At 43.8% G+C, this 72,089-nt stretch overlaps 1 long non-coding RNA gene across 1 annotated transcript; it reads right to left on the bottom strand.

Annotated features, from left to right (window-relative positions):
• Nucleotides 1-20,956: 20,956 nt before the first annotated feature.
• LOC134957939 (uncharacterized) lies at nt 20,957-59,992 on the bottom strand. Its single transcript, XR_010186807.1, has 2 exons — nt 59,776-59,992; nt 20,957-21,708 (listed from the first exon to the last, which is right to left on the bottom strand). It is a non-coding gene; the product is annotated as an uncharacterized LOC134957939 (long non-coding RNA).
• Nucleotides 59,993-72,089: the final 12,097 nt, after the last annotated feature.

The raw sequence follows: 72,089 nt of genomic DNA, 5'->3' as shown, positions 1-72,089 counted from the left end.
CCCATCCACAGCCCACGGATGGGGGGGACAGCCTCGGGCTTCACCCCTGGCCCTTGGGTGCCTGGAGGGGGGGTGACCCCTTGATTTAAGGGGTACCCACTCCTCCAGGGAACCCCGGCCAGTGGTGACTAGTTGGGGGGGTAATGCCACGGCCGCAGGGACCTACATAAATGTGTCCCCCGGCTGTGGCATTATGTCCCTGGCTAGTGGAGCCCGGTGCTGGTTTTAAAAATACGGGGGGACCCCTACATCTTTTGTCCCCCGTAATTTTGGAACCAGGACCGGACTAAGAGCCCGATGCTGGTTGTCTAAATACGGGGAACCCCTGTCCAATTTTTCCCTAGTATTTAAACAACCAGGACCGGCTCAAAGAGCCCGAGGCTGGTTATACTTAGGAGGGGGACCTCACGCTGTTTTTTTTTTACATTTTTAACCCATTCAGACCCTTCTCCATTAAGTTAATGGAAACCCTGGACAACAAAATTGCATTCATGTCCTCCTCCCACTCCCTTCCCAGTCCCAAACACTAATTATTAATTTTTTCTATAAAAATGTACAATATATCACAAGTATGATGAGCAGGCATGCAGCTGGCATTGGCGGCTTTGGACTGAGTTGAAAATTAGTGGTGGAGGGCTGGGTCAGTTGATGGTGGGCGAGTTTGTAAGCCATTGGTGGTGGCAGCGGGCATCGGCTCAGAGGCAGTGGCGGGCATTGGCTCGGTGGCGGTAGGGGTCATCGGCAGGATTCGGCGGACATTATGGCTGTAGTGCCTCACCGTACGCCACTGACCTCACCGCATGCCACTGGTGTGTGGGACAGTGTGCGTGTGTGTTAATTGTGTGTGTGTGGAACAGTGTCAGTGTGTGTAAATTTTTGCAGTCCAGTGTGTGTGTGGGGGAGAGGAAAGTATGAGAATGTGTGTGTGTAGTCTGAGTGGGTGTGTGTAGGATTTGGGGGTGGCCAGTCTGTTTGTGTGTAATCAGTGTGTGTGGGATGTACTAATGGCCATTTACCGAAGAGAGATATGTATTAAACCATGGGCACTGAGATGCCCTTCTCACTCACCATCCAGCTGGGTGGGCGAGCCGGGCGGGTGGAAAGCCAGCAGCAGGGGCAGCATGCCGGATATCAGCAGCCGAGGGTGGGGGCTGTAATGCACGTGCGGAGCACAAAGCCGGAGATCAGCAGCATGCTGACTGGCAATAAGCAGCTTCTGCTTCCGCGTTCAACATGCTGCTGATCTCCGGCTTTGGGCTACGCAGGGTTCGGGGGATGGGTGTCCTCTGCCAGGGTACTGCAGCTCCGGGGGTGCGGGCTCCGGAGGCTTTCAGTACTGTTGAATATCCAGCTGCCTCAAGTATGTACAGCCCGCACCCTCTGCTGCTGATATCCGGCATGCTGCTGCTGGCTGTCCCCCCACCCGGCTCGGCCACACAGCTATATGGTGAGAAGGGCATCTCAGTTCCTGAGGTTTAACACACATGCCTCAGAAAATGGCCTCTGCGGTAAACGATACTAATGTTTACCGTGACAGTAACAGCGGGGAGGAAGGCGCACATCGGGATCCTGCAGCATGAAACAAGAACCCCTTCGGAGCGCAGCAGACCACACTGAAAAGGGTGCATACCCGGTGCGGTGCTCTGCATCCCGGGTGGTGCCGAAGATGTGGAGTGTCGGAGGTGGCAGAAGCGCCGCAGCTTGGGGTGAGAAACCGCTGCAGCCCTTCCGCTGCTAAACTCTGCAATTAGTCTATGAAGGGGGTGGGCTCCCCTCATCATAGTGCCCCACAGGCCATGTTAATTCTGAAGGTAGGATCCCCTAACTCTATAATGGGAATTTTGGCTCATATCATGTGCTGTAACGTGAATTTTGGCTCATACCGTGTGCTATAATGTGAATTTTGGCTCATACTATGTGGGGTAATGTGAATTTTGGCTCATTCCGTGTGCTGTAATGTGAATTTTGGCTCATACCGTGTGCTGTAATGTGAATTTCGGCTCATACCATGTGGGGTAATGTGAATTTTGGCTCATACCATGTGGAGTAATGTGAATTTTGGCTCATACCGTGTGCTCTAATGTGAATTTCGGCTCATACCGTGTGGGGTAATGTGAATTTTGGCTCATTCCGTGTGCTGTAATGTGAATTTTGGCTCATTCCGTGTGCTGTAATGTGAATTTTGGCTCATACCGTGTGCTGTAATGTGAATTTCGGCTCATACCATGTGGAGTAATGTGAATTTTGGCTCATACCGTGTGCTCTAATGTGAATTTCGGCTCATACCGTGTGCTATAATGTGAATTTTGGCTCATACCATGTGGGGTAATGTGAATTTCGACTCATACTGTGTGCTATAATGTGAATTTCGGCTCATGCCGTGTGGGGCAATGTGAATTTCGGCTCATACTGAGTGCTATAATGTGAATTTCTACTTCACTGAAGGACACGCCCCTTTTGAGTGACCACGCCCCTTTTCCAGAGCACGCGCGCCTTCGGCGCGCGCATAATTGCTATCTGCACTCTTTCATTCCACCTTCAAAAATTCAACTTTGACCACTGCACCTACATACACATACATACACACCCTGACATCTTTATATGCAGTGACACCGGTGGCGTCTGCACATACTTTCCTTTTGTATTTTTTTTTTTATTATCATTTTATTAATTTATTATTTTTATTAAAAAAAAATATATATATTTTTTTTTTTTGGGGGGGGGGGGCGCCATTATTGATCTTGCCCTGGGCTCCAAAAACCCTAGTTACGCCTCTGCTCTCGGTTCCCCCATTAGGAGTTACTATTTCCAAGACAGGATGTAATCCTACCATTCCGTTCCTAATCTGTTTGCTGTAAGGTGTTGTTGTCTCTGTGCAATGACCAATCTCACACTTACTGGTAGCTGTGACCTCACCAGTTCTTTCAGTGGGGAATACTGTGACTGCTCTAACTGGATGGGCAGGCCCCACCTGAGGTTCCTGCAAGGCGACTGCCTGAATGAGAGCTGCGATTTGGCTGGGTCCTTCATCTTCCTGTGACCTATAACCTTGAAAAGACTTCAAAACAGGATACATCTTGCAAAAATTAGGGTTAATACATTCCTCTTGCATTATACTATCATTCATAGATACTGTATACCATTGACTGTAGTCATCTTTTCCCTCGACCTGTTTCGATAATGGTGTGTTTGTATCCTCATTCCTGCTAGGTTTGTAACCTGTTTTGCGAGTTTGTTCCCTTTGCATTTTCCCCTCTTGTTGCCATAAATGTAAACAATCGTTATGTCTAATCCTTTGTTTTCTGGATTTAAGAAGACATATTTTACTGCTTACATTCTGCAGTAACTCTGGTTCGAAGCTGCCCACCTTAGGGAAAGGTACCCTATCTTTGTCAGTCATACATACCCATTCGTCACAATAAATTTCAGCGTGTGGACCATATTTTCCACAAATGATAAACCTTGCTGACCCTTTCGGCTGCAATTCTGAAATTCTCGGTCCTAACTCTTCTGCCTGAACCCTGCACAAATGTCTCTCACTTGAGCAACTGGCTCCCATATTTGTGGTATTTTTAATAACTAAAAAAAATTCCCACAAACACCAAAATACTCAATGTAAGTAGACGGTGGAAATATCTCCGAACGCCTTCCACTCACTCTCGCCCATGTTGGCCGGTACTACCATACACTGTCGATAGCGAAGGCGATGTACCCAATTTAGGGCTCCTATCAGACCTTACAGCACCATAATTTCTTTTGGTGGAGGTTCTGTTGGAATATTTTCCTGAGAGAGGCAGCGAAAAATTCCTTTTTGGTATCTTTCAACTGGAATTGTTTGTAGGGTGAAAAACAGAGAAATTAGATAACGATCCTTCACCCTTTCCAGTGGAAGCCCACCAGGGATATTTCCTCGACGTTGTCAAAGAAAAACCCCTTTGTCTATACAGTCACATCTGCGTATGCTCTTCCACAGCGAATATGACACAATGGTATAACGTTGTGTTGTGCAGAACACACGGACATGCGATGCAATAGCACAGCCTATAGATACTAGTTATCTATATGCCCTACGATTGCTGTAGACCACTTAGCCTAGACCACTCCAGATCACTTAGTTGTATGGGGTCACTTAGACCACTTCAGATCACTTAGACCACTTAGCTCTAATCACGCAAAGTAGCGAACCCTATGCCACCGGGCCTCAACTAACCCAGTGTTACCATTCCAGCCACTTAGACCACTTCAGTTCCTGGGTTCAGCTCCACTCACTCCGCTTTCACTCACTCAACTACGCTTTGTTTTTCTGTACAGAAAATTTTCACTCATTCAGATTGGCAGCTTTACCCCCAGAGGCAATACAGTTTAAACAAAAGTTTTATACTAATCTGCTTTAGAAACAGGGTAGTTTTGTGCTATTGTAGCATAGCTACTGTCCCACCTTTTAACTAAACGACACTATTGTGTAATTTGTACTTAGCACCCGCACTCTTACGCACTTTGCGTAAACACGCGACCGTGCGTGTCTTTTACGCTGTGTGCGCAGTCCTGTACTTTGTCCGAGACACGTGTACAAAACCCTGCGTCCGCAATAAAACAAATCAAACAGCTCTATAAATGTGAACAATACTAATTACTATTGCCTACTAGGCACAACTTGTTCTGTATAAACTTTTATACAGACCTGCGTTTGTGTCTTTACACTTACTTCCTTAAAATACTGTTATTTCAGTTTTAACTATATAGCAACAAATGTATCAGATTTCACACAGATATAAATGAATGCAATAATCTATAATTTAAATGATATGATTCAGATTGGATAGCTATCTTGCAGAACATACACTGATATAAATATACACATAATTATAATATTATATATATGTATCATTCACTAGCCTTCTATATGACACCTTACCTCTTATTTGTATATCAAAGCTATTTGCTTTTCACTGCTAAAAAAAAAACAGTTACACAGGTTAATTTGCATTTCAATGGCTATCCTCCCTTGGAAGCAGATTCTACAAGTCTTGGAAGGAAAAAGAAAAAAAAAACACCAAATCCCTTTCTTTCCTTTTTCTATCTGTGTGCAATTTCTTACACCAAGCCAAGAATTTATCTCACCATTTACTCTCACGAGGCCCAATTGAAACTATTTGTAATTGACTATGGCATGGGTTAAATAAATGCATTGGTAACTCATAAATGGGGCTTGATGTGACAAAGTAAACTGATTGGTCTGAGCAGACTGAAAATCAGCTATTTAGAAAATGACCATCCTAAAATGGCCACTGCTCCTCCCCCTTCCACATCCATGAGGTTTACACAAGATGGTGGACAGGCCATGTGGTTAGTCCAAAATGGAGGACAGACCATGCGGCTTCCTTTGTCACACAGAAATCCCAAATCATACAAGCACCAGAAGTTATTTTAGGCCTCAGTTTAAAAAAAAAAAACTATATCATGGCTATGCAGCAACTTTTAAATGTACTTTTAAATCTCCTTAACAGATAAACAATCCAATCTGAATCAAACACAATATGACTTATTTGAACTTTGTTTTGCAACAATGTGAGAGGGTACGCAAAGCATTGGTGCCCTTTTGTGTAGGTTTTTGGTGCCAAAAAAAATTTCACAGATTTTTAAATAGCTTTTTTCCTGTGTCTTTTACGGGTTCTACCAGCACCTCGGCAGACTAGACAGAGCAGACACCATCTAATCAGCACACAAGTAGGGTTTTCAGCGTATCCATTGACCAAGAAAAGGTTACGTAGGATAACTTGTCCGCCATTTGCTGATAGATTAAGTCTGCTATGACCTGTTAGGCTGTGAGTATGTGGAAACCGGACGATGCTCCCAATTGTAAATGCTGATATACATACAGGACTAAAAGCAACACTTTAAAAAGACATTTCATACACTTTAAATGGAGCCGCTGCGGCCGCTATACTTAATCCTCAACCTACGTACTTATTACACCATTAGCATACAGAGCCCCGTACCGTGTATGTACTTTGCGTACAAATGCCGTGCTGGCTGTACAAAGTACACTCAGTGCTTACACACCCAAAGATACACCGTGAACCCTTAACAGCTGTACATGTGATAGTAATACACTTATAACCTTAGCAGGGAAAGGAAAACACGACACCAGTTTGTATTTAAAATGCCGGGTTCCGACACCACAACATATTATTACTGAAAGGGGGTTACAATAACAAAGCAATACTATACAACAGAATAATAGCTATAGTCAATGGTACATACGTGTTTGGTTTTCGCTGCGCTTCCCAGTCTGGTCCTCAGTCATCTGGGTAGATGACCTTTTAAGTCTGTCTCTGACCAGGCATGCAGCTGGCTCATTTATCCAATCTTCCAAAACTTAACACAATGGATACTGTAATCTCTTTGTCCATTGGACACAGGGATGGTCATTTACAGTACAGGAGAGGTCATAGGTTGGTTTGAATAGGTGGGCGATGTCTGTTCCAGATGCACCTGTGGGTGGTCTCCTCTGAGTTCCCGCCGCATACCAAATGTACAGTAAATACAGTTTATATCTATATTCTGCTCCTGCGCATAACTATTCGTTGGAACGTGCGATCTTCTGCCAACCAACACCGGAAAATTGCACTAAAAATACCCTACAGCTGGATACCAAACACCACCTTATAACCTTGTTCTGTCCCCTCCTATCCTGTAAAGGTGAATCCCTTTGTTCCTTATACCATTTAAACTGTTGTAATTTGCTGGTGTGGTGCAGGGAGACTATGTGTAAAATATGCACTATTTGGATTAAATATGTAATGTGTTTTGATGGCTTTTCCATGCTTTCACAAACTCTACCGTAAATACTTATACCACGCGCTAATGTGCAGGATCACGGGAGTGACCATACGCAAATTGCGAATATGTGCACGCACGGCAGAACAAGTACGCGCACGGAGGCCATCTGTGTGCAGTTTGTACGTGATGTGTCTACTGCAACATTTTTCGACTTTGACACCTGTCTTGTTCCTTTATTAATTTGGAATGGCGAAGTCAAAAAGCCATTACAGGCTATTTGAGAGGTGGGGTTAGAATAAAGGGTTTGGATAAACGAAATGTAAGTCTGAGGGATTGAAAATTTAGACATTGTGTCAAATAGATGCGACCAATGAACTAGGTCGAATGCCTTCTCGGCATCAATTGTCAGTATAACATGCGGGGAGTCAGAGGCCGGGTTTGAGTACAAAGCCTGAGTGGCAGCTAAGACTTTTCTAACATTTCGAACCAAGTGTCTGCCTTTAATAAATCCAGTTTGGTCAACGTGGATAATATGAGGGAGAACTGGGTTTAATCGATCTGCTAATATTTTAGTTAAAATTTTATAATCACAGTTCAACAATGATATGGGGCGATACGACCCCGGATTAGAAGGGTCACGACCAGGCTTGGGGAGCACCTTAATAATAGCGGAATTAAAGTATAAAGGTAAAGATTTATTTTTCAGGATATAGTTAAAGGTAGACTCGAGAACAGGGGCCTATTTTATTTAGCAAGAAATGATAGAAGTCCCCAGACAATCTGTCAGGACCAGGTGCCTTAGCAGGTTTAAGGGATTTGATTGCTTTTATTATTTCAGCTACAGATATTGGTGCGGAAGGAAATCTGAAAACTCCATCGGCAACTGTGGATAAGGAAGCTGTGTCCAGATATTGGCCATTCTATGTGGTGACAGCGTAGGTGAGGATAAAGGGGGTGGAGTGGACGCATAAACCGGGGGAGAATAGATGTTAGCATAGAAATCTGACATAATTTGTGCATTAGAGGTGGTATAGGAACCATCTTCCAGTTTAAGGGGCATAACTGACATGGGCTGCCTGGTGCCATTTAAGATGTTTGTAAGCAATTTACTCATTTTATTCCCGAATTTATGAAAGCGATAATGAGAGGAGAATTGCAATTTATCCAACATTTTCTGAAGCAGATCATCTAGAAGAGCTTTTGCATTCAAATATCTAGACCTATTGACTGTGGAAGGGGTTTGGGTATACGCTGCATATGCCGATGTGAGGGATTCCTGGAGTGTAACATATGAGCAGGAGTGTTGTTTACGTAGGGTGGCTTCATAGGCCATAATTGAGCCTCTTAATACTGCCTTAGCTGCCATCCAGTACATTGAAGGATTCGTAGCTAGAGTTTCTTTATTGTTGGAATGGTAATCATCCCATGTGGTATCAAGATCTGTTTTAAATTCAGGGGAGCTTAGCAAGTGAGCAGGGAACGTCCAGGTTCTGTAAGGAGATAGTTCTTTTTTGGTGCGAAAGGAAACAGTTATGAGTGCATGGTCTGAAAGTAGTATTGGATTAATATTAGCGTCTGTGACCAGGGGAAAGAGGGAACTAGATACTAATATGAAATCGATCTGAGAAAGGGTGTGATGTGTAGCAGAAAGACACGTATAATCTCTCTGCGTTGGATGTAGTGCTCTCCAGACATCTAGTTGCAGTGTTTTCAGTAAAGAGGGAATACCAAGGGTCGGACTCTTCATCCGTGCTTTACGGTCAGTAGACCTATCCAATATGGGATGAGAGGTCAAATTAAAGTGGCCACACAGAATTAGGGTATTAGTCATGAAGGGAAGCAATAAAGACAAAATTTTCTGGAGAAACGGTTTAGAATAAGTGTTGGGCGCATATATAGAAAAAATAGAATCAATTGTATTAAATAGGGAGAAAGATACAATTAGGTACCTGCCTTCTGGGTCAGAGATAGCTGTGACATTCAATGGGCAGGGATTTAGACACTAAAATAACGATACCCCTAGATTTAGAGTTGTATGAGGCTGAGGCTAAAAGTTTCCATTTGAGCATTTAAAGTTCTAAAATCTCTGGTGGGAGAAGGTGGGTTTCTTGAAGGCATGCAATGTCTATATTTTGTTTTTGTAAATATAATAGAACCTTACAGCACTTAGCTGGAGAATGTATACCACCAACATTAAAGGAGCCAATCGATACTTCAGCCATTGCAGTCGAGGAGAAGACTCCCTTCGCTACATAACAGACACGGTCGCAGCATCCTCAATACACACAATCTAGAAGGGAGAAAACAAAAGGGAGAGCAGGGGGGAAGGGGAAACAAATAACGACGAGGCATGGGGAATACAGTAACAGATAATGGTAGTACGGTCAACGTACTGGCAGTCTTAAAGACCAATTTGACAGTCCGCAGATTTATCAAAAGCAGTATATTGTACTCAACCCAACAGTTAGGTTAAGAAAGTAACAATCAATAAACCGTAACATAATGGCCGCTACTGGGCCCTTTGAAGGTTAATAATAGCAACCAGCAACACAGCTTATAACATTAAACATTACATCTAGGAATGTAAGAGTCACATCAGAGCATCCCGGCAAAGAGAAGAAAAAAAAGAAAAAAATAATGACAACATTTACATGAATATTACAGTTAGCTAAAGTCCACCTGTAGGAAAAATAATGGGTTAATAATGCAGGAAAGCAGCATAAATTGGGTATGGAGAGCATCCACAAGGTCAGTTGTGGGCAGAGCAGGTGCAGAAATTGCTATCAAGGGAAACATCATGGATGAAGAAAACTGCGGCACGGAGGGGGGGGGTAAAGGATCTTCGAAAGTCAGCATGTTTATATCTCAAGCTGGGTGATCAGTAATATCAGCAGATGTGGTATCATGGGTATCCGACAGAAAAGTTTGTGCATCCTCCAGATTAGTGAAGTCATAATTGGTATCGGCAACAAAGATTCTAAGTTTAGCCGGGTAAATCAGAGCAAACTTTCGGTTCTCGGCAACCAACCGGGAGCAAATAGGGGAGAATGATCTTCTCGCACTGAAGAGTTTGACGGAAAAATCCTGGAAATGTCTCAATCTTTTACCCTCCCACATGATATTCTGAATTTTACGGGAGGCTCTCCAGAAGGAGACCTTGTAGAGATAGTTTAGGCATTTAAACAGAGTGACCCTGGGGCGAGTATCAGAAGGTATGGGAGGAGGGCCAACACGATGCACCCGTTCCACCACTAAATCTTTGCATTCATCTTCAATGCCCAGTAACTTGGGTAAGGAAACTGTAACAAATGACTGCAGTGCAGGGCCTTTTACGGTTTCGGGGAGCCCCACCACCCTAATATTGTTACGTCGCGATCGATTTTCGACGTCATCGAGCTTGTTCCATAACTGGTAATATTCCTTTTGCAGTTTAACCACATCACACTGAACTAAATGCATGTCATGGCAAAGTGCACCAATTCTATTTTCTGAGTCAGAGACTCTTGTAGTAAGATGCAGCAGCTGCTGTGATATATCTGTCACTGCCTTCGTCAGTAAGGGAGACATAGTCGTTTTAATGGCGTCTACTATGTCGCCATAGGTGACCGGGGAGTCCGGATTGCGCCATACCTGAGGGAGCTCTGAGTGTTAGTGAGGCGCAGCAGCCTTCTTGTGAGCCGGCGTGGACGGAGTGCTGTCCGCGTCCAGCGCCATATTGGGGTCTGCGCAGCATTTCTCCTGCCGGGGCTGCTGCGGCTTCTGAGCTGCGCCCGGGGCGAGGTACTTCTCCATAAAGGGGAGCGGGGAGCTGTGTGGACTGGAGGCCGGTGAGTACGGCTGAAAACAGCCGTGTAATGACGGGTGAGCGGGTCCCGAAGCGGAGCAGCGTTTTCAAGCTGCACTCCGCATGCACGCGGAAGTGTTTGTTTTTAGTTTTTTAAATCACAAGGCGTTGGGACAGTCTCTAGTTTTAAAGATTTGATCCAGGAAGTGCATGTCATTTTCTCTAGTCTAATTAATTCATACGCCCCTTGAATTCATTACAAAGAAATCTCTAAAAACGTCCTTTGTTTAAAAGTCTAATAAAATAATTTGTACCAGTGGCATTACTACAGGGTGTCTAGACTGGCAAATGTCCAGGGACCCACAAGATGAAGGGGACTAACCAACCTCTGGTGTCCGAGCTCCGCCATCTGAATAGGCCTGAAGCCGCAATCTGGATTTCTGGACTCAAGGACTCCATGACTACAACGACGCTGCTGTCTGCTGGGCCCACCTGACCCCTCACTGACTGCTGCTTCCCTGAGGAGGCTCCCCTGTTGTTGAGGTCTGCTTTTGGAAATTGGCATTCCTACTGGTACCCCATTGGCTGCTTGTTGGTGTGTCTGCCCCCTGGGAGTGCCTCTGACCAGTACTTTGTACAACTCCCTCCCTGCTGATATCCTGTTTGGCTCTGTTGGTGCCTAAACAGCTGAGACTGCACATGTAGAACTAAGGGCTCATATAAATCAAATAGGAGGCCCATCATGTGAATTTGCCAGGGGTCTTCAAGCCTCTAGTTACACCACTATTAAATACTATTTACAAATATACAACAGGTGTTTTTTGCTTTACTATTCATAATGAAACCAGTTTCTTAGTCTAACATGGATTGTTCGTAAAACTGTATACACTGTACTTTGGTTTACTTTAGGGAAGAGATGAGCAGTTTGGTTTTGTAGAAAGCTAAACACACACGAGCTTTCTTTATCTGAGTAGAACCGAGTCCTGGCTTGGATCAATTTTGGGGGGATCTGAGTGGACCAATTCCTGAGTTGGGTCTTCCTCGAGTTCAGAATTCAGATTAAAAAATTGAACCTTAGTATTTGGATTGCATGTAAGTCCCTCCCTAGTGTTTTTAGGTGCCATATGACTCAAAGAGTATATAATGAGTTGGTCAAAATTGCCTGGAAAAAACTAAAAAGTAATTTAATTTATGTTAATAATACTATAGGAACAAAATAGGTTCAAGTTACATAATTTTAGCTGTTATTAGCGATTTTTAAAGAAACTCAAATCCAGAAACAAATACAAAACCTAACTCAAAATTCTTAAGTGTGCTTTTACAAAACCAAAACTAAAACATGATGATGATTTACAACCAAAACACGAGGGTCAGCGCACATCTCTAATTTAGGGATTACGTTGTGTATTTGCCTCTAAAACTAACTATATGAAATACTGACTTTAGAACATGATGGGACTACTCCAAAAATAAAGAATGGCAAAGAGCAGGACAAACAGTAGCTTTTAGCACTTGTTTATTTTTGTACTCTGACAGCTGGCTTAACAGGACTGTGGTCTAAAATTCTTGTGAGAGCTCAGCCAGTTGTTCTGTTTTTGTGATGTTACAACAATTTATTGTGTCAGCTTAGTACACAATGTTTAATTACATTATTTGATCACATTCATGAAGAAAAACACCTTGTAACTGGCAACTAGAGCCTGATTTCAGAATGTTTATCAAGTCTGACAGGACAACAGAGGTGTAGGCAGTGAACATTAGCATTAAACATCTGCTGGCGAACAATTTGTGGGAGATGAGGTAAACACAGGACAGGGCAGTAGTGTGCATGGGGGGGTGCTGGGTGTGAGGAGCAGAAGTAGGTGGAAAGCTATCATTCTGATGTATGGCCAGTTTATAATACATTGATAGGAAACTCCAAAAATGTGATGATAAATAGACCTCTAAGTTCATTCATTTTCAGTATACCACACAAAATTTACAAAATTTTGGCAATTAATTTGCATTGTTATTAAAACTCTGTCCAATGTATATATTGAACTGTTGTTTTTTTGTTTAATTTGTCTTTATACAAATAAATTTGATTACTAGAACCCCAATTTTTATTATTTACAGTATATAATTAATAAACAATGGTTTGCCTATTACTGAAACACATTACTTTTGGAAGGGAACAATTTAGCAAATAATGAAATACTCTGTTACAGTAAATAAATTTTGATTGTACAGATGTTTATTCATACATTATTGCTGCACTAGCACCAAACAGCCCCTCTCAGCACGCCAGGTCCTGTGAGACTCTGCTAGTATCAGGCACCTTTTTTGTAAAAATGCATCTTAGTTGCAACATGATGTAGCTATGATGCACCAGGGGACTGTGCGACACTTGTATTTCTGTTTGTGATTAAGGGGGTTTATTTACTAAGCCTTAGATGGAGATAAAGTTGATGGAGATAAAGTACCAGCCAACCAGCTTTTAACTGTCATTTTTCAAACCCAGGCTGTGATATGGCAGTTAGATGCTGATTGGCTGGTACTTTATGGCCATCCACTTTATCTCGATCCAAAGCTTAGTAAATAGACCCCTAAGACTCTGAATCTGTGTACAAAGTGCTACAATGTACCAGCCGCAGATTTTTTACAATACAAGTTGCTGTGCTCCATAAACAGAGTCATACAGCTTTCACATCCCTATACCAGGTCGCACCCAGGACTTGTGCACGGGTCCTTCCCGGGTGCAACCCGGTTGAGATCCTTTTCAGACTGGCGGCAGCAACTCGGCAAATTGGCGGTAATGTGTGTGGAGGTGGCACCTGGAGATCCAGTGCCGTAACTAGACATTTTAGCACTGTGTGCAAGAAATAGCATCAGCGCCCCCCCCCCCCATTATACACACACCGCAAGGGGTGTGGCTTCAAGGAGCATCTATTAGTTATAACACCGTACGGTAGCACCCTTTACTCACACTGCACCGCACAGTAGCGTCTGTTACTCACCTCACTCTGCACAGTAGCATCCATTAGTCACATTACACCACATGGTAGCGTCCATTAGTCACGTTACGCAGAGCGGTGGCATCCATTAGTCGCAATACACAGTGCGATAGTTTCGGTCAATCACATTACACAGCGCGGTAGCATCCATCAGTCACATTACACAGCACGGCAGCGTCCGTCGGGCACATTACACAGCACGGTAGCCGGGTAGCATCCATCGGCCACATTACACAGCACGGTAGCCGGGTAGCGTCCATCGGCCACATTATACAGCACGGTAGTGTCCATCGGCAACATTATACAGCATGGCAGCATCAGTCAGTCACATTACACAGCACAGTAGCGTCAGTCGGTCACATTACACAGCATGGCAGCGTCCGATAGTCACAGACAGTAGTACTATATATATATATATATATATATATATACACACACAAACATGTATGTGCAGTTTTTGGAGGTTTTTTTTATTATTATTTATTTTTACAAATCTTTATTTTCAAGGCCAGTCTATCTTAATCTTGTTTAGTTTTCTACCCAGAACATTAATATACACATACTGGTGTACAGTACCTACATGTTATGGAGTCTGCAGGAGGGGAGGGAGAGGAGAGAGAAACTTACTTCCCTCGTGTGAAGGCAGCAGCAGCCGTCAAGGAGTCATCTCCAGAACCCGGAAGTGTGTGCACACACACAGTGCAGAGAAGAGCAGGAGGAGGGGGGCGGACTGAGCAGAGGGGGAATGATCGTGAGGAGTCTACATTCACAGACAGCGCGCCGCTGCCTGTGACTGTAATGTATATTAGCAGCGCTGCCTCTGGCAGGAAAGGTGCCGGGCGCAGCGCTACTAATATTACACTACACTACAGAAGGCAGCGCTGCAGCTGGTGGGGAGCAATCAGTATGTGCGCATGGTGCGCCCACAGCCTAACTGCGCTGTGTGCAACGCCCCCTTCGCACACACCTAGTTACGGCACTGTGGAGATCAGATCATCTCCAAATGTTCCTGTCCCTCTAAAGCCGCCTCTGCCTATACTGTGAACGGGTCCCAGGTCGCATCAACCCGGAAACTGATTCACATTTCACACTGCTCCTGACCCGGTAATAACATTGGGAATAACCCTGCTTTATTCCCGGGTTGAAATACCGGGTCAGGGGATCCCGGAATTCGGGACTTTCCCCTTTCACAACGCACATCAACCCGTGTCGACCCGACAGTATACCAGGTTATTTGTGCGGTGTGAAAGGGCTATCAGTCACACACAATATCCAAGTGTCACATATTAAATTGATCAGCACTAAGACACATTTTTATAATAAAAAAGACACATTAGCATAGTTGCATGGGACCTTTTGCCTCACTCATGCCAAGCATTTCATGCTGCATGGTGTATTGAAGATAGATGTACAGTATGAGGACACATCTGTAGGTAAAGTGAACATCTTTATTTTAGCCCTATACTTTGTTTTTTGACATTTTACAAGAGCATAGATCACTGGGTTGACTCTGTCAAGGTTGACAGTCACTAGGTCAACCACTTTTGGTCGACATGCTCTAGGTTGACCCCTGGAAAAGGACAACATGGAAAAATGTCAACATAAGTTTTTTTTTTTTTTTTTAGTGCTGTTTACTTCGTAAAATCGGCTGGAACCCCAATTAGTGCACTGCGTCCCCTCGCATGGCTTGCTGTGCTCGGCAAAGGTTACTATTATCAGTCGTAGTCCACATGGATTGTAAAGTTAGAACATTTAAAAAAAAGGTGAAAATCTCATGTCAACCTTTTCCTGTGTTGACCTTTATCATGTCAACCTTCTGTCAATGTTGACATTGGAACCATGTCAACATTATGCATTTCAACCAATAGTGATTGACCTAATGACTGTCGACCTAAGTGTGGTCTACCTAACAATCGCATACCGTTTTTACGAACAGAAACATTATTTTTCTTCTTCAATGCAATTACATTTTAATATAAATAGGCAAATAGTTATATCCTGCGCTCTCCTTCTATGGGTATCAGTTGTGGCAGCAAAATTGCAAACGGGGCTAAACCCACACACCTCACAATATATAATGACAAGATAAGGTTTTGCAACTGCACCAGGAAAATATATGAATTGGCAATGTTTGATAATATACCTGTTTTATTTTCACCAAATAAATCGGGGTAAGCTACATAAATAGTGATGCAATCACAAGTGCTGTCCTCTAGTAATAAAGGAAAAATGAATAAAAGAAAAAAGAAGAAAGAAATGGAGAAGAAAAATAATGATAAATAAAAAATGATAAACAAAAATGTTATCAATTAGACAGAAAGCTAAGAAAAAACAGAAGGTTTGAGAAATTGCATATGCGTGCATACACAATATACTGTGAAATCAAGTATATATCGTCCAGGTGTTGTGCTGGAAAGGAGTGTGGCGTCCCACCTCCTTATTAACGCACTATATGTTTGAGAAATTGTCTGTAACTGTATTCCTCCACACAGTCCTGGTTTAATAAGTGCTCCAAATTGAATTACGGTTCCTCTGTGATATAGATGGGTGGTCTTCAGTATGCCGACTGACGGGATCCCGGCGCACAGTATACCGGCGCCGGAATCCCGACAGCCGGCATATCGACACTTATTCTCCCTCGTGGGGGTCCACGACCCCCCTGGAGGGAGAATAAAATAGTGTGGCGCGCGTAGCGTGGCGAGCGCAGCGAGCCCGCAAGGGGCTCATTTGCGCTCGCCACACTGTCGGTAAGCCGGTGGTCGGGCTCCCGGTGCCGGTATGCTGGTCCCCGGCATATCGTAGTGAACCCATATAGATAATTCTATTGCAAGCAATGATGCAAGGAAAATGTCCTTTCTGGGATTCTTTATTCCAGCAGCGTTTAGATGAAAGGGTACCCCCGGTGGGTAAACGGGGGGAATCTCAGAGGGATCGGTAATAAATAGCTCCGGACTGGCCGCTATCTGACCTCGGTCTGGAATAGTAAAAAGCGCCCGTTACTACAGACAACGTCCACCATCGACGGGAAGCGGTTCTGTCTCTGAGGGGGAAAGTGACACCGGCTCCAAGACCTGCTTCCCGTCGATCTGGCTGGTGGACGGTGTCTGTAGTAACGGGCGCTTTTCACTATTCCAGACAGAGGTCAGATAGCGGCCAGTCCGGAACTATTTATTACCGATCCCTCTGACCGTTTACCCACCGGGGGTACCCCTTTCACCTAAACGCTGCTGGAATAAAGAATCCCAGAAAGGACATTTTCCTTGCATCATTGCTTGCAATAGACTAATCTATATCACAGAGGAACCGTAATTCAATTTGGAGCACTTATTAAACCAGGACTGTGTGGAGGAATACAGTTACAGACAATTTCTCAAACATATAGTGCGTTAATAAGGAGGTGGGACGCCACACTCCTTTCCAGCACAACACCTGGACGATATATACTTGATTTCACAGTATATTGTGTATGCACGCATATGCAATTTCTCAAACCTTCTGGTTTTTCTTAGCTTTCTATCTAATTGATACCATTTTTGTTTATCATTTTTTATTTATCATTATTTTTCTTCTCCATTTCTTTCTTCTTTTTTCTTTTATTTATTTTTCCTTTATTACTAGAGGACAGCACTTGTGATTGCATCACTATTTATGTAGCTTACCCCGATTTATTTGGTGAAAATAAAACAGGTATATTACCAAACATTGCCAATTCATATATTTTCCAGGCGCAGTTGCAAAACCTTATCTTGTCATTTTAATATAAATGTTCCCTAATGTGCATTCCAAAACACTTGACTTTGGAAGGGTCTGGATTGCATATATTTTCAGTTTTACACATTTTCTGATTTAATGATATGTATTGTGTTTTTAATTACAATGTTATACATGAACAATTTGTGTTCATTCGCCCTTACAAATTCTTACAAATTAAATATCAGTATTTAAAATATTGCTGATGAATTATTTCACTGCCACTATGCAACAGAAATAACCTTATTATATCAAACTTCACAGGCAATGAATTGCTACAGTGAATTACATGTTCTACTTTCTACTCAGACTTTGTTACAAGAGTATTGAAATGTGGTACAACTCTTACTGGAATATAGTGAGAAACTGTGATGCGCTGACATTTTCATTGTCTTGTAGATTGATTTTCTACTCAGTATTCTTGTCACCTGTTTGCAAGTCCAAGTGTGAAGGCTGTAACAACAAATCAACTCATCAGAAATATTGAGTGGTCTATCTTCTCTTATTTGTATCACTGCCATTGTCAGATAAAATAAAGAAAACTAACAAATCTTGTATTCCAATCTGAAGCTGAAGTCCATAAAATCTAAAATACAAATGTCTCAAATATACAAAAATACATGTTTATACTGTAGTTCATTCAGATACTGTATAGGAACCAACATTTGTAATACACAGAAGTGCAGTGTGGAGCCACAGAGCCTGGAAAAACCATATGCTTAGACAGCCCCTGGTACTGGTGATGTGCACCTGCCTCTGACATCCTCACATACTGTATCTCTGTAGAAAATCTTTTTCCTGTTTTTAAAACACTTGGTGCTATCATGGCTACAAAATCAACCTAACACTCTTCTTGCAATGCACTTAAACCCATGCTTATCCACCTCTTGCAACACAATTATAACTTTTTCTGGAGATCTTAGAACTTCAATATCTGGGGATATATATCACCAATCGTTATACCTTCTCCAACACATAAAATTGTTCCTTTAATATCAATTCTGGATCTTCTTAAGGACATAAATGAATCATCTTCTGGTGGTTCAGAAGATCAAGCTTCCCTAGCTTTTCCAGATGCTCTCTGATATGTTCCTGCACCCTACAGCTACACAATATATGGAGACACAAACCCCTAAACAAAAAGTTTATTTTTATTTAAGTAGAGCCAAGTCCAATGGTGAATAGAGGTTTCCAGACATTAACCTTTATCTTTTGGCTACCATTTTTAGTCAGATTGCAGTATGGATCCCAAAACTGGGAGACCACATGTAGTCATCCTCCTGTGAAATCTTGTGTTTCAGCCTACACTGGATCCACCTCGATGAGACACAAACACATTAGTTATTACTACAGATATGGGATTTTTGTAAAACACATTGTAAGACCAATTCTTTACCCTCCTCCATAACATCACTGTGACAGAAACCAGATTGCTTTCCAGGACATTGCCTATATTTTCATTCATGGATTGACAAAGGTATTAGGATAGTTTCAGAAGTATTTGCCTTTATTCACTGCACCTCTCTGATATATTTGACCTCATGATTGTTAGTCCATTTACATATGTAGAGTCCCTTCCCAGTCAGTATATAATTGGACCCTTGCGGCAAGATGGCGCTAAACTTGGACATTTTGCAAACTCACCCAATGAAATAGGGTGAGACTACATGTAAATCCCAAGTTTCTGAACTTGCACAGTAAAAACTCACATCCTGATGTTTTTCCATTTTTTACATACAACTCGCCCAATGGGCCTAATTTAGACCTGATCGGTGCTGTGCGTTTTCGCACAGCAGCTGATCAGTGCATGCTAGACAGCCGACGGCTGTCTCAGCCCTGCGATCGCCTATGCCTCATTGACAGGCAGAGGCAGTCGATGGGCGGGAGGGTGCGGGTGCTTGGCGTTTGGCCACCGTTTAGGGGGCGCGGTCCGGACAACACAGGCATGCCTGGACCATTGGGGCAGAAGGCCGCGGCAACTGCATGACATCACACGCAGCTACTGTGACCCTCACAGCAACGAGTAGCTCCCTGCCAGCACAGGAGCTGCGCTGATAGGGAGCTACTCCTAAAGTACAAAAGCATCGCCGCTGTGCGATGCTTTGTACTTGTATGGGGGATTGGGGGCAGGGCCTGACATGCGGGGTGGACTAGCCCTCTGCTGGGAATCCCCCCGCATGTCTGTGTGACTAATCATAGATGTGCTAGATTTAGCACATTTACAATCAGGTCTGAATTAGATCCAATGTAATATGGTTTGTTCAGGTGGGGGTGTGTTCTGCGCTCCCTCCAATAAATGTTCTATATGTATGAGGGAATCTGACCATGCGGCCTAGGTCCCAGGGGTAGGAATTCTTTTCAAGTAATCCTTATTCTAACAAAGAGCCAAAAAGGAGAAAAGGAACCTCCGGCGCTACTGGATAGGCTGTGGATCATTATTGAAAGACTTCAGTGGTGTTTAGCGCATAAAGAAAAATGTTTTTTATTTATTTTGATTATGAGCAAATATGGGTAGGTAAAACAACAGTAATATAAAAGAAATAATATAAAATTGTTGTTGGTGTTGAAACCTAATGCTATCTACAGCTGCCTATTGTCAGTGTGAATCAAATGTGAATACATGTACTGTACATAAAAAATTCTTAAAAACACAGATTCAGAGTGCCATTAATCTCGGTTGCATGTGAATGAAGCGGGTCTGAAAACTGTGAACACCATGCAACTGTGATTCCCTTGTGGTTATTTACAAAGGGTTTGCAGCAAATACAAATGAATACATTTTTGACACAGTATTTTAAAACAGAATACGGATAGATACTGTTGCTGAAATGTTCCTCTGTTAAAAAGTCTTTAGAGTGCATGCACAATCTGGTGAGAGGGGGAGTGCTGTCTTTCCGTTCCTAGGGTTTTCTCTAATGTCGCTCCTGTTCCATGTAAAAACTGGTGTCTTTTAATGTTTATTAGCGGCTTTTAACTGATGCAAAAAACTCACATATCTTCGTCCCCTACGGGACTGGTAAACTCGGTTCCGAGCAGTGGCGGGTCGTGTGCGCCTTTTTCCTCCGGAGCCGCGATGTTACTGCAGGCGCCTGCAGTGCTGATCCTCGTGGAGCTTGAGCGGCCGGCGTCTTCCAGGGAGGTCAGGATCTCTGGACCTGAGGCGGGTGTCAGGGGTGTGTGGTCCAACGCGTTTCACTCGACTAAGGATGCCGTGCTTCGTCAGGGACTGTGTAATGCCGTGTACTTCAGGTTTCCTTCTTATAAGATCCAGTCTTTGTTAATTGGTTGGCCCAGCGGTCAGTCACGCAAATGTAATATGGTGTAAGTTCTAAACTCACACATACTGTGAAACATTACCAAAAACTTGCAAGAAAAATAAAGTAGATCAGGTTTGCCTAGATGAGTTTGTATGTGAGACTTTGGGGGATTAAATAAAAAACACTGTAAAAGCATATTTACATTAAAACCCATTTCTATATTTATAGCTGACTTTATAAACCCATTTACAATAATTAAACCCCTAAAAATGGTGCACGTAACTGTAATTGCAAAAAATCCATTACTCAAACCCATTACCTACAAAGTACCCCCTAAATAGTGTACCTACATCTTCATTTAAAAATAAAAACAGAAACAAGCACAGACACAATTTTTTAAACACTTTACTAATGCAAAAACGGAAAATTATAATAAGAACAAAAAACAGAAATAAACATTTTGAAAGAAAAATCACTGAGAGATGGAAAAGCCTCTGTCCCTCCCTGCCCCCTTAGGTGAACAGTACAACCATCCCCATGCATATGGACACTATGCATTGGGGGTGTGGATGTTTTGCAGTTGTTTGGGTGTTGGTGTTTTGGGAGCTGGTGGAAGATGAGTTGGGAGCATCTGTAACAGCCCTTTGGCCTACCAGCTCACTTTGTATGGTCACAAAAGCCATTGTTTTCTCCTGGATGGCAGTCATTTGGTCCCATATGGCCACTGTTTGCTCTTGGGTGGCTGCTGTGAGTTGAAACAGCAGCATCCTTATGTCGGTGGCCATACAGATGGGGGTCCCCTGCGCAACCATGCAGGTCCTGTTTTGTTTTCTTAGCTGGTGGCTAATGCAGTCCATATGAGCACAATGCTGATCCATAAAGCAAAACTGGTGTTCATGGAACTGATGCAGGAGCAGAGCCAGCTCATCCACACTTGGGCTGGTGTCATGAGCTGACTCCTGTGTGGGTGGCTGGTGCTGCTGGGTAGGTAAAATGGTTATAGTTGGGGATATAGGAGTGAGTGTTATAGTGGGCTCACACTCCACCTCTGTGGAATAGTCCACCAGGCTAACCTGTGGAGCCGGAACCACTAGTACTCATGGTGTTGGTTACGGCGGAGCCAAGTGAACGTGAGAAGGACCTGAAAAGCAAAAACAAAAAATAGGAAATTAAATATAGTTATACTTATACTAAAAATTTTGATAGTAATTTTGGTCACCTAACAATACACTCGCTACACACATTTTCTTAATTTACACAACTTATTGGATCTACTTCAGTCAGGCTTTCATTCCCAACACTCCACAGAGACAGCACTGACTAAAGTAGTGAATGATCTAGTCACTGCGAAGTCCAGAGGCCATTACTCACTTCTTATTCTTCTAGATCTCTCTGCTGCTTTTGACACTGTTGACCTTTCTCTTTTCATACAAACACTACAATCCCTAGGTCTTCAAAACACAGCCCTCTCTTGAGTCCTGTGCTACATATCTAATCACTTCTTCAGCTCTTTACCTCTTCACTACCTCTTTCATTTAGAGTATCACAAGGCTTGGTCTTAGGTCATCTGCTTTTCTCAGTCTATACCTCATCTCTTGGTAAACTAATCAGCTCTTTTGGATTACAGTATCATCTGTTCACAGATGATATTCAAATCTATCTATCATCCCCAGATTTATCACCATCTGTATTGGTCCATGTCACTGAATGCCTTTCTGCCATTTCATCTTGGATGTCATCTCGCCACCTCAAAGTTAATATTTCCAAAACAGGGTTAAATATATTTCCACTGGCCAATAGTAGTTACCAACCTGATATCTCTATCACTGTTGAGATCTCAACAATCAGTCCTACCCCACATGCTCACTGCCTAGGTGCCATACTTGACTTAGAACTGTCCTTTGCTCCCCACATTCAATCTGTCTCAAAATCATGTTACATGCATCGAAGAAACATATCCAAAATATGACCATACCTTACACAAGACACTGCAAAAACACTAATACATGTTCTCATTAGGGTTACATTTATGGTCACAATACCGACACCGGAATCCCGGCATCTAATAATCATGCATGCCAACCAACAGGGACTATTCCCACTCGTGGGTGTCCACAACACAAATAGAGTGGGAATATAATCTGTGGCAAGCACAGCTAGCCCGCAATGGGCTTTGTTGCTCTCATCTTCCAGCCGGCAATCTAACTGTCAGGATCCCGGAGGAGTTATTGTGACCGTCGGTCTCCCAATGCTCTCATTATCTCCCACATTGATTATTGCAATAGTCTTCTTACTGGTCTTATGAAAAATAGACTCTCAACACTACAATCCATTCTGAATGCAGCTGCGAGGCTAATCTTCTAGAGATGAGCGCCGGAAATTTTTCGGGTTTTGTGTTTTGGTTTTGGGTTCGGTTCCGCGGCCGTGTTTTGGGTTCGACCGCGTTTTGGCAAAACCTCACCGAATTTTTTTTGTCGGATTCGGGTGTGTTTTGGATTCGGGTGTTTTTTTCCAAAAAACCTAAAAAACAGCTTAAATCATAGAATTTGGCGGTCATTTTGATCCCAAAGTATTATTAACCTCAAAAACCATAATTTCCACTCATTTTCAGTCTATTCTGAATACCTCACACCTCACAATATTATTTTTAGTCCTAAAATTTGCACCGAGGTCGCTGTGTGAGTAAGATAAGCGACCCTAGTGGCCGACACAAACACCGGGCCCATCTAGGAGTGTCACTGCAGTGTCACGCAGGATGGCCCTTCCAAAAAACCCTCCCCAAACAGCACATGACGCAAAGAAAAAAAGAGGCGCAATGAGGTAGCTGTGTGAGTAAGATTAGCGACCCTAGTGGCCGACACAAACACCGGGCCCATCTAGGAGTGGCACTGCAGTGTCACGCAGGATGTCCCTTCCAAAAAACCCTCCCCAAACAGCACATGACGCAAAGAAAAAAAGAGGCGCAATGAGGTAGCTGTGTGAGTAAGATAAGCGACCCTAGTGGCCGACACAAACACCGGGCCCATCTAGGAGTGGCACTGCAGTGTCACGCAGGATGTCCCTTCCAAAAAACCCTCCCCAAACAGCACATGACGCAAAGAAAAAAAGAGGCGCAATGAGGTAGCTGACTGTGTGAGTAAGATAAGCGACCCTAGTGGCCGACACAAACACCGGGCCCATCTAGGAGTGGCACTGCAGTGTCTCGCAGGATGTCCCTTCCAAAAAACCCTCCCCAAACAGCACATGACGCAAAGAAAAAAAGAGGCGCAATGAGGTAGCTGACTGTGTGAGTAAGATAAGCGACCCTAGTGGCCGACACAAACACTGGGCCCATCTAGGAGTGGCACTGCAGTGTCACGCAGGATGTCCCTTCCAAAAAACCCTCCCCAAACAGCACATGACGCAAAGAAAAAGAAAAGAAAAAAGAGGTGAAAGATGGAATTGTCCTTGGGCCCTCCCACCCACCCTTATGTTGTATAAACAGGACATGCACACTTTAACCAACCCATCATTTCAGTGACAGGGTCTGCCACACGACTGTGACTGATATGACGGGTTGGTTTGGACCCCCACCAAAAAAGAAGCAATTAATCTCTCCTTGCACAAACTGGCTCTACAGAGGCAAGATGTCCACCTCATCATCATCCTCCGATATATCACCGTGTACATCCCCCTCCTCACAGATTATCAATTCGTCCCCACTGGAATCCACCATCTCAGCTCCCTGTGTACTTTGTGGAGGCAATTGCTGCTGGTCAATGTCTCCACGGAGGAATTGATTATAATTCATTTTAATGAACATCATCTTCTCCACATTTTCTGGATGTAACCTCGTACGCCGATTGCTGACAAGGTGAGCGGCGGCACTAAACACTCTTTCGGAGTACACACTTGTGGGAGGGCAACTTAGGTAGAATAAAGCCAGTTTGTGCAAGGGCCTCCAAATTGCCTCTTTTTCCTGCCAGTATAAGTACGGACTGTGTGACGTGCCTACTTGGATGCGGTCACTCATATAATCCTCCACCATTCTATCAATGGTGAGAGAATCATATGCAGTGACAGTAGACGACATGTCCGTAATCGTTGTCAGGTCCTTCAGTCCGGACCAGATGTCAGCATCAGCAGTCGCTCCAGACTGCCCTGCATCACCGCCAGCGGGTGGGCTCGGAATTCTGAGCCTTTTCCTCGCACCCCCAGTTGCGGGAGAATGTGAAGGAGGAGATGTTGTTGACAGGTCGCGTTCCGCTTGACTTGACAATTTACTCACCAGCAGGTGTTTGAACCCCAGCAGACTTGTGTCTGCCGGAAAGAGAGATCCAAGGTAGGCTTTAAATCTAGGATCGAGCACGGTGGCCAAAATGTAGTGCTCTGATTTCAACAGATTGACCACCCGTGAATCCTTGTTAAGCGAATTAAGGGCTCCATCCACAAGTCCCACATGCCTAGCGGAATCGCTCCGTGTTAGCTCCTCCTTCAATGTCTCCAGCTTCTTCTGCAAAAGCCTGATGAGGGGAATGACCTGACTCAGGCTGGCAGTGTCTGAACTGACTTCACGTGTGGCAAGTTCAAAGGGCATCAGAACCTTGCACAACGTTGAAATCATTCTCCACTGCGCTTGAGACAGGTGCATCCCACCTCCTATATCGTGCTCAATTGTATAGGCTTGAATGGCCTTTTGCTGGTCCTCCAACCTCTGAAGCATATACAGGGTTGAATTCCACCTCGTTACCACTTCTTGCTTCAGATGATGGCAGGGCAGGTTCAGTAGTTTTTGGTGGTGCTCCAGTTTTCTGTACGTGGTGCCTGTACGCCGAAAGTGTCCCGCAATTCTTCTGGCCACCGACAGCATCTCTTGCACGCCCCTGTCATTTTTTAAAAAATTCTGCACCACCAAATTCAAGGTATGTGCAAAACATGGGACGTGCTGGAATTGGCCCAGATTTAATGCACACACAATATTGCTGGCGTTGTCCGATGCCACAAATCCACAGGAGAGTCCAATCGGGGTAAGCCATTCCGCGATGATCTTCCTCAGTTGCCGTAAGAGGTTTTCAGCTGTGTGCGTATTCTGGAAACCGGTGATACAAAGCGTAGCCTGCCTAGGAAAGAGTTGGCATTTGCGAGATGCTGCTACTGGTGCCGCCGCTGCTGTTCTTGCGGCGGGAGTCCATACATCTACCCAGTGGGCTGTCACAGTCATATAGTCCTGACCCTGCCCTGCTCCACTTGTCCACATGTCCGTGGTTAAGTGGACATTGGGTACAGCTGCATTTTTTAGGACACTGGTGACTCTTTTTCTGAGGTCTGTGTACATTTTCGGTATCGCCTGCCTAGAGAAATGGAACCTAGATGGTATTTGGTACCGGGGACACAGTACCTCCAACAAGTCTCTAGTTGGCTCTGCAGTAATGATGGATACCGGAACCACATTTCTCACCACCCAGGATGTCAAGGCCTCAGTTATCCGCTTTGCAGTAGGATGACTGCTGTGATATTTCATCTTCCTCGCAAAGGACTGTTGGACAGTCAATTGCTTGGTGGAAGTAGTAAACGTGGTCTTACGACTTCCCCTCTGGGATGACCATCGACTCCCAGCGGCAACAACAGCAGCGCTAGCAGCAGTAGGCGTTACACGCAAGGATGCATCGGAGGAATCCCAGGCAGGAGAGGACTCGTCAGAATTGCCAGTGACATGGCCTGCAGGACTCTTGGCATTCCTGGGGAAGGAGGAAATTGACACTGAGGGAGTTGGTGGGGTGGTTTGCGTGAGCTTGGTTACAAGAGGAAGGGATTTACTGGTCAGTGGACTGCTTCCGCTGTCGGCCCAAGTTTTTGAACTTGTCACTGACTTATTATGAATGCGCTGCAGGTGACGTATAAGGGAGGATGTTCCGAGGTGGTTAACGTCCTTACCCCTACTTATTACAGCTTGACAAAGGGAACACACGGCTTGACACCTGTTGTCCGCATTTCTGGTGAAATACTTCCACACCGAAGAGCTGATTTTTTTGGTATTTTCACCAGGCATGTCAACGGCCATATTCCTACCACGGACAACAGGTGTCTCCCCGGGTGCCTGACTTAAACAAACCACCTCACCATCAGAATCCTCCTGGTCAATTTCCTCCCCAGCGCCAGCAACACCCATATCCTCCTCATCCTGGTGTACTTCAACACTGACATCTTCAATCTGACTATCAGGAACTGGACTGCGGGTGCTCCTTCCATCACTTGCAGGGGGCGTGCAAATGGTGGAAGGCGCATGCTCTTCACGTCCAGTGTTGGGAAGGTCAGGCATCGCAACCGACACAATTGGAGTCGGACTCTCCTTGTGGATTTGGGATTTCGAAGAACGCACAGTTCTTTGCGGTGCTACTGCTTTTGCCAGCTTTAGTCTTTTCATTTTTCTAGCGAGAGGCTGAGTGCTTCCATCCTCATGTGAAGCTGAACCACTAGCCATGAACATAGGCCAGGGCCTCAGCCATTCCTTGCCACTCCGTGTGGTAAATGGCATATTGGCAAGTTTACGCTTCTCCTCCGACAATTTTATTTTAGGTTTTGGAGTCCTTTTTTTACTGATATTTGGTGTTTTGGATTTGACATGCTCTGTACTATGACATTGGGCATCGGCCTTGGCAGACGACGTTGCTGGCATTTCATCGTCTCGGCCATGACTAGTGGCAGCAGCTTCAGCACGAGGTGGAAGTGGATCTTGATCTTTCCCTAATTTTGGAACCTCAACATTTTTGTTCTCCATATTTTAATAGGCACAACTAAAAGGCACCTCAGGTAAACAATGGAGATGGATGGATTGGATACTAGTATACAATTATGGACGGACTGCCGAGTGCCGACACAGAGGTAGCCACAGCCGTGAACTACCGCACTGTACTGTGTCTGCTGCTAATATAGACTGGTTGATAAAGAGATAGTATACTCGTAACTAGTATGTATGTATAAAGAAAGAAAAAAAAACCACGGTTAGGTGGTATATACAATTATGGACGGGCTGCCGAGTGCCGACACAGAGGTAGCCACAGCCGTGAACTACCGCACTGTACTGTGTCTGCTGCTAATATAGACTGGTTGATAAAGAGATAGTATACTCGTAACTAGTATGTATGTATAAAGAAAGAAAAAAAAACCACGGTTAGGTGGTATATACAATTATGGACGGGCTGCCGAGTGCCGACACAGAGGTAGCCACAGCCGTGAACTACCGCACTGTACTGTGTCTGCTGCTAATATATAGACTGGTTGATAAAGAGATAGTATACTCGTAACTAGTATGTATGTATAAAGAAAGAAAAAAAAACCACGGTTAGGTGGTATATACAATTATGGACGGGCTGCCGAGTGCCGACACAGAGGTAGCCACAGCCGTGAACTACCGCACTGTACTGTGTCTGCTGCTAATATAGACTGGTTGATAAAGAGATAGTATACTCGTAACTAGTATGTATGTATAAAGAAAGAAAAAAAAAACCACGGTTAGGTGGTATATACAATTATGGACGGGCTGCCGAGTGCCGACACAGAGGTAGCCACAGCCGTGAACTACCGCACTGTACTGTGTCTGCTGCTAATGTAGACTGGTTGATAAAGAGATAGTATACTCGTAACTAGTATGTATGTATAAAGAAAGAAAAAAAAACCACGGTTAGGTGGTATATACAATTATGGACGGGCTGCCGAGTGCCGACACAGAGGTAGCCACAGCCGTGAACTACCGCACTGTACTGTGTCTGCTGCTAATATAGACTGGTTGATAAAGAGATAGTATACTCGTAACTAGTATGACTATAAAGAAAGAAAAAAAAACCACGGTTAGGTGGTATATACAATTATGGACGGGCTGCCGAGTGCCGACACAGAGGTAGCCACAGCCGTGAACTACCGCACTGTACTGTGTCTGCTGCTAATATAGACTGGTTGATAAAGAGATAGTATACTACTAATATTATATATACTGGTGGTCAGGTCACTGGTCACTAGTCACACTGGCAGTGGCACTCCTGCAGCAAAAGTGTGCACTGTTTAATTTTAATATAATATTATGTACTCCTGGCTCCTGCTATAACCTATAACTGGCACTGCAGTGCTCCCCAGTCTCCCCCACAATTATAAGCTGTGTGAGCTGAGCACAGTCAGATATATATATACATTGATGCAGCACACTGGGATGAGCAGTGCACACAGATATGGTATGTGACTGAGTCACTGTGTGTATCGTTTTTTTCAGGCAGAGAACGGATATATTAAATAAAACAAACAACTGCACTGTCTGGTGGTCACTGTGGTCGTCAGTCACTAAACTCTGCACTCTCTTCTACAGTATCACAGCCTCAGGTCAATCTCTCTCTCTCTCTCTCAACCCTAATCTAAATGGAGAGGACGCCAGCCACGTCCTCTCCCTATCAATCTCAATGCACGTGTGAAAATGGCGGCGGCGCGCGGCTCCTTATATAGAATCCGAGTCTCGCGAGAATCCGACAGCGTCATGATGACGTTCGGGCGCGCTCGGGTTAACCGAGCAAGGCGGGAGGATCCGAGTCTGCTCGGACCCGTGAAAAAAACATGAAGTTCGTGCGGGTTCGGATTCAGAGAAACCGAACCCGCTCATCTCTATAATCTTCCTCATTAGATGTTCATCGGCTGCAGATCCACTCTGTCAGTCCCTCCATTGGTTACTTGTATTCTACCTTATTCAATATAAAATACTTTTACTCACACACAAGGTCATTAACCAAACTACACCAATGTACATCTCTTCGCTTATATGAAAATATCTCCCAACCCGACCTATCTGCTCCTCACAAGATCTATGTCGCTCATCCACACTGCTTACTAGCTCCCATGCAGAAATGCAGGACTTTCTTCGGGCTGTACCCACTCTGTGGAATGCCCTGCAATGCACAATAAGACTCTACCATAGCCTCCAAAGCTTCAAGTGTTCCCTGAAAACTCATCTCTTCAGGCTATCTTATCACATTCCAGAACAGCTCACTCAACTTTCATAAACTTCCCTATCCAATTATATCCCCACTGTACAGTCCACACATATCCTCCACATAATTTCTCTTTATACATTTTCCCGCCCTTCTGACCCTGTTTCATCATTGCTGTGATGTGATATCATGCAGCCCACCTGGAACCTTTGCAATCAGGTGGACAACTATGCAATAGATAGCATCCATCCTTGTGTATCAATGCCTATTTCCCTATAGACTGTAAGCTTGTGAGCAGGGCCTTCCTATCTCTATGACTGTTTGGTATTATCCAGTTTTGTTTTATCATTGTGTCCAATTATAAAGCGCAATGGAATCTTCTGCACTATATAAGAAACTGTTAATAAATACATAAATAAATAAATAAATAAATAAATAAATGGGTTTTAAAGATTAAAGGTGCATTCACAATCAGTGATGATTTAAGGTGTAAAATAAATGTACCTTTTAAACAATACGCATCTAAAGGATTTTGAACACAGTCCATTATGTGCTATTGAGCTTACAAACATAAATTATGCTTGTTGGCTGTAGGGCACATAGGTGGTCATTCCGAGTTGATCGCTAGCTGCAATCGTTCGCTGTGCAGCGATGAGGCAAAAAAACGGCACTTCTGCGCATGCGTATGCGGCACAATGCGCATGTGCGGCGTACTTTCACAACGGCCGATGCAGTTTTACACAAGGTCTAGCGAAGCTTTTCAGTTGCACTGCTGTCCGCAGAGTGATTGACAGGAAAGGGGCGTTTCTGGGTGTCAACTAACCATTTTTATGGAGTGTTCATAAAAACGCAGGCGTGCCAGGAAAAACGCAGGCATGGCTGGGCGAACGCAGGGCGTGTTCGTGACGTCAATACAGGAACTGAACAGTCTGAAGTCATCGCAAGCGCTGAGTAGGTCTGGAGCTACTCTGAAGCTGCACTCTTTTTTTGTAGCCGCTGTGCGATCCTTTCGTTCACACTTCTGCTAAGCTAAAATACACTCCCAGAGGGCGGCGGCTTAGCGTTTGCACGACTACTACAAACTGCTAGCAAGCGATCAACTCGGAATGACCACCATATTGCACACATTACCAAATGCCCACAAATTGTGTTAGGGTCTCACACAGTCATTAAAATAAAAAGACAATATTCATGGACAGTATTTAAAAAAAAAATCACCTTTTACTCTTCTAGGCTACAGCTACATAAGTATTTGGGGGGAAATAATTATATAGCTACTTTCAAATGCATTCATTTTTAACCTTTGAAAGTATAGTTTAAACACAATTGGTGATTATATTAATAGTTTAAATCTATTTAGAGGCAACATTGTTTTAACAAAAACAGTTTAAACTAAAATCTTAATACAGTAAATATATATGATCTACATAAATTTAGACCCCGAAGAGATTTTATACAAAACAGTTGACACTGATTTAAGTTGGTATAGTTAAAAAGTGGGAATTTCATGCTTACTCACCAGGATGCCTTTGTGATGCAGGACGATCATTGTTCACAATATGTGGTCCTAGAAGCACCTCTGGCTCAAATATCTGCTTCAGCTCCTTCTCGTAAGGTATATAACGTGAAAGAGCTATATGACCACCTCCTATCCTTGCTGCCTTGCAGTGCTCCTTAGCCAGTTTGGCCTTTACGGAGCACGTAATGTCATTCAAACCCTTCTTAACATTCTGGACTTCACGCCAAAACTGACTTATGGCATTCATGGCATCCGTGACTGGGTGCCGCATGTTTTTCTTTTTTGGGGCAGATATAAGGTGTGCTTGTCCCCCAGGAGCCATGGGTATATATGTTACCATGCTGTGGACCAATGCAGAATTTTTATCAAAGCTAAAATGGACATTATGCCCAGTCCGTGTCTTGCCCAGATCAGATGCACCATCATCCTCCTCCTCACTTTCCTGAGACTACTCAAACTGTGCCTTCTGTTCCTCACTCTCCAGATCCCCCAAATCCTCTTTGCTGTCCTCCTCCTCACTTTTTAGACTGCAGCACAACATCCTCTGTCAAGATCAACTGATTTTGTGAATCAGTTTACCTTGGACCAACCGAAGGTGTTGGTGCCGGAGTATAGTGGAAACAGGGAGGACGAAGAAAGTTCCATTTCATATATTTATTAGAAAACTACAATTCCAGAAAGGAGTTAAATGACAATCATTAGACACCATATATAAACTGATGTACTGCAATGAATGGCATAACGATAAGCAGGATCTGTATCAAAGATGCACTGAAGAAATATTCATATGAATTAAATAAAAATGTGCCTGAAGATTAGTGAAGAATTGTCCAATATGAAGCAAAGATTGGTGCCAAACTGTAAAGAAGTGTTAACTGGAAATTGTAGACAAAGATGAATAAATGTAAAGACTTGTTACTGATGCTTAAAGGCTGAACTGGAGAACTGAAGAATTTTCCTTGAATGATGCAAAAACATAGATACAATCCTGAAAGAAGTGCTTGCAGGTTGTGAAATTATACTTGAAACACTGTGAAGAGCTGCAGCAGAAGACAACGGTGAAGAATGGGTTAACTGAGAGATGAGTAAACGAGGACCAGGATTAAGTAGAAACTTCCTCCAGCTGTGTGATTATAGTAGGCAGTCACTGAACAAACAGGGCAACCTCTCACGGGACTCCGGGAATCCACTTGTTGCCACTTGGAGAGCAATAGACTGACAGCACAGCAGGGAGCTGGTGGATCACTTGCTGTGAAGGCTGAAGGCAGACCTCTGAGAGTGGAGGCACTATCAGGACCACTGGAATCACACAGAAATTCACAGGGAGAGCGCAGAGCTAGGGTACAGAGTAGCTGCAACAAAGCACTGGCCAAAAGTGAAATAACCCCAGCCTATTTATAGGCATCACAAGCACGGGATTGGCTAACACTTACCCACAGGTGCTCACAGGTGCTGCATTTGATCTCCAACATCACCACCTCCTATACTGCAGACACACAGAGGTACCTCCGGCCATTAGGTTCCCGCATTCCCGACTCCCAGAACCGGCATCACCTCTGCCACCATCCCCACAAGGCTGCACAGCACTGCGAGTAACCGCACCGGCATCGGACGGACCCCAGAACCCACAGCGGTGAGTGACTGGTTTGTGAAAGTACCCCCACTTAAAGGTGGACTCTGGACACCTTTGAACTTTGTCAGGATTCTTGAAGTAGAATTTTTGAACCAGTCTTTGAGCATGAACATCTTCGGCAAAGACCCAGGACCTCTCCTCCGGACCATAACCTTTCCAATCAACCAGAAACTGAGGATGTCCATATCGACGACGTGAGTTCACAATCTCCTTAACCTCAAATACCTCATCTTGCAAAGAGTGAATTTTAGGAGGTTCGAGCAGGGCAGCACGAAACTTATTGAGGGTCAAAAATTTCAGCAGAGATGTATGAAAGGCGTTAGGAATTATAAAAGAAGGTGACAACTTGACTTTGTATTGCTACAGCATTGAGTATCTTTTCTATGGGAAATGGGCCAATAAACTTGGGAGCAAACTTCTTAGAATGAACTTTGAACTTAAGATTGCGAGTAGAAATACAAACTTGGTCTCCTACCTTGTAGTTAGGTACAGCCTTACGTTTTCTATCTGCGAAAGATTTATAACGAGCAGAAGATTTAATCAACGATTTGCGCAGACAATTCCAGATTTTAGACAAAGCACTTGATCTGCCGCTGGGACCTCCTGAACTGGCAAAGGATGGAATCTGGCACACGAGGATGATAATCAAAGTTAGTGTAAAATGGTGTCGATTCTAAAGATGAATGAAAAAGATTATGAGCAAATTCTGCCAACGGAAGGTAGTCTATCCAATCATCCTGGGATAAAAATATGTATAACTGGAGAAAAGTTTCAAGATCTTGATTTACTCTTTCAGTTTGTCCATCTGTCTGGGGATGATATGCAGAAGAAAAATTCAACTTAATGTTTAATGAAGAAAAAAGCGACCTCCAAAATGTGGCTACAAACTGTGTTCCACGATCAGAAACAATCTCTTGAGGAAGGCCATGCAACTTAAAGATCTCAGAAATGAATAATCTGGCTACTGAAGGAGCTGATGGTAATCTTGTTAATGGAATAAAATTTGCCATTTTCGAAAATCGATCCACTACCACCCAAATGGTATTCCACCCTTTTGATGGAGGTAAGTAGGTTACGAAATCCATTGAAATATGAGTCCAAGGTCGTTTGGGTATAGATAATGGTTATAACAAACCCGAAGGAGGATCCTTTGGAATCTTAAGTTGGGCGCATTTAGGGCATGTTGCTATAAACTCTTGGACATCAGCTTTAAGACGTGGCCACCAGTTAGACTGTTGAATAAATTTAAGAGTCTTTTGGACCCCAGGATGACCCATGAAAGACAAAGAGTGAGCCCAAGTAAGCAGTCGTTTACAAAGTTTTGAGGCATCAAAGGTTCTGCCAGAAGGAGGGACCAGGACTGGAGAAGTTCGAGTCATTGAAAAAAGGTAGGACTTACGATGGCTTGATTCGTAGTAGCATTGTCTGACTCAGATGAACTAAAGGACCGAGAAAGGGCATCCACTTTTTTATTTTGAGACCCTAGATGATAGGTGAGCTTAAAATTAATTCAGGTGAATTAAGGAGCCCACCGAGGAGCCCACCGAGCTTGTTGCGGATTCAAACACTGAGCAGACTGCAGATAAAGAAGATTCTTATGATCAGTATATACTGTGATGGGATGTTGTGCTCCCTCTAGAAGGTATCGCCACTCTTCAAACACAAATTTGATAGCAAGTAATTCCTGCTCCCCAATAGCATAATTACGTTCAGCCGGTAGAAAATTACAGGAGAAATATCCGCATGGATGGAATTTTTTATCTTCAAAGAGTTGCGACAAAACAGCTCCCACTGCTTCCGTAGATTCGTCTACCTCCACTATAAAGGGACAGTTCAAATTACCAGTTTGTAGGATTTGCTCCTTTGCTTGTCAGGGCTGTGATTGGAGCGAGCAATGTAGAGTAATTTTCAATTAATTTCCTATAGAAATTGGCAAAGTGAAGGAATTTCTGAATCCCCTTGAGAGTCGTAGGAGTGGACCAGTGTTGGATAGCTTATACCTTAACAGGATCCATACATAGCTCTGATCCGGAAATGATATAACCAAGAAACGGTATAGAAGATACTTCAAAAGTACACTTCTCGAACTTACAATACAGTAATTTTTTCCTCAGACGGGTCAGTACCTCTTTAACTTGGAGACGGTGAGACTTCAGATCCTTGGAGAATATTAAGATATCATCCAAGTACACTACTAAACACTTGTAAAGAAGATCTCAAAAAACTTTGTTCATAGCTTTGGAAAATTGCAGGAGTATTACAAAGACCAAAAGGCATTACAAGGTATTCGTAATGCCCATCCCATGTATTAAAGGCTGTCTTCCATTCATCCCCTGCACGGATAAACATTAACTTGTAAGCTCCACGAAGATCTAATTTCGTAAAAACAGTAGCTCCCTTTACTCGGTCAAATAAATCTGGAATTAATGGCAGTGGGTTCCTGTTCTTCACTGTGATATCATTAAGCCTGCAATAATCTATGCACGCTCGCAAACCACCATCTTTTTTCTTAACGAAAAAGAATCCGGCTCCTGCAGGTGAAGATGATGGTCTAATAAACCCTTTGGATAAATTCTCTTGTATATAATCAGACATAGCTTGAGTCTCCGGAATGGACAGCGGATTAATTTGACCGCTAGGAGGTGTTTTGCCCGGCACAAAATTGATTGGGCAGTCCCATTCGCGATGAGGGGGCAAGGAGTCAGCCGCTTGTTTACGGAAGACAGCCACAAAAGATTGATAGACTGAAGGTAACTCAGGAAGACTGACTGACCGATGGGGTTTAACTGAAGCTAAACAATCCTTGGTAAAAGATTCACCCCATGAAAGAATTTCCGTGATTCGCCAGCTGAACTGTGGATTATGTTTTGGAGCCAAGGTAATCCAAATATCACATCATGTGAGGCTTTGGGAATCATGAGGAAGGAAATATATTAGGAATGGAGCACACCAACTTTCATCTTGAGACATACGGTTTGATGAGTAATTATGCCTTCTGGAATTTGACTTCCATCCACTACTGTAACAGAAACTACTACTTCCAGGGGCACAGATTGAATTTTAGATCATATGACAAAGGCTGAAGTGATGAATTTCTCGGCTGCACCGGAATCTAGGAGAGCGGAAACTTTAACTGTAGAACCTGGAACTTCCAAACAAATAGGCAAAGTTGACTCCTTCCCAGAAAGTGATTCCAAGGTAACTCTTAGCTTAACCTGTCTTGAATAAGCTAGGAGTGAGAGTTTTCCGGCCAAAGTTTGCAGAACTTAACAAAATGTTCAGAGGACCCACAGTACATGCAGAGGTTACCCTGTCGACAATGAATTTGTTCCTCTTCCATAAGACGAGAGCGTCCGATGTGCATAGGATCTTCTGCCGTCAGAGGAGACTGAGACAAAGAAGGATCTTGACGAGGTCTAGGTCGAGAATGCACGTTAAATTGCTCAACCTTATATTTCTCTAAACAATGCTCTCTGTAACGCAGATCAAGTTTATTGCAGATGGAAATGAATTCGTCCAGCTTAGTTGGCACGTCACGAATGGTTAAATCATCCTTAATTCTATCTGAAAGTCCATTCCAGAAAGCTGTGACCAGGGCCTCTTCGTTCCTGTTTAATTCTGAAGACAAGGTGCGAAATTGAATAATATATTGACTAACGGGGCGTGAGCCTTGACATACATGGAGAATCTCCAAAGACGCTGAGGTGGTTCTTCCCAGTTCAATGATTTTCCGGAAGGAAGATATAAATTCATTATAATTAGAAAGAATAGGGTCTCCCCTCTCCCACAGCAGTGACAACCACTCCAAGGCCTGACTGGACAGGTGTTAGGGTCTCCTGCTCTATGCTGCCACGTCGTCATGGCAACCGGGAGACAAGTGCTAGCGGAGTAACCTGAGCGTAGATGATACTCCGGTTCGGGTCTTTTGCTGTGCAGTGGTTACAGGCTCTGTGCACGGCAGGGGATCTGGTGCTGGTTTTTGTGCTCACAGTCTGTGAGGTCTGAGTGGGGCGTGGACAGCACCTGCTATATAAACCCTCTTCTCAGGTTAGGCAGATGCTGCTGAATCTTTGTTGGTTAGTCAGTTCCTGAAAGCTAGCTAGTACTGTGAAACTTTGTATTTGTTTGTTGCTTACTGCAAATAGGCCTTGGGATTTGGTATTACACTCTGCCAATCCAGACCTAGCAGTAAGACTGGAGTCAGTCGTTTAACCTGCTGGGGTTCTTTTGCTACTCTGTGAACCTAGCAAGTTTGCGGCTGTATTCTCAGACTTGCCTGCCAAAATCCTTTCTCACTGTGCAAGGTGTTCAGGTGTCAGTTTAGTGGCAGTAAGCTGAACCAGTGCACTGCAAGTGAAGACTAGGATTGTGGAGACTCTCCTTGTGTCTATCATTCCATCTCTGACCAAGGAGTTTACTGCCACACCCGTTGGTAACCCTTTAGGGTTTTGCTGTTGCCCTTAGCAACAGCATTTCGGGTTCTCTACGTATTAAATCACAACATCTCGCTTCTTGTCCATCTGAGCATTCCTAATACTAGGGAGACACCCAGTTTCTTAGCCTTTGGGCTTCTCTGTTCACTTTGTGTTTATTTTGTTACCCTATCACCTTCTGTGTATGTAATGTCATATTCCCCAGTCTGTCTGTGAGTTCATTTGTTTTGCATCCCTCTCCATTCAGACACCAGTACATTCCTGCTGGCACTGGTGTGCATAACATATTCAGCAGCCCAATACTCCTGTTGAAATTTTGTGGGAATATGGAGCATACCCCTCAAAATACTTTGCAACAGGTGGTCGATCAGGTGCAGGTCCTGACTCGACAATTTAATGATTTGTCCATTAAAATGCACACCTCGCAGGCCGCTGGCGGAGCTCCCGCAGCAGCAGTACCTTCAGGGGTTAAGGAGTCGAAAGTAATTCTCCCGGATCGTTTTTCTGGAGATCGCTCGCAGTTCTTTTGTTTCAAGGAGAGCTGCAAGCTATATTTCCAGCTTAGCAAAAGAAATAATCTATCAAGTATGATAAATAGATCGGGCGCTCGTAGGTGCTGTTGCTCAAATAGCTGCTGCTATAAGAATTGGGTTAGTCACCCCCAATATATACACAACAAAGAAAAAAACAATTAGCAGCGCTAATAGGTATATATATAAAAAATATGGTAGGATTGGGTGCTGATATATAGTAATTTAATCGAATTTGATCATTAACACAATAATAAAACACAATAAAATATAAAATGGATTACGTAATAAATAAAAATAATTTGCTAAAAAATTGAGGGATCACAGTAAACTGCCTACTATCTGTGTAGTCCGTTCCCAATTGATATAGACTGGATAGTGCACAAATGAATGACCAACCCTAGACTGACGGCGCAGTCTGTGGGATGATGATTAGTTACCACAATTTAGCCGCTGGAGGAAATAGAGTCCCTTCAAGTTGTTTATTATGGGTCCTCACTGCATCGCGGTGTCTCCTTCGTTGTCAAGGAGTGGTGGTGGTTCAGTTGGGTAGAGTGTTCCAAAAGTCCTATTAGGCACAATGTCCAGTCCTGGTCCGGATACACGTGGCAGCAAATTTCCAATAGGTGATAGCCCCCAAAAGCTTGGTCCCTGATGCGTTTCGCTGCAGGTCCTGCAGCTTTTTCAAAGGTGGTTTGTATGGGTGAAGAGACAGGGTTTATATACTGTGTCTAATGATTAGATCAAAAACGGCTGTGCACCCAATCCTTCCTGTTTTACAAATGACAATACAAAACTAATCAAATAAAACAAAAAAATCAAAACCTAGGACAGACTCAATATCATTTATTATAAAACGTGTATTTATCTTAACGAAAATGATTTTATATTCAAACTAATTCAGCTTGTCGTGAAATTACTTCCGGGTCAGAGATTCTCTATTATACAGTTTCTATTTTTTATTATTTATATATATATTAGGATCAGAGTACTTCTTAGATCTAGCTTAACATAATGCAATCAGCCATCGCTTTTATGTTATGGTTCGGTTAAAAATGATATCATAATAACGTTACATATGTTGAGAGAGCAAACATTTTACATTATTGTAGTTATTTCCGGGTTGCGGTTACATCATTTCCGCTTGATGAACCGCAAACCACGGCCTTTCAATAGGTAAGAGAGAGAGTAATCTTCGTCCGTTCAAGCGGAGCTACATAACCGGAACTTCCGGGTGCGGCATAGTGCGTCATAATGCGTCGTTTCCGGTAAATGAAACGCAAGCCGTAATCACTATAAGGAAGTGTCGGATTGTTTCTTATATGCCCCGCTGATAGATGTAGTGTAAAAAATCATTCCTATAGCACTTTTGGAGCAAGAATATTGATCTTATATCTATATTACTCTTGAGGGATTTCCAGCTTAGGCCTCAGTCTTCTGGGTCGGAGATTCAGCGGGTGGGCATAGTGATTTCCTTGCTACAAGGAGACCCACAGGTCTAGGCATATGGGTTGCAGCCTGACTGTCCGTCGCTTAAAAGTGTTGATGCTTTTTTTACGGCACTGGGCATGTTGTATGATGACCCTGACAAGACGGCCTCAGCCGAGGCTCAGATTTCGATCCTTAAGCAAGGGCGAAGGCCAGTTGAGGTTTATTGTACTGAGTTTCGGAGGTTGGCCCATGATACCCAGTGGAATGACCCAGCCCTGAGACCAGTGGCGGATCTTGCCACGGGCAAGCAGTACTTTTGCCCGGGGCGCCGCCTTCCGGAGGGTGCTGGCGCCATCCGGAGGGCGCCGCCCCGTGGCAAGATCCGCCACTGCTGCCCGCTGTGTCACCGTCCGCCTCCGCTGCCCGCTGCAGTCCCCGTCCCCGTCCGCCTCCTGAAGGGAACTAGACGCTATGCGTCTAGTTTCCCTTCCTGGAGAGTAACTTTGCTGAGCGGTGCGCGATGACGTCATCGTGCACCGCACAGCAAAGGTCCTCTCTACGAAGGGAACTAGACGCATAGCGTCTAGTTTCCCTTCGTGGAGAGGACCTTTTGCTGTGCGGTGCGCGATGACGTCATCGCGCACCGCTCAGCATTCAAGCGGCGCTTTTAATGTACAGGGGGCGTAATTGACCACGCCCCCTGTGTAAGGCCACGCCCCATTTCATGCCCGGGGCGCAGAGCGCCCTTGAACCGGCCCTGCCTGAGACACCAGTACCGAAGAGGTCTTTCTAACCAGTTAAAACACCAACTGGTACAATATCCCTTGCCTGATAGCTTGGATCAGCTCATGCAGTTATCCATTTGGGTGGATAGACGGCTGAGAGAGCGCAGGCTTGAAAGGGAGACCGAGGTTTCCTTCTTTCCCAAGGGAACCTCAGACTCTGAGGAATTTTCCGAGGAGCCTATGCTGATTGGGGCTACACGCCTCTCCTCGCGTGAGAAGACGCGGAGGAGACAGCAGGGGTTATGTTTGTACTGTGGGAATAAAGGTCATGTGGTAGTATCATGCCCAGAAAAGCCGGAAAACTTCAGGGCCTGAGGGTGATGGGAAATATCCTGTCAGGCCAGAAGTCAGAATTTCCCAAGAAGACTTTTATCATTCCGGTGACCTTGAAGATCCTCGGTCAAACTGTCAAGACTGAGGCCTTTGTGGACAGTGGGGCCGACGGGGTTTTTATGGACCGCCAATTCGCCCTGAAACACTCTGTTCCCTTAGTACCCTTGGCATCGGAAATTGAGATTTGTGGGTTAAACGGGGAAACATTATCCCAGGGTAAAATTACCTCTTGCACTAGCCAGATTTCTTTGTTTATTGGAGCCACACACTCTGAAAAATTGTCCTTTTATGTGACTGTCTGTACTTTTGCCCCATTTGTGTTGGGGTTACCCTGGTTAAGGGCCCACAATCCTCAATTTGACTGGGTCTCTGGGGAGATTCTTAGTTGGGGTACTGATTGTTTCAGGAGTTGCCTGAGCCTTCCAGTCAGGCTTTCGCAGCTAAGTTTGCCAGGATTGCCAGGATGTTATGCAGATTTTGCGGACGTGTTCTCCAAAAGAGTTGCAGAGGTACTACCTCCCCATCGCCCCTATGACTGTGCCATTAATTTGTTGCCGAATGCTAAGCTTTCCAAGAGCAGGTTGTACTCCCTGTCACGTCCTGAGACTCAGGCTATGGCAGAGTACATTCAGGAGAACTTGGCTAAGGGATTTATCAGACCTTCACAGTCTCCAGTTGGGTCGGGGTTCTTCTTCATGGGTAAAAAGGACGGTTCGTTGCGACCCTGCATCGACTTCAGGGAATTGAACCGTATCATGATTAAAAACTCATACCCACTGCCTCTCATTTCGGTCTTGTTTGACCAGCTTCGTACGGCCACCATTTTTTCTAAGATTGACCTACGCGGTGCGTACAATCTAATCCGAATAAGAGAGGGGGATGAATGGAAGACTGCCTTTAATACCCACTCAGGGCATTATGAATATTTGGTGATGCCTTTTGGGCTCTCTAATGCCCCGGCAGTCTTCCAGGACTTCATGAACGATGTGCTCAGGGAATTTTCACAACTGAGGGCTGGTACTGACCAGGAGAAGCCTCAATTGTAGGGGCAGAGGTATATGTGAACCTGGGAAGCAGTACAGAGTTCTTAGACATGCAGGGAACCTTTACCACAGATGCCCGCAGGCGTGACCACGACAACAAAGGAAAGTTTAAAGGTTTTATTGAAACTCAGCTCACAAGCATATGTCGGCAGTTAGCAATATTAAGAACAGCATATAAGTCACAGTTCCCAGGAGTGCATATAGGCAGTCTCTAGGTGTGGTTTAATTAAGCACAGTCTTGAAGGACTTGGAGATGATATTTCCTTACCAACACCGATGCACTGGGTAGCTGATGGGAAACAGAAGCTGATGACTGAACTGTGGGGAAATTCCGGATAGAACCGACACAGGTGGTGAGCTGTGAAATGGTGTCAGATACCAGTGTAATGGAAGATCAGATGCAGAAACACTGGTGATGCTAGAGATCGATGACAGAGCACCGATGGTGACTTGGGATCGATGGCGGAACACCGATGGTGACTTGGGATCGATGACAGAACACCGATGGTAACTTGGGATCGATGACGGAACACCGATGTTGACTTGGGATCGATGGTGGGACACCGATGGTGACTTGGGATCGATGGCGGAACACCGATGGTTACTGGCAGGGCAGAGCACCGCTGGAAGCTAGAAGCTGGAAGCCGGTCTCGGGTAACTGCCAGTCACAGGGTGCAATGTTGAGACACTGCAGAGTCAGGCTGTACTGCAGAGAAAGTCCATGGGAGAACTGCACACTGGAATCACTGAAGACAATTGAAGCACTGACAATCTTTCCAGCCCAGGAACAAGATATTTATACCAGCTGGGAAACAGGGATTGGCTGGCTGATTAAGCAGAGTCTAGAGTGCAGCTGCTGGGTAATTAGGTAGAAACCAGAGTGCAGCTGATAGGCTGAAAAGCAACATGTGATGAAAGCAAACATGGCTGCGCCCATGTTTGCTTTTGGAGGGAAAGATTGTTTGTAACTTGAATGTGAGCTTTAACCATGAAGCTGCCAGAATCACAGTAAAGAGATTTGAGACAATGAGATGCAGCGTGCTGCATGCAGACAATGCAGATGGAATCCAGGCTTGGAACACTGGGACAGTCTCAGGAGGCATTTGGAAGGTAAATACTGATAAGGAATTACCTGGATCGTGACAGCACCCCCTCCTTTAGGAGTGGCCCCTGGACACTTCTTATAAATTCTTTACCTGAACAAACGGAAGAATCTAGATTGAATCCTGATGAACTTGAACTGGCTGGAACCAGAGGAAACTGTACTGGACCTATGGACGAGACCAGATTGAGTCCAGACAAACTTGAACCGGCTGAGACCGGCGGAGACTTTGGGCCGACGCATAGGACAGGATTGAGTTTAGAGACCGTTGAATCAGCTGGAACTGAAAGTCAGAATCTGGTTAGAACCGGAATGAGTGGTATCTGAGTGTTCAGTTAGACCATCCTGGACCTGGTCCATGCTGGATGCCAACAGGGTGGTGCTCTCTGAAGATGGCAAACAGGAGTTCATAACTGCATCTGTAGCACAAAAATTTCCATCTGGGAATTTGGCTCTGGATACTTCCCTTGGGGCTGAAATTTCGGTGACCCCTCCTGGGGTTGACGAATCAGACACCTCTCTCAGGGTTGTTTTCTCCAGCACCCCTCCTGGGGTTGACAGATCAGAAACTCCTTTTTGAGAAGACTCATATGCCCCTACTAGAGCTTGAACATTGGATACCCCTTCTTGGGCTGTAGACACAGACGCCCCTTCTTGGGCTGTAGACACAGACGCCCTTTCTTGGGTTGAAGACACAGACGCCCCTTCTTGGGCTGTAGACACAGACGCCCCTTCTTGGGCTGTAGACACAGACACTCCTTCTTGGCCTGTAGACACAGACGCCCCTTCTTGGGCTGAGTAAAGAGCGTCATCATTCCAGAAAAGTTCGGACGCTAGGATCTGGTACTGTACCAGATATTTACCGACTGTTCGTGTCCCCTGACGTAGCCGGAGGATATCAGAGGAGGCAGAGGTCACACGATCTAGTTCATCAAAGATGCGCCTGAAGGTTGCCACGAAATCTGCATATGAAGAGAGCAGGGCATCAGACTTCTCCCATAGAGGTGATACCCAATCGAGGGCGGAGCCACTGAGGAGGGAGATGATGTAAGCAACCTTGGTGCGGTCAGTTGGGAAACTGCCAGGCTGTAACTCAAAATATATCTCACACTGATTTAGGAAACCCCGACAGGCTTTTGGGGAACCATCAAACTTGGCAGGTGTCGGTACATGGAGACAAGGAGCAGAAACGGGAATGGTGGGTGGGGATACCACCAAAGGTACTGCAGTCGGCACACTGGATGCCCCTGAACCATGGAGGGTTACTAGTATTCCATCCAGCCGAGAGGAGAGGTCCTGGAGACAGCGGATCACATGGCCCTGTGCAGTTTCCCGACGTTCAAGGCAGGCTGCATCGTTCTTGCATCGGCCTGGTCGCTTGGACCTGGTCTCCGGCCGGATCCATTAGGTCAGTGCTTACTGTCACAACTGAGGGCTGGTACTGACCAGGAGAAGCCTCAATTATAGGGGCAGAGGTATATGTGAACCTGGGAAGCAGTACAGAGTTCTTAGACATGCAGGGAACCTTTACCACAGATGCCCGAAGGCGTGACCACGACAACAAAGGAAAGTTTAAAGGTTTTATTGAAACTCAGCTCACAAGCATATGTCGGCAGTTAGCAATATTAAGAACAGCATATAAGTCACAGTTCCCAGGAGTGCATATAGGCAGTCTCTAGGTGTGGTTTAATTAAGCACAGTCTTGAAGGACTTGGAGATGATATTTCCTTACCAACACCGATGCACTGGGTAGCTGATGGGAAACAGAAGCTGATGACTGAACTGTCGGGAAATGCCGGATAGAACCGACACAGGTGGTGAGCTGTGAAATGGTGTCAGATACCAGTGTAATGGAAGATCAGATGCAGAAACACTGGTGATGCTAGAGATCGATGACAGAGCACCGATGGTGACTTGGGATCGATGGCGGAACACCGATGGTGACTTGGGATCGATGACAGAACACCGATGGTAACTTGGGATCGATGACGGAACACCGATGTTGACTTGGGATCGATGGTGGGACACCGATGATGACTTGGGATCGATGGCAGAACACCGATGGTTACTGGCAGGGCAGAGCACCGCTGGAAGCTAGAAGCTGGAAGCCGGTCTCGGGTAACTGCCAGTCACAGGGTGCAATGTTGAGACACTGCAGAGTCAGGCTGTACTGCAGAGAAAGTCCATGGGAGAACTGCACACTGGAATCACTGAAGACAATTGAAGCACTGACAATCTTTCCAGCCCAGGAACAAGATATTTATACCAGCTGGGAAACAGGGATTGGCTGGCTGATTAAGCAGAGTCTAGAGTGCAGCTGCTGGGTAATTAGGTAGAAACCAGAGTGCAGCTGATAGGCTGAAAAGCAACATGTGATGAAAGCAAACATGGCTGCGCCCATGTTTGCTTTTGGAGGGAAAGATTGTTTGTAACTTGAATGTGAGCTTTAACCATGAAGCTGCCAGAATCACAGTAAAGAGATTTGAGACAATGAGATGCAGCGTGCTGCATGCAGACAATGCAGATGGAATCCAGGCTTGGAACACTGGGACAGTCTCAGGAGGCATTTGGAAGGTAAATACTGATAAGGAATTACCTGGATCGTGACTGGAATATTTGGATAGATTCTTAGTTGTATACTTAGATGACATCCTAATCTTCTCCCAACATCGGAAGCATGTACGCTTAGTCCTCCAGAAACTCAGAGACCACCGGCTTGGGGCAAAGCTGGAGAAGTGCGAATTTGAAGTTCAGCAAATCGCATTTCTAGGATATATTATCTCTCCAGAAGGTTTCCAAATGGAGGGTTCCAAGGTACAGGCAGTCCTGGATTGGGTGCAGCCCACTAGTTTGAAGGCGCTTCAGCGTTTTCTGGGCTTTGCGAATTTTTATAGACGATTTATCCTGGATTTTCGTCTATAGTGGCGCCCTTGGTGGCACTCACTAAGAAAGGGGTGGATGTTGCTCACTGGTCTTGTGAGGCTGAAGCGGCTTTTGCCAGTCTCAAAAGGGCATTTGTCTCGGCCAAGGTGCTGCGACACCCAGATCCAGAGCGTCCTTTTGTGGTGGAGGTGGATGCCTCTGAGATGGGTATTGGGCAGTGCTCTCTCAGATGGGGGTGTCTGATAATCGCCTTCATCCCTGTGCTTACTTTTCCTGTAAATTTTCGCCTGCCGAGATGAATTATGTCGTGGGTAACCGGGAATTGTTGGCTATTAAGGATGCACTCGAGGAGTGGAGACACTGGCTTGAGGGGGCTAAGTTTGTGGTCTCAATTCTCACCGACCATAAGAATTTGGCATATTTAGAGTCAGCGAAGCGCCTCAATGCAAGGCAGGCACGATGGGCTTTGTTTTTCACTCGCTTTAATTTTTTGATAACATATCGCCCTGGGTCAAAAAACATCAAGGCTGATGCGCTCTCGCTGAGTTTTGCTCCAATGCAGGAGACCACCGAGGAGCCATTGCCCATTGTGTCCCCATCATGTATTAAAGTGGGCATTACCCAGGACCTCTTGTCATTAGTCCTTAGAGCACAGGAGCAGGCTCCTCCAGACCTTCCGGTAGGTCTTTTGTTTGTGCCTCCTAGGTTAAGACAGCGAGTGTTCCTGGAATTCCATGCCAAGAAGTCGGCAGGTCACCCGGGTATTGCCAGAACTCGGGAGTTGCTATCTAGGGCGGTGTGGTGGCCCTCGGTGGCTAGGGATGTGGATCAGTGGGTTCGGGCATGTGACATCTGTGCCCGAAATAAGACTCCTAGAGGGGTTCCTGTTGGCCAATTACATCCACTCTCTATTCCATCTAAGCCATGGACCCACATTTCAATGGATTTTGTGGTGGACTTGCCCAAATCCTCGGGGATGACAGCCATCTGGGTTGTCGTTGACAGGTTTTCGAAGATGGCGCACTTCGTTCCATTGGTTGGTCTGCCATCGGCCAGACGCCTGTCTGAATTATTTATGCTGCGTGTTGTGCGCCTCCACAGGTTGCCACTTGATGTGGTCTCTGACCGCGGATCCCAGTTTGTGGCCAAATTCTGGAGGGCATTTTGTTCCGATCTCCAGATTTCTGTCAGCTTGTCGTCAGGCTACCATCCGCAGTCTAATGGGCAGACTGAAAGGGTGAACCAGTCCTTGGAGCAGTTCCTCAGGTGTTATGTCTCCAAGTGTCAGACTGACTGGGTTGCTCATCTGTCCATGGCGGAGTTTGCCTATAACAACGCGTCTCACTCTGCTACAGGGATCTCTCCCTTCCTTTGTGTGTATGGGCATCATCCTAAGGCCAATTCTTTTGACCCCCTGGACTCCACGCCTGGTGGTTCCTCTGTGGTTTCGGTCCTTAGAGGTATTTGGAGGAAAGTGAAGAAAGCCCTTGTGTCTGTGTCATTAGTGACCAAAAGGGTTTTTGATAAGCGGAAGAGACCCTGCAGCTTCAAATTAGGAGACTTCGTCTGGTTGTCTACCAAGAATTTGAAGTTGAGACAGCCATCTCATAAGTTAGGCCCCCGGTTCATCGGTCCTTATAAGATCACTAGGGTTATCAATCCGGTGGCATTTCAGTTAGATCTACCTCGTTCTTTGGGTATCAATAAAACATTTAATTGGTCCTTTTTAAAACGGGCGATTAGTAATCCTTCTTCCAGTGGAAGACCTTCCCCTCTTCTGATACGTGGCCAGAGGGAGTTTGTTGTTGAAAGGATTCTTGACTCCAAGATGGTTCGGGGTCGGCTGTCATTTTTGGTGCACTGGAAGGGGTATGGCCCGGAGGAGCGGTCGTGGGTGCGCAGTTGTGATCTTCATGCACCCAGACTGTTACGCTCTTTCTTCTCGCAGTTCCCCGATAAACCCGGTGGTAGGGGTTCTTTGACCCCTCGTCAGAGGGGGGGTACTGTTAGGGTCTCCTGCTCTGTGCTGCCACGTCGTCATGGCAACCGGGAGACAAGTGCTAGCGGAGTAACCTGAGCGTAGCTGATACTCCGGTTCGGGTCTTTTGCTGTGCAGTGGTTACAGGCTCTGTGCACGGCAGGGGATCCGGTGCTGGTTTTTGTGCTCACAGTCTGTGAGGTCTGAGTGGGGTGTGGACAGCACCTGCTATATAAACCCTCTTCTCAGGTTAGGCAGATGCTGCTGAATCTTTGTTGGTTAGTCAGTTCCTGAAAGCTAGCTAGTACTGTGTAAACTTTGTATTTGTTTGTTGCTTACTGCAAATAGGCCTTGGGATTTGGTATTACACTCTGCCAATCCAGACCTAGCAGTAAGACTGGAGTCAGTCGTTTAACCTGCTGGGGTTCTTTTGCTACTCTGTGAACCTAGCAAGTTTGCGGCTGTATTCTCAGACTTGCCTGCCAAAATCCTTTCTCACTGTGCAAGGTGTTCAGGTGTCAGTTTAGTGGCAGTAAGCTGAACCAGTGCACTACAAGTGAAGACTAGGATTGTGGAGACTCTCCTTGTGTCTATTATTCCATCTCTGACCAAGGAGTTTACTGCCACACCCGTTGGTAACCCTTTAGGGTTTTGCTGTTGCCCTTAGCAACAGCATTTCGGGTTCTCTACGTATTAAATCACAACATCTCGCTTCTTTCCATCTGAGCATTCCTAATACTAGGGAGACACCCAGTTTCTTTGGGCTTCTCTGTTCACTTTGTGTTTATTTTGTTACCCTATCAACTTCTGTGTATGTAATGTCATATTCCCCAGTCTGTCTGTGAGTTCATTTGTTTTGCATCCCTCTCCGTTCAGACACCAGTACATTCCTGCTGGCACTGGTGTGCATAACAACAGGCAATGATATATGCGATCTTAGAATGGGCCGATGGAAAACTAGCAGACAACAGTTCTAACTGAATCTCACATTGATTCAGTAATCCTCTGCAAAGCATTGGGGTACCATCAAACTTGCAACAGCAGACGAGACTTGGGCACTATCACCGGAGAAAACGCTGCGGAAGCAGAGACCAGTGGAGCTGGAACTTGAACTTGTGGTGTCATTATATCTGTATGAAGAGCATCCAAGCGATCTGCCATAGTTTGCATTAACTGAACTATTTGCATCTGTATGGACTCCTGATTATTCAGATGGGAAAGAATATTTGCCGTAGCACCGCCTCCTGTAGTTTGGTCACCCAGCGGATCCATGGGGCCAGTGCTTACTGTCAAGATCGACTGATTTTGTGAATCTATTAACCTTGGACCAACCGAAGGTGTTGGTGCCGGAGTATGGGGGAAACAGGAAGGACAAAGAAAGTTCTGTTTCATATATTTATTAGAAAAGCTACAATTCCAGTAAGGAGTTAAATGACAATCATTAAACACCATATATAAACTGACATACTGCAATGAATGGCATAATGATATGCAGGATCTGTATCAAAGATGCATTGAAGAAATGTTCATATGAATTAGATAAAAACGTGCCTGAAGATTAGTGAAGAATTTTCCAATATGAAGCAAAGATTGGTGCCAAACTGTAAAGAAGTGTTAACTGGATATTGTAGACAAAGGTGAAGAACTGTAAAGACTTGTTACTGACGCTTAAAGGCTGAACAGGAGAACTGTGAAGACTTTCCTTTGAATGAAGCAAAAATGTAGATACAATACTGAAAGAAGTACTTGCAGGTTGTGAAGATTATACTTGAAATACTGTGAAGAGCTGCAGCAGAAGACAATGGTGAAGAATGGGTTAACTGAGAGATGAGTAAACGTGGACCAGGATTATGTAGAAATTTCCAGGCTGTGTGATCATAGCAGGCAGTCAAACAAACATGGTCACCTCTCATGGGACTCCGGTAATTCACTTGTTGCCACTTGAAGAGCGATTGACTGACAGCACAGCAGGGAGCTGGTGGATCACTTGCGGTGAAGGCTGCAGGCAGACCTCTGGGAGTGGAGGCGATATCAGGACCACTAGAATCACACAGAAATTCACAGGGAGAGCGCAGCGCTATGGTACAGAGTACCTACAACAAAGCACTGGCCAAGAGTGAAATAATCCCAGCCTACTTATAGGCAGCACAAGCATTGGATTGACTAATACCCACAGGTGCTCACAGGTGCTGCATTTGGTCTCCAACATCGCCATCTCCTATACTGCAGACACACAGAGGCACCACCGGCCATTAGGTCCCCGCACTCCCGACTCCCAGAACCTGCATCATCTCTGCCACCGACCTCGCCGCGTCCCCACATGGCCGCACAGCACCGCGAGCAAATGCGCCGGCAATGCACGGACCCCAGAACCCGCAGTGGTGAGTGACTGGTTCGTGACATCCTCCTTCTACCACCTCTGCTGTCTCCTAGTAGCCATGCTAGAACAAACTCACTATTTCTTTCTTTCTTTCTTTCATTTTTTGTTAGATTTTGTGTTTATGAATGAACTTACAGTATGAAATATAAAGTAAATGTGTATTTATTTTTGTATTACTATTACTATGTACGGTATCTGAGCATTATGAATATGTATAGTAGCAGCAAACTTAAAGACTGTATATGTAGTACTGTAGTTACGTATTCAAATGTACTATATATATTAAACAACAAATCCATGAGCAATATACTCTATACAACACTGAATTTATATTTTCAGTTTGCATGCAAATGTTAACTAGAGATGAGCGCCTGAAATTTTTCGGGTTTTGTGTTTTGGTTTTGGGTTCGGTTCCGCGGCCGTGTTTTGGGTTCGAACGCGTTTTGGCAAAACCTCACCGAATTATTTTTGTCGGATTCGGGTGTGTTTTGGATTCGGGTGTTTTTTTCCAAAAACACTAAAAAACAGCTTAAATCATAGAATTTGGGGGTCATTTTGATCCCAAAGTATTATTAACCTCAAAAACCATAATTTACACTCATTTTCAGTCTATTCTGAATACCTCACACCTCACAATATTATTTTTAGTCCTAAAATTTGCACCGAGGTCGCTGTGTGAGTAAGATAAGCGACCCTAGTGGCCGACACAAACACCGGGCCCATCTAGGAGTGGCACTGCAGTGTCACGCAGGATGTCCCTTCCAAAAAACCCTCCCCAAACAGCACATGACGCAAAGAAAAAAAGAGGCTTTTTACTGATATTTGGTGTTTTGGATTTGACATGCTCTGTACTATGACATTGGGCATCGGCCTTGGCAGACGACGTTGCTGGCATTTCATCGTCTCGGCCATGACTAGTGGCAGCAGCTTCAGCACGAGGTGGAAGTGGATCTTGATCTTTCCCTAATTTTGGAACCTCAACTTTTTTGTTCTCCATATTTTATAGGCAGAACTAAAAGGCACCTCAGGTAAACAATGGAGATGGATGGATTGGATACTAGTATACAATTATGGACGGACTGCCACGGTTAGGTGGTATAAAAAAACCACGGTTAGGTGGTATATAATACAATTATGGTTGGACGGACTGCCTGCCGAGTGCCGACACAGAGGTAGCCACAGCCGTGAACTACCGCACTGTACACTGGTTGATAAAGAGATAGTAGTATACTCGTAACAACTAGTATGACGACGGTATAAAGAATGAAAAAAAAAACCACGGTTAGGTGGTATATATTATAATACAATTATGGTTGGACGGACTGCCTGCCGAGTGCCGACACAGAGGTAGCCACAGCTGTGAACTACCGCACTGTACACTGGTTGATAAAGAGATAGTAGTATACTCGTAACAACTAGTATGACGACGGTATAAAGAATGAAAAAAAAAACACGGTTAGGTGGTATATATTATAATACAATTATGGTTGGACGGACTGCCTGCCGAGTGCCGACACAGAGGTAGCCACAGCCGTGAACTACCGCACTGTACACTGGTTGATAAAGAGATAGTAGTATACTCGTAACAACTAGTATGACGACGGTATAAAGAATGAAAAAAAAACCACGGTTAGGTGGTATATAATACAATTATGGTTGGACGGACTGCCTGCCGAGTGCCGACACAGAGGTAGCCACAGCCGTGAACTACCGCACTGTACACTGGTTGATAAAGAGATAGTAGTATACTCGTAACAACTAGTATGACGACGGTATAAAGAATGAAAAAAAAACCACGGTTAGGTGGTATATATTATAATACAATTATGGTTGGACGGACTGCCTGCCGAGTGCCGACACAGAGGTAGCCACAGCCGTGAACTACCGCACTGTACACTGGTTGATAAAGAGATAGTAGTATACTCGTAACAACTAGTATGACGACGGTATAAAGAATGAAAAAAAAAACACGGTTAGGTGGTATATAATACAATTATGGTTGGACGGACTGCCTGCCGAGTGCCGACACAGAGGTAGCCACAGCCGTGAACTACCGCACTGTACACTGGTTGATAAAGAGATAGTAGTATACTCGTAACAACTAGTATGACGACGGTATAAAGAATGAAAAAAAAACCACGGTTAGGTGGTATATATTATAATACAATTATGGATGGACGGACTGCCTGCCGAGTGCCGACACAGAGGTAGCCACAGCCGTGAACTACCGCACTGTACACTGGTTGATAAAGAGATAGTAGTATACTCGTAACAACTAGTATGACGACGGTATAAAGAATGAAAAAAAAAACCACGGTTAGGTGGTATATAATACAATTATGGTTGGACGGACTGCCTGCCGAGTGCCGACACAGAGGTAGCCACAGCCGTGAACTACCGCACTGTACACTGGTTGATAAAGAGATAGTAGTATACTCGTAACAACTAGTATGACGACGGTATAAAGAATGAAAAAAAAACCACGGTTAGGTGGTATATATTATAATACAATTATGGATGGACGGACTGCCTGCCGAGTGCCGACACAGAGGTAGCCACAGCCGTGAACTACCGCACTGTACTGTGTCTGCTGCTAATATAGACTGGTTGATAAAGAGATAGTATACAATACTACTAATATACTGGTGGTCAGGCACTGGTCACCACTAGTGGCACTCCTGCAGCAAAAGTGTGCACTGTTTAATTTTAATATAATATTATTTATCATGTACTCCTGGCTCCTGCTATAACAACCTGCAGTGCTCCCCAGTCTCCCCCACAATTATAAGCTTTATATACAATACATTGATGTGCAGCACACTGGGCTGAGCAGTGCACACAGACTGAGTCACTGTGTGACTGTGTATCGTTTTTTTCAGGCAGAGAACGGATATATTAAATAAAACAAACAACTGCACTGTCTCTGGTGGTCACTGGTCACTGTGGTCGTCAGTCACTAAACTCTGTCTGCACTCTCTTCTAATCTACAGTATCACAGCAATCTCTCTCTCTCTCTCTCTCTTCTAAATCTAATCTAAATGGAGAGGACGCCAGCCACGTCCTCTCCCTATCAATCTCAATGCACGCGTGAAAATGGCGGCGACGCGCGGCTCCTTATATAGAATCCGAGTCTCGCGAGAATCCGACAGCGTCATGATGACGTTCGGGCGCGCTCGGGTTAACCGAGCAAGGCGGGAAGATCCGAGTCGCTCGGACCCGTGAAAAAAAACATGAAGTTCTGGCGGGTTCGGATTCAAAGAAACCGAACCCGCTCATCTCTAATGTTAACCACATAAAATGTTAATTATTTGTAGAAACTTGATATCTAGACTATATTTAGGGAGTGTATATTGAACCAAAGCTTGGTAAGTCCTGTGATTTCTCACAGCAAGACATGACTGATAAGTTGGAACATTTGCAATTATCTGGTCAAGTACTTTATTTTTTATTATGAAGACTGGAGAGAGTGGGGCACATTAGAAAAAAATGATCTACTGTACAAACATGAGCAATCATTCTTGATTCCATGTTTTCTTGGGGTAACAGATAATTACATTATACATTCATACTCAAATTGCTGAAAAATCTTTGCCAACATATTTTTCTCTGTCATCAGTCAAGAATTGCTTTTCCATCTGGAAATCTTTATTAAAATAAAATTTACAAAGCAGTGTGGGTTTAAAACTCCAGCAATAGAATGCTACTGTAGCTACATGGAGAACATTTTTTTACACACAAAATGGTAGATGCAAACTTTTAATGCAATTGTGCCCAAAAATGCAGAACTAAAAAGCAGTCAAAAAAAATCCAACATTGGTGCAAAATTACTAAGGTCCAGATTTTGTTCCAGTTTGCGTTTTCATGCAACTCGGAAATTTACTAAACACTAATCTCAGCAGTGTTGGGGAAATTTGTATTAAGATACACAGCTGTCCACCCAAATATTAATCAATAGACCATCGGTCAAACAGGGTTGTTTTTTCACATACACCTCATACAACACAGAAATTTGCTAAGGATTCATATTCTCAATCACTGCCGACATTAGCTAAACACTGCTGGAAAAGCATGGAATTCGTACAGAAATAGAACTTTCAAATACCGTACACCTGCTTTTGGCTGGCATGTTTGGAGAATCATTCACGGATCAATTAGATCCGTGCATGCATTTCTATCTTAAAATGTAGTAAAGAGTTAAAAATAAAAACATAAAAATTGTGTAGGGTTCCCCCTCCTAAGCATAACCAGCCCTGGGCTCCTTGAGCTGGTCCTGGTTGTTAAAATACTGGGGAAAAATTGCGTAGGGGTTCCAAATATTTTAACAACCAGCACCGGGCTCTTGGACTGGTCTTGGTTCCAAAAATATGGGGGGAAAGGATGTAGGGGTCCCCCGTATTTTTAAACCAGCAGCTGGCTCCACTAGCCAAGGAGATAATGACACAGCCGGGGGACGCATTTATATAGGTCCCTTGGCATTACCCCCCAACTAGTCACCCCTGGCCGTGGTTCCCTGAGGGAGTGGAGACCCCAACAATAAAGGGTCCCCCCTCCAGGCACCCAAGGGCCAGGGATGAAGCCCATGCTGCCCCTGCCATCCGTGGGCCTTGATAGCCATAAAATGTGTAAAAAAAAGAATATTGTCTTTTGCTTTGGAACTACAAGTCCCAGTAAGCCTTCCCATTTGCTAGTACTGGGAGAACCACAAGTGCCAGCATGCATGGTATTAAAGGGCCCGCTGGTACCTGTAGTTCCACAGTAACATCTATATTCAAAAAAAATACAGGACACACATATCGTGAATGTAAAATATTATTTAAACATACATGCACACTCACACTTACTTACCCAGTATCCCACAAAGCCCATCAGACCCTTGTCTACCAGAATCCACAGGATACCTGTAAATAAAAAAAATAATACTTGCCTAATCCGGTGTAGATAAGTTCTCTTCGTTCCATGTAGGGGCATCCAGTGGTTAAAAAAAAAAAAGCAAAAAAACCTGGTCCATGCAACTGAAGGGGATCCATACTGCATGTACACATGGATCCCCTTTCCCCGAATGCTGGGACCCCTTGTGACTCCTGTCACTTGGGGACCAGCCAGCCAATCAGGGCATGCCACATCATAACACTCTCCTGATTGTCTGTGTGCTCCCGGCCTGCCAATCAAGCGGAGTGCATAGCCAGTAATGGGGATAGAAATCCCCATTATCGCCTATGGTGGGAACCTGCGGTCTGCGGTAGACTGCAAGGTTAATTGAGGTCACCCACAAGAGTCAGCTCAAAAAACCTGCACTTTTGTTTGCTTGTAAACTGAAACCACCAGAACTTTCTGTATCCGAGTATATCCAAGCCCCAGTTCAGTATTTCCTGCCAAGCTTGGATCTGAAAATGAGGCAGAACATCATCCTCCTGGCATCAGATCTCATAAGTTTTGGATTTGATAAAAGTCCTTCCCTACACTTTTGCTAGAGGAAGAGGGTATGGGGTAGGCTTCAGTATGATTAAGGGCTTCTGTGGGCTACTGTGACTGTTAATAATTACTGTGACAGTGATTAAGGGCAGTGGCATAAAATGTTACCCTCAGGCTCTGTCATCAGTGAAGGGTTGTGGGCTGCAGCACTGTCATTAGGAGCTACTGTGACTGTTAATAAGAGCTCACGTGACTGTGATTAAAGGCAGTGGGATACTATATCACCCTCAGATCTGACATCAGTCAAGGGCTGTGGGCTTTAGCACTGTCATTAAGGGCTACCAGGGGCGGATTGTCCCACCAGGACACCATGACAGATTCCGATGGGCTGGTCCCATATCCCCCTCAGCCAGGCTGATTCACACTCAGCTGGGCTGGCTCACACTGCTTCAGTACTTGCGATTCCTTGGAATGCAATCTGGAAGTTAGGATAGCGGGCACTTTCAGGTGCCGCTAGGCGTGAAAAGTGGTGAAGCTGTTCTACCAATGGAGGACCTGGAGAAAGTTAACCCCTGCCCAGCAGCCCTCTCTCTCTGGCCCCGGCCAAAGGTCTCTTCAACGAGCCCAGCCCGGGAAGCGATGGTCGGAGCCGGGATCACTACACCCGCCTCCACCGTAGCTCCCGCACTCTCACTAAACTGGCCAGAGCGGCAACTGAGCACTGAAGTGGACCAGCATAGAGGTTATTTTTAATTACATTATTTGCCTTATCATGATGGTGTAAGGGTTAGGGCACAGTGTATGGTTTGGGGACTGGACAGGAGCAGGATGTACCTTGTTCTCAGGATGCCAGCTGATCAGGCTACACTCACAGCCAGCCCTTGTACAATCTCTAATGCAAAGTCCTACAGCCCTATAGCTGCCCAATATCTGTCCATGATGATGGGCCTATTTATGTAATGTGGTGGCTACGTATGTAATGCAGTGTCTACGTATGTAATGCTGTGGCTATGTATGTAATGCTGTGGCTATGTATGTAATGCGGTGGTTATGTATGTAATGTGGTGTTTACGTATGTAATGCAGTGGCTATGTATGTAATGCGGTGGCTACGTATGTAATGCAGTGGTTATGTATGTAATGTAGTGCTATTTGTGTAATGAGGTGCTATACATGTAATGTGGTGCTAGTCGTATAATGCGATGCTATAATTGTAGTGCGGTGCAATGCCTGTAATGTTATGCTATTCGTATTATGTGGTGCTATTTGTGTAATGCAGTGCTATACGTGTAGTGCGGTGCTATACATGTAATGCGGTGCTATACATGTAATGTGGTGCTATTCGTGTAATGTGGTGCTATTCATGTAATAATGTGGTGGCTATGTATGTAATCAGGGGCAGATTGGCCACTGGGACAGATTCCGCTGCGTTGGTCCCCAGTGTCTGTGTTTCACTACTTGTGTTTGTTTCCACCCTGTACTGTGCTGTATGTAGTGTGTGCTCCCCCTCCCTGTACTGTGCTGTATGTAGTGTGTGCTCCCCTCCCTGTACTGTGCTGTATGTAGTGTGTGTGCCTTCCCTGTATGTGCTGTATGTAGTGTGTGCTCCGTCCCTGTACTGTGCTGTATGTAGTGTGTGCTCCCTCCCTGTACTGTGCTGTATGTAGTGTGTGCTCCCCCTCCCTGTACTGTATGTAGTGTGTGTTCCCCTCCCTGTACTGTGCTGTATGTAGTGTGTGCGCCCTCCCTGTACTGTGCTGTATGTAGTGTGTGCTCCCCCTCTCCGTACTGTGCTGTATGTAGTGTGTGTGCTCCCTCCCTGTACTGTGCTGTATGTGGTGTGTGCTCCCTCCCTGTACTGTGCTGTATGTAGTTTGTGCTCCCCCTCCCTCTACTGTGCTGTATGTAGTGTGTGCTCCCCCCATGTGCTGTGCTGTATGTAGTGTGTGCTCCCCCTCCCTCTACTGTGCTGTATGTAGTGTGTGCTCCCCCCATGTACTGTGTTGTATGTAGTGTGTGCTCCCCCTCCCCCTACTGTGCTGTATGTAGTGTGTGCTCCCTCTCTGTACTGTGCTGTATGTAGTGTGTGCGCCCTCCCTGTACTGTGCTGTATGTAGTGTGTGCTCCCTCCCTGTACTGTGCTGTATGTAGTGTGTGTGGTCCCTCCCTGTACTGTATGCAGTGTGTGCGCCCTCCCTGTACTGTGCTGTATGTAGTGTGTGCTCCCCCTCTCTGTACTATGCTGTATGTAGTGTGTGTGCTCCCTCCCTGTACTGTGCTGTATGTGGTGTGTGCTCTCTCCCTGTACTGTGCTGTATGTAGTGTGTGCTCCCCCTCCCTCTACTGTGCTGTATGTAGTGTGTGCTCCCCCCATGTGCTGTGCTGTATGTAGTGTGTGCTCCCCCTCCCTCTACTGTGCTGTATGTAGTGTGTGCTCCCCCCATGTACTGTGTTGTATGTAGTGTGTGCTCCCCCTCCCCCTACTGTGCTGTATGTAGTGTGTGCTCCCTCCCTGTACTGTGCTGTATGTAGTGTGTGCTCCCTCCCTGTACTGTATGTAGTGTGTGCTCCCTCCCTGTACTGTGCTGTATGTAGTGTGTGCTCCCTCCCTGTACTGTGCTGTATGTAGTGTGTGCTCCCTCCCTGTACTGTGCTGTAAGTAGTGTGTGCTCCCTCCCTGTGCTGTGCTATATGTAGTGTGTGCTCCCTCCCTGTACTGTGCTATATGTAGTGTGTGCGCCCCCTCCCTCCACTGTGCTGTATGTAGTGTGTGCTCCCTCCCTGTACTGTGCTGTATGTAGTGTGTGCTCCTTCCATGTACTGTGCTATATATAGTGTGTGTGGTCCCTCCCTGTACTGTATGTAATGTGTGCTCCCCCTCCCTGTACTATGCTGTATGTAGTGTGTGCTCCCCCTCCCTGTACTGTGCTGTATGTAGTGTGTGCTCCCCCTCCCTGTACTGTGCTGTATGTAGTGTGTGCTCCCTCCCTGTACTGTGCTATATGTAGTGTGTGCGCCCCCTCCCTCCACTGTGCTGTATGTAGTGTGTGCTCCCTCCCTGTACTGTGCTATATGTAGTGTGTGCGCCCCCTCCCTCCACTGTGCTGTATGTAGTGTGTGCTCCCTCCCTGTACTGTGCTATATGTAGTGTGTGCGCCCCCTCCCTCCACTGTGCTGTATGTAGTGTGTGCTCCCTCCCTGTACTGTGCTGTATGTAGTGTGTGCTCCTTCCATGTACTGTGCTATATATAGTGTGTGTGGTCCCTCCCTGTACTGTATGTAGTGTGTGCTCCCCCTCCCTGTACTATGCTGTATGTAGTGTGTGCTCCCCCTCCCTGTACTGTGCTGTATGTAGTGTGTGCTCCCCCTCCCTGTATGTACATTGAAACATATAAGGTTAAAAAAAAGGGGTTTGTAGAATGAAAAATCAATAAAATCAGATTAAAGGCATGACAGCAGTGTCAATAGACACAGAAAGTTGGCATATCAGTCCTTGCACATTCAGACATACAGATGTACATCAGGGAAGGGCATTGTAGCAGAATATGAATAAAATCGCAGGTAAACATTAGCATAACATAAAGCAAAGGAGGCCCCAACTGTGTCTATCTCAAAATCAGGACATCTGAGGAGTGACCGCTTCCTCTTGACAGGCCCCTCCTCCTCAACAGACTCCGCCCCCATTAGGGCTGCTTCTTAAATTTCCCGGGCTGGTGTTCGATCCCATTCCGCCCCTGAGGGCTACTGTGACTGCTAATAATAATAATTAAGAAGAGCAACCGTGGCTGTGATTAGGGCCAGTTGGATATTACTGTGTCACCCTCAGACTCAGTGTCATCAGTGAAGGGCTCTGGGCGGTAGCACTGTGACTGTGTCCGTATTAGGAATAACATTATTATAGAAAAAAAATGTGTGTTGTTCAGACACTGTACTTAAAAAAAAAAATAGCTTTCAGTCTGTTTCTTACTGCAGTGTTAAAAAAATAAAAAAATAAAATAAAACGTGTGTGTGTTCAGCACAGGTTCAGGCACTGTTAAAAGATAAAGTTCAGTAGGAGCCACTGTTACTTGCTAATAACACTGTCAATTTGGAGCTTTCAATAGAAGAACAGGAGCAGCTGAAATGTAAACAATATCTCCAAATATTAAAGAAAACATAATCTCTAATAGGAAAATTTACTGCCGAAAAAACATAAAATCGCCAACATGCCATATACTACACGCAGTGGAAAGAAATAGATCAGGCCATAGCCTTTGTTTACAAATGGTGGTGCTGCTTGTGCTATTACTCCTGCTGTTTCATGTTCTAAAATACACAAATAAAAAGGGGTATATCTCCCAGCGCTAAATTCTATCAAATGAGTCCTATATACTTTTGACTATACGATCAAACTATTAAGCATCAATCATCACGGAAATATTCAATAAATTTCTTTTATTGACATAGTAAAATAAGCCAACTACCATATCTCTTACATTCAATTTTAAAATACTAAAAATAATTACAGTGGTTCCTAATACCGGTATACTGAAAACAAAACAAAACTACAAGACAAAACAAACACAGAACATATATATTCAGTGATACGCTATCCTTAGCGATTTACTCACTGTGACCAAATAGTTCTTAGATCTTTTTATAGTTATAGTAAAATCCTGAAGTTCCAGGAGTGAGGCAAGTTTCCACCAGATGAAGCTATTGTATCAGAATCAATCTTAGTATAAAGTCCATTCAGGCCAGTAACTCTTGAATCCAATAATTATTTTTGTCCCAGTTTTACCATATGGAGAGTCACTTACTTTTGTGTCACAAAGAAACAAACGACGAGTGTCTGCCGGCAGACAATGGATCGGCGTCTCTGCAATCTACTAGTTTCGCCTGTCTCAGCAGGCTTCCTCAGGATGGCCGAGTGCGCCTATTCCCCGCTATTTGAACCTTCGTGTGGCTTCTGTTTCTATGGTTACCCGCTACTCCCCGGCCGCCGTAGCATCAGATGGGAGCGTCACATCACTTCCGTTTCTCGTGACTGCTTCCTCCACATTCGTTGCCTTAGTTACTTCTATAGCTTTCGTCCCAGCATATCAACCTGTAGTTTGTTGCCATGGTGACTGGGGTAAACTTCTCTCTCAGCGTCCTGTGGATAGCATCGGTTTCCATAGTAATTCTGGGACATAACCGTCCCTGCATGTTCTCACTTAAGTCTATTACACCCTATCATTTCTATAGCTTCCTGTAACAGCTATTATTCAACCACATGTAGGATGTTCACATACTGTGTTTTATTATATACACACATCTTATTTATATCACTCCAGTGAAGACATACATATACCGTTGTTCATTATAGCAGTCATTTGTATGTGATTATTACTTCTCCACTCCTTCTCCTGGAATTTTTTATATATTATTCACAAATGGCAGTGTTCTCCGATTTATTTTCCCGGAGTACTCCTTATATCTTCTCCCGGATTTTTATATTGTTCATATCCAGATTTATTAAGGAGTATAGCTTCCTTACTCGCATCTAATTTCAATAACCCCTACTCTATAGATATCCATTCCATAATTTTTATTTTTATTCAAAATAGCTTATAAACTTAAAAACACGTATAACTACACACCACATATAACATAAAACAACACAGTGCCTCTGTTTTTTTGTACTCTTCTACCAAATTCGTAAAATCTTCATAAAGGGAATTAATCTTCTTTACTTGCTCTAATGTATTCTTTTAGGAACGGATGTAGCTCCCACTCTATATTTAGACCTTTCGGAACTAGAGTATCTAATTCAAAGATGGTTCTCGCCTCTTCCTTTAATAATTCACTATCCCAGTCTCCTCCTCTCCATGATTTTTGTATCAATTTTATTCCAAGAAATGATAGCACCGCAGGGTCACTGTTATGAATTTTAGCAAAGTGTACAGGGATATTATGATTATCCTTTTTTATCCTGATATTATTCAAATGCTCATTTATTCTAATCTGGAGGCAACGGTAGGTCTTGCCTACATACTGGAGCCCACAAGGACATGTCATCAAGTAGATCACCCCCTTTGAATTACACGTGATTTTTTCTTTTATTTTATATTCTTTTCCTGTACTGTTTGATTTATACTTGGTGATTGGTTTGGTCGATATATTTCTTGTTTTCTTACAAACTGTACAATTATTGCACCTATAGAAACCTGGTTTCATATCTTTCAGCCATGTTCTCTCTTCTTTCCTATCATTTTTGCAATAACTTCTCACTAAGCTAGTCTTCAGAGTAGGTGCTCTTCTATATACAATTTTAGGTTTTTCCGGTATCATTTCTCTAAGTTCCTCATCTGTGGTTAGAATATGCCAGTGTTTGTAGATGCTTTCCTCCAAGAATCTCAGTTGGCTTGAAAAACCTGTTAAGAATAGCACCCCATCTCTTTTCCTCTCATCTTTTTCCTTGTATCGAAGGAGATCCATTCTCTTAATTTTATCCACCTCATTCTTATTCTCTTTCAGATTACTCTGAATATAATTCTTTTCCTCAAACTGCTTCATAAGGTCCATTGCTTGTATGTCATAGTCTGCTTTCTTAGAGCAGTTTCTCCGGATCCTTTTCATCTGGCCTTTTGGGATATTCGATAGCCATTTAGGATGGTGGTTACTCTTGAAGTTCAGGTAGCTATTACAGTCTACTTCCTTCCTGTATGTTCTTGTTTCGATCCGATTGTCTTCAATAAAGACCGTTAGATCTAGAAAGTTGATGTTCGTATCACTAATCTCTCTTGTGAACTCCAAATTAAAGTTGTTAACATTTATTTTAGTAATAAAACTTTCCAGATCTTTTCTGGTCCCATCCCAGATGATGATCACATCATCTATAAACCTTGCCCATAGGACCAGGTTCGGGAGATATTCATTATTGGACCATATAAACTCGTTCTCCCATTGCGCCAAAAAGAGGTTCGCGTATGATGGTACGAAGTTTGTACCCATTGCTGTTCCCTGGGTTTGTCTATAAAATTTACCTCCATACCAGAAAAAATTATGTTCTAACGTAAAACTTATACCTTTCAAAATAAAATCAATTTGATCTTTCTTTAGGCTCGACTCTCTAACCAAAATTTTCAAAACGTTTTCCATTCCTTGGTTATGTCTAATTGATGTATAAAGTGATTTAATATCACATGTGGCCAATAGAAAACCCTCTTTCCATTCTATTTTGTTCAATATGTCTAGAATTTGCATTGTGTCTTTAATATAGCTTTTTTGTGTCGTCACTAGTTTTTTCAAGTAGACATCAATATAGCATGACAAATGGGATGTTAGTGATTGTATCCCTGCGACAATCGGTCTTACTGGGGGGGTAACTGGATCCTTATGGATTTTAGGCAGATGATAGAATACTGCCACTTTTGGATGTTCTGGATAAACATACTTGAACTCATTTTTCGTGAGTATTCCTTTATCTAAAGCATCCTTGAGTATCTCTTCCAGATCTTTCTTATACTCTTCCATAGGATTTCTTTCTAGTTCTATGTATGTACTTGTATCCTCTAGTAGTCTCAGACACTCCTTTTTGTTATTCTCTTTATCCATAATTACAATCCCTCCCCATTTATCCGCTTGTTTAATCACAATTTCTTCATTCTGCTTTAAATTTTTCAATGCATTTTTCTCTTTCACACTCAAATTCCATTTCTCTTTTTTCCCCACTTTATCTGGAATCCTCTTAATGTCCTCCTCCACTGGCTTCTGGAAAGTATTCAATAGATGACCTTTCAGATGTGAGGGATAGAAAGTAGATTTTCCTTTTAAATTTGAGTGTTCATAGGGTTCTGTTTCTATTTCTTTCCTCATTCCATTCTCATGTTCCTTTCATTTGAAAAATTTCTTTAATGCAATTGTCCTGATGAATTTTTGAAGATCTACCATAGTATCAAATGTATTAAGTGTATTGGTCGGGGCAAACTTAAGTCCTTTCTCTAGGACTTTTATTTCAAATGGGGTCAAATTATAATTACTTATGTTGAATATCCCCTGCGTGCAGTTTTTTTTTTCTTTGTTTTTTCTTTTGCCCGGTTCTTTGCTCCTCCCCGCTTTCCCCATTTACGGATGATGAGCTCCTTTTTCGCCTTCTTCTTCTTCTTATAACTGAATCTGGGTTTTTTTTTGGGATCGCTCCTAGACTTTGTGATGAAACTTTTTTTGTGCTAGTTCTAAAAGAGCATCTAGGTATGCCTGTGTCATCAATTTCCTCCTCCTCTTCTTCTGCCCTATTTCGATCTCCCACTTTAGGATCTTTCTTTCCCCTGTTGTTGATGCGTTCCATCAGAGTACGAGCCGAGAGGTCGAAGATTTCTTGTTGGTCATCTCTTCCATTATTGAAACTCCTGATCAACGTCTCAGTCGTAGGATATTTTTCCTTATCGGATCTCTTGTTCTTCTGTTTCTTTTCTATATCTTCCCACTGTTGTCTCCAATCTCTCACATGTTGATAGTTCTCTCTTTCTCTTATGTTAGTACCAATCCGTGTTGGTCTCCCTTCTACAGCTGATCCTCTATGGTATCTCTCATCTTCTTTCTGAAGTTCCTTCTTCTTATGCCAGGATTCTCCATCTCTTATTCCTCGTTTATAATGCATGTCTTCAGTTCTCTTTATCTGTCGTTCTGAATGGTTTTGTGGTGAATGATAATAATTCCTTTCCCTTCTGTATGTTGTATCATATTGTCTCAGCTCATCGGGGTGCACTCTTCTTCTCCACTCCACTCCCATCTGCGGTCTTCTTTCTATTTTCCAGTTTCTAATATCACCTTTATAATCTTCATAATCTCTGGCAAATTTCTTCTTTTTTTGTTCTATTATTCCTTGTTCAATTTTTCTTAATTTTAGATTAGTAAGATTTTCTAAGTTCTTAAAATCAGCAAGTTGTTCTAATGGCTTTAATTTCTTTCTTATATCTTTAATTTCTTTCTCTAAATTTTTTATATTTGCTTCCCTATCTGCAATAATTAACTTCATCAGATTCATTGAACAAGTGTCAAGAGTGTCATTCCATCTCCGTAAAAACTCCTAATTTTTTGATGAGAACGATGGGACTTTCATTAATCTTAGACCTCTCGGAATCATTTGTTTTTCAAGGTATTTTGCTAATGTTGTGCTTTCCCACTACTGTTTTATCTCTTGTATTTCTAATCTTTCTAATCTGGTATATAGACCACAGAATGTATCTTCTGTGACCTCTGTCCTAGTAAGTGGGTAAGTTCCTAATACAGGTATAAAGTCATTAAGAACTTTAATACGTTCTTCTCTATTAAGTGCCATCTTCCTGCAGAATAGCTGCTGTCCTCCTATGTGGATGGTATCAAATGTACAAAAAGAAAGAATAAAGGACTGCGCTTATCTCTGCCTCACTCAATATGTTGAAGCTGCTATGGAGAAAAAGGGGGGAGGAGTCCACTATCCTCTCCGTTACTTAAAATACACAAAGAAAAAGGGGTATATCTCCCAGCGCTAAATTCTATCAAATGAGTCCTATATACTTTTGACCATACGATCAAACTATTAAGCATCAATCATCACGGAAATATTCAATACATTTCTTTTATTGACAGAGTAAAATAAGCCAACTACCATATCTCTTACATTCAATTTTAAAATACTTAAAATAATTACAGTGGTTCCTAATACCGGTATACTGAAAACAAAGTGAGTAAATCGCTAAGGATAGCGTATCACTGAATATATATGTTCTGTGTTTGTTTTGTCTTGTAGTTTTGTTTTGTTTTCAGTATACAGGTATTAGGAACCACTGTAATTATTATTAGTATTTTAAAATTGAATGTAAGAGATATGGTAGTTGGCTTATTTTACTCTGTCAATAAAATAAATTTATTGAATATTTCCGTGATGATTGATGCTTAATAGTTTGATCATATAGTCAAAAGTATATAGGACTCATTTGATAGAATTTAGCACTGTGAGATATACCCCTTTTTCTTTGTGTATTTTAAGTAACGAAGAGGATAGTGGACACCTCCCCCCTTTTTCTCCATAGCAGCTTCAACATATCGAGTGAGGCAGAGATAAGCGCAGTCCTTCATTCTTTCTTTTCATGCTCTAAAATGCCTATCCTCTTCTGTAAACTCATATGATGATGGAACACCTTCTCGCTCTGAGTCTAGAAGAGGTGTCACCTTTAAAACAGACAAATCAGTGTCCCCAAAAAAGTAGTATGTTAAGGCTGAAGAACAAACTGTGTGTTCACAAATCCCTGACATTGTACTAGTAGAGAAGCATTCTTCCACCATTTTTGCACTGTCTTCAAATGTGGGGATAAGCAGCACACGTATTATAAAGATGGTGACAAACTTTAATAGAATTTGAGGATGCTAGTGCAGAAGAAGTGCAACGGGATGACGAGGATGTTTATGCCCTATCTGATGCTAATGAGGATGTTGATGATGAGAATGTTGTTTGTGTAAGTCAGCCAACAGTGGAGCATTCTTGTTTGTGGTAAAAAGAATTCCATTGTCATGCCTGGGCATAAGACCAAAAAAGCCATCTCTTGGGTGTGGAATTTGTTTTCATCTAAATCCTGACAACATTCGTAAAGGCATCTGTACCATCGGGGTCATTCCGAGTTGATCGCTCGCTAGCAGTTTTTAGCAGTCGTGCAAACGCTAAGCCGCCGCCCTCTGGGAGTGTATTTTAGCTTAGCAGAATTGCGAACGAAAGGATCGCAGAGCGACTACAAAAAAAGATTGTGCAGTTTTAGAGTAGCTCCAGACCTACTCCTAGCTTGCGATCACTTCAGACTGTTTAGTTCTGGATTTGACATCACAAACACGCCCTGCGATCTCCCAGCCACGCCTGCGTTTATCCTGGCACGCCTTTTTTCAAACACTCCCTGAAAACGGTCGGTTGACATCCAGAAACGCCCACTTCATGTCAATCACTCTGTGGCCAGCAGTGCGACTGAAAAGCTTTGCTAGTACCTGTGTGAAACTGCATCGGCCGTTGTGAAAGTACGTTGCATGTGCGCATTGCGCTGTGAACATTTTCAGCTAGCGATCAACTCGGAATGACCCCCATGAGTGAAGCCAAAGTTAGTAGAGGTAGGGATATATCCATCTATGCACTTCCTCCATGTTATGTCATTTGCAGGGAGATCATGGACTCCAGTATAAGCTACCAGCAGTTTGGACAGCACATGCAATCTCCACCACCAACACCCTCATTATCAACCTACTCATTAATGATCGGAGGTAATGTTTTGCGAGGGCCCAAACAAACCAAGCACTTTAGCCACAAAATTGCCAGTTCCTGTAGCTGAAGTGCTTTGTTTGTTAAACTGTGCATATCCTTTTTAATATCCAACATAAGGGTGGGTGAGAGAGCCCAAGTACAATTCCACCTTGCACCACTTTTCTTTTCATAATGGGCTGTATTTTTGGGGTGATGGGGACTTTTTTGTAGTAGTAGTAGTAACAGTAGTAGTGTAGTAGTAGTAGTAGTAGTAGTAGTAATAATAGCAGTAGTAACAGTAGTAGTAGCAGCAACATTAGTAGCAGCAACATTAATAGCAGCAGCAGTAATAGCAGCAGCAGCAGCAGTAGTAGTAGTAGTAGTAGTAGTAGTAGTAATAGTAGCAGTAGTAGTAATAGCAGTAATAGCAGTAGTAGTAAATAGTAGTAATAGCTAATACTACGTTCAAAACTCTTAATGGACAATGTGGGTTATTCAGGTCGCATTGCAATTTCGATACAACTACAATATACTTCTGCCGGCACCAAAGCACAAACGCAGGTCCTGTCCTCCATGCACGCGACCCGACCAATGCAACCACATTGCATGGGCTTTGAACACCTCTGCCTGATTGACATGACATGTAGCCACTCGATTGAAAACCATGGCTGTGGTGCACCTGCCTTTGCAACCAATCAAATTGCGGTCGCAGCCACTAGGCAGGACGGTCATCATGCTGGGCGCCCCCCAGCATGCAATAGAAATAATTGCAGATTCTGCTTTTTAGCAGAATGTGCAATCCAACCTGAATAGGATCCAACAGAAATAGGTTAAATTTCCCAAGGAAGAAAGTAGACACTTAAAAAAAAATTGCAATTACATCTTGAATATTTGTAGTTTTTAAATGAAAAGGGAAAGGTTATTATGATAATTTGCTGATATTTGACAAATTAGTTGGATACTAAATGTTAAAAAAAAACTATAAAACCTTATGAACAATATTATAGGTACAGTACAGCCATTGGTTGTGTCTCTAAAACTAAATAATTGTAGGTGCAGCCCCTGTACACTAAAGCAGAGTTTTCCAAACTCTGCCATTACAGTCAAGGTTTTTAGGATATCCATGCTTGAGCTAAGGCAACTTAATTAGTACCTCAGTAAAGGTGCATACACACGGTCAGATAAATCTGTAAGATTTTGACTATGTAGTCACAATCTTAAGGAAAGTTAGAGCACATCTCAAGGTGTTAGGCAGCTTGCGATACTGATTTGATCCCGATGCGCACTCCCGCAGGGTCGGTATCGCAAGGCTAGACAGGCTGTGCAGGCAAGTCAATCTTCACTATCTAGTGTACTATCTAGTACAAAGTATATTCAAAATTGGCACTTGGTCAAAATTGTACATAGACAAAATCGAACGTACAGATAGTCAAAATCTGTGCTGTCTGGGTTCTGGGGGGAGTTCAAGGGAAATCGCAAAGTCAAAATCGGCCATAGCAAGGATCTCACCCTGTGTACACACCTTTAATTTGATTTAGCCATCTGGGAATGGATATCTTCAAAACCTGGACTTTTATTGCAGAGTTTGGGAAACTCTGCACTAAAGCTATAGCCCTGTAAAAAACTAGAGATAATATTAATAGCCAAGTATAAATATAGAAATAGCTAGCTTGAGTATTAGGTAATATAAATAATATTTTTTTGCACAAATAAAACACAATTTATGAATGTTCAGAAATAGACAGAAACAATACAAATATACATATAAAAGCAGATGAGAACAGCAATATGTAGTGCCCTTGATTTAATGTACTGAAAGTGAAAAACTTAACAAGCAAGTCCTTTGCAGTGGAAATGTAGTAATGAGGAACTATTCTGAAAAGCACTTCAGCTCTCTAAATAGGATATCTAAATCTCCAAAATACTAGAGTAGGAGTTTCAAGATCAATCACATAAATCAACAAAGAGCAGCTTAAGCCCACAACATGTAAACTTCAAACTGAAATTTAATAGCAATAAAGTGACTTTGGAGCAGTAATTGTTTCAATGACAGAACTGATAATTAGCTCTGGGTATAGTAACATAGATGGCTATCCACAATTCATTATCCAAAAATACCATACATAAATAAGCAAATCCTTCAGAATCAAACTAATTTCAGTGTGTACCAGAATCTTTACATAGTGTCTCACTTCTTATTCTTTGTAATACAGCTGCTACTGTAATGCATTGTCTGTCTTGTCTGTCTTGGCAGATTACTTCAATGCTGGATATATTTTAAGTACTTTTAAAAAGATCAGAAAAACCCATCTTAATTACATACAGTATTAGTAGGGATGTGCGCAGACCCCCATGTTTCGGTTCTAATTCATCGTGTTTTGGTTCTGGCCAAACCCCTCTCTTGGATTTCAGTTCAATTTAAAAATGATAAAAATAGATAATCATTGATAATAGTCAATATAAAATTATTTAAAAAAAAAAAAAAAACAGTTAAATTCATGTCCTTTTTGCTTTCCAAAACCCCAAATTCAGATTTAAAATCCGGATTGCGGGAAGATTTAAACTGGGATATGATTTGGATTAGATCTCCTCGGGGAATCTGGACCGAATTTTGGTTTGGTTCAGAATCACAAAATTTGGTTGGATTCAGACTTCTGCAGAACTGAATCACATATCTCTACACATATTAGTGAAACCATTTAACATAATTTTAACAGTGAACAATAACAAATAATAATTGTAAGAACAAGAATGCAAAAATACTGTATTATGATTGCAAATATAGGTATGTACTGTATATTATTAGAAACAGCAGGTAACTAATCTAAGCAAATACAATGGTGCTATTAGCTAGAGCTGTTTGCTGGCATATTACTGTGCTACTTTGTAGTGTTGGTGATTACATGTTGTTACAGTACAGCAGTATGTTATGGGAACTGGCCTTGGGGTAGCCTTCACTTTGCCGGTGGTCGGCTCCCGGCGACCAGCATACCGGCAGTTCTTCTCCCTCTTGGGGGTCCACAACCCCCCTGGAGGGAGAATAGATAGCATGGCGTGCGTAGCGCGCTACTAGGCCCGCAGCATGGTATGCTAGTCGCTGGGAGACCGACCACCGGCATAACATACTACACCCCTGGCCTTGACCTAGTGATCATTTCTGCAAGCTGCCTTAGAAATTCATGCTCCTGCATAAGTGCAGTATTATATCCTGCCTCTTATCTTGTATTTGACTCCGGCTTGCTATCTGGACTAAAGCTGTGCTGCTACTTCAACTATCCTATCTATTCTACCACCGGGGGGATTGTGGACCCCCAAGAGGGATAAAAGATGTCGGTATGCCGGCTGTCGGGATTCCGGCGCCAGTATACTGTGCGCCGGGATCCCGACAGCCGGCAAACTGAAGACCACCCCTTGTTAACTGCCTAGGATAACTTATACCTGTGACCCTTTCATTGCTGAAATGCCGTTTCTTCCATGCTCTACAAAAAATTGCCACTTATGTTTTCTCTATGCTATTCCACAGCGCCGTAACTAGGTGTGTGCAGAAGGGGCATTGCCCACAGCGCACACCTAGTTAGAGAGCATATTCCCCCTGTGCTCCCACTGCCCGTCCCTGAGGAGGCTCACTGATCGGCGGATTGCTGTAAACAGCTGGGTGATTGGGCAGGCGGCGGTCGCGGTGTGGAAGTGTCAGTGTCAGTGGAGGAAGTTCCGGAGGCAATGGAGTCGGTCGCCGCCGGGCTCCAGCTCTGAAGAGGGCACCTGGCCCGACCGTCTCCATTGCCTCTGCTGAGCTCCAGCCTCCATGCGCAGGCGCAAGAGCACTCCGATCAGCGATGCAGTGTATAGCAGCGCATGCCATTTTTTCAGCAGGGGCAGGAGGAGTTTGTTGGCAGTGGGTCAGGCAATGTACCCGCCTCCTCACAGCCCTGCTCACTCATCTCCCGCCAGCTCTCTCCCCACCCCCGGCTCAGACGGTCAGCTTGAAGTCGGGACTCGTGAGCTGCTGTCAGAAGATGCCTCTTCTATTGGTGAGGAGCAGCAGCAGTGGCTGTAGTGTTAGGGACATGGGCTGTGTGTGTGTGTGTGTGTGTGTGTGTGTGTGCTTGTTTGTTTATGTGTGTGTATATACATAGGGTTGTGTGTGTATCCTATATGGAGCTGTGTGTGTGTTTACAGTATATACAGGGGCAGTATGTGTGTCTATATGGGACTGTGTGTGTGTGTGTATGTGTGTGTGTGTGTGTGTGTGTATACATAGGGTTGTGTGTGTGTCCTATATGGAGCTGTGTGTATGTATTGGGATGTGTGTGTATATACATGGGGTTATGTTTGTCCTATATGGAGCTTTGTGTGTGTATATACATGGGGTTGTGTGTGTGTCTATATGGGGCTGTGTGTGTCTATATGGGGCTGTGTGTGTGTCTATATGGGGCTGTGTGTTCATATATGGGGCTTTGTTTTTGTATATTCAGTATATGGGGTTGTGTGTGTGTCTATATGGGGCTGTGTGTGTATATATGGGGCAGTGTGTGTGTATATATGGGGCTTTGGGTGTGTGTGTGGGTGTGTGTGTGTGTGTGTGTATATATATATATATATATATATATATGGGGCTGTGTGATATATGGGTCTGTGTGTGTATCAGGGCATACGTTTAAACCAGACGCCCAGAGGCGAATTAGACAATGGTGTGCTCCCCCACTCACACAGCCTCATATGTGCACACACACAGCCACACAAAGAGACACATATACACACGCAAAGCCGCATACAAAGACAGCCACATATGCATAGAGCCACATATACACACACAAACAGCCCCATATACATACATACACACACACATAGCCCCATATACATGCATACGCACACACATAGCCCAAAATACATACATACGCACACACAGCCCCATATATGCACACTGCCCCATACGCGCATGCACATAGCACCACAGTATAAACACACAGCCCTATATACAGTATATAGATTGATAGATAGATACAGTATATCCACACAGCCCCATATATATACACACACACAGTCCCATATGTGTATACTGTATATATATATATATATATATATATATGTGGAGAAAAAATAGTGGAACCAGAGGGCGCTAAATACACATAATTGTCCAAATAAAGTCTATAAAGAGAGAATTCTCCACAGTATATTCTTTGACGGACTTAATTCAGTGCTCAACTTGAAATGTAGACAGTTTTATTTCCAATTAAGCCAAATGATGCTCCTTCTGTAAATATACCCTCTCACCAAGAATATGAACACCCAAAAACAGATGGCCAAAGGCCTTAGATTAATAAAAATGTATTTCTGTAAAAGCATCCAATTTAAAAATGCAATACAAATGCCAGAACAATTTTGCATTATCATTCAGGTGCTTCCAGGAACCATACATACATTCGGACAGATGTAATTTGTGCCACCAACCACCCCAGGAAGTGAGCTCGGTGGTGGGGACTCCCAATTGTAGTAATGGTAACCTAGTCACCTTAAGCCCTACGCGTTTCATCCATAGATCGGACTTCCTCAGGGGAAAAACACTTAAAAGTAAAAAGAAATACCATGGGTGTCATATATAAGTTCTTAGTCTATATAAATTATTAAAGAGGGACTAAATACTAATTTTATACATACCCCAATATAGTATGATGGATGTATGTAAATCTCTCTAGAGACGATTTAAAAACAGATTTACAAAGAATAGCTACAAAAAATAGAAACGTTTATGACTTAACATAAACACAACATTCATAATTATTCAGGGTTAGGAAATCTAATGCATACCCAAATCTCAAGGTTTTAGTTGCTTTCAATGGTCTGGAGGGTTTCCAAAAAGTAATCCAATGATCTAAATATCAAAAT

This window comes from Pseudophryne corroboree, chromosome 9 (assembly GCF_028390025.1).
Source record: "Pseudophryne corroboree isolate aPseCor3 chromosome 9, aPseCor3.hap2, whole genome shotgun sequence".
In the NCBI taxonomy this organism is placed as follows: domain Eukaryota; kingdom Metazoa; phylum Chordata; class Amphibia; order Anura; family Myobatrachidae; genus Pseudophryne; species Pseudophryne corroboree.
Note: the sequence above shows the minus strand (reverse complement) of the source record. Positions and strands in the feature narration are given on the sequence as shown.